The sequence below is a fragment of the Diadema antillarum genome, unplaced genomic scaffold (assembly GCF_040938485.1).
Source record: "Diadema antillarum isolate AM-2024a unplaced genomic scaffold, OU_Dant_1.0 seq00001373_RagTag, whole genome shotgun sequence".
In the NCBI taxonomy this organism is placed as follows: domain Eukaryota; kingdom Metazoa; phylum Echinodermata; class Echinoidea; order Diadematoida; family Diadematidae; genus Diadema; species Diadema antillarum.
Genome location: NW_027272134.1, coordinates 294915 through 355101, shown reverse-complemented (window position 1 = coordinate 355101; position 60187 = coordinate 294915). Strand labels below are relative to the sequence as shown.

The window sequence follows — 60187 nt, the reverse complement described above, 5'->3', positions numbered from 1 at the left end:
GTGTGTCCCATTCCTATATGCACTTCAGTTTAATACAGTGTACAGGTATATATCCATATATCTCTTTTGTTTGTTTAATGGAGTGCAAAGTCTGGACTGATTGGGATCCACTTGTGGGCAAAGAATGCGGTGTAACTGGTTTGCTGAATTTCAGTCTGACAGTGATCTAATATGTCCTGCTCAATCCCATTCAAACAAGTTCAATGCCAATTTGTGCTGATACAGTACTATACTTATTTTTTTGCTCTCTGATTTTAGTTTCCTCTCTGATTTTAGGTTCAGACATTCGGGCCTTTTCGATATGATTTTAGGAGTAACCAAGTTAGAAATCCCACAAAGCATGCACTATCATATTTCATACCTAATATTGATCTTTAGTTTGTGCCATGTTTCTGTAATCAAATGCAAATTCTATTATCAAGAGAATCAAGTGAAACTTAGTGAATCAGAAACATGACTGTATCCTTGCTTGGTGTGATAATATATTCTGTTTTATTTCTTGTCAGAAATCAAAATAGGAAAACAAACCCACCTAAAATCATTTCAGTGACAGCAGAAGATGACACGAATATGTGATCAGGGAGCTGAAATGCCCAGATAATGTAAGATGGCATCTTCAAAAACACAAAATGAAACAGGAAGTGTTGTGGTTTGGAGATTTTCATGACAGTGGAAACAAAGCCATGCATTGCATTGCTCAGCAAATGTTCACTTCATGACAAAAGAAACCAAATTAGAAGTGTTGTGGTTATGGAGATTGTTGTGGCAATGGAAAATAAAACAATGCAATACTATACACACAAGAGAAAACAAACATTCACATTCATCCAAAAATACAAAAAAAAAAAATGCCAAAGATAACCTAGGGAATTCCATACTTAATTTTAACTGGAAGTGTTGTGGTTATGGAGATTGTTGTGGCAATGGAAAATAAAACAATGCATTACTGTACCCACAAGAGAAAACAAACATTCACATTCATCCAAAAATTAAAAAATGCCAAAGATAACCTAGGGGAATTCCATACTTAACTTTAAAGGACAAGTTCACCTTCATAAACATAAGGATTGAGAAAATGTAGCAATGTTAGTAGAACACATCATTGAAAGTTTGAGGAAAATCGGACAATCTGTTCAAAAGTTATGAATTTTTGAAGTTTTTGTGCAGTAACCACTGGATGAGAAGACTACTGCAGTGTACGATGTCACATGCGTACAACAATATAAAGAAAATATAAAGAGAATTTCACAAAATTTCGTCTTTTGAAAACAGTACACATTCCCTTGACACGTTACCGACATATGTCATGGGTAATATATTATTCCCCCTACCTTTCCAAAGAGGCAAGTCAAATGCTCTTTTATTATGCGAAAAAAATGAAAATATGTTGAATTTTCTTTACATTTTCTTTATACTGTTGTACTCATATGACATCACAAGCTGTAGTAGTCTCCGCGTCCAGCAGTTCCAACACAAAAATTTTGAAAATTCATAACTTTTGCATCGATTGTCCAATTTTCCTCAAACTTTCACTGATGTGTTCTACTAATATTGCTGCATTTTCTCAATCCTTATGTTTATGAAGGTGAACTTGTCCTTTAACTGGAGGTGTGGTCATGGAGATTGTCGTGGCAATACGAAACAAAACAATGCATAAATTCCTCAGTGACTTTTCAGTTCATGAAATCCTAACGGGCACAGCAAAAGAAAGGAAGTTCACACTTCCCACAATTTCTAAAGATAAACCAAAAAGTGCAAAGAAAAAAAAAATCACTGCTATGTACAAGTGCAAACAAACATTTACATTCATCAAAAAAAAAATGACAAAAATGACCTAGGGGAATTCAGTACTGACCTTTATTTAACTGGAGGTGTTGTGGTTATGGAGATTGTCATGGCAATGGGAAACAAAACAATGCATAAATTCCTCAGTGACTTTTCAGTTCATGAAATCTCATTGGGCACAGCAAAAGAAAGGAAGTTCGTACTTCCCAAAATTTCTAAAGATAAACCAAAAAGTGCAAAGAAAAAAAAATCACTGCTATGTACAAGTGCAAACAAACATTTACATTCATCAAAAAAAAAATGACAAAAATGACCTAGGGGAATTCAGTACTGACCTTTATTTAACTGGAGGTGTTGTGGTTATGGAGATTGTCATGGCAATGGGAAACAAAACAATGCATAAATTCCTCAGTGACTTTTCAGTTCATGAAATCTCATTGGGCACAGCAAAAGAAAGGAAGTTCATGTACTTCCCACAATTTCTAATAATGAACCAAAAAGTGCAAAGAAAAAAAAAACAAACAACCCTACTGCTGTATACAAAAGCAAACAAAATTCACACTCATACAAAAACAACAACAACAGAAATGACAAAAATAACCTTGGGAAATGTCATACTGAACTTGAATATATATTTGATATCGTCATAATGTGACATCTCATACCAGTGTATAAAAACTAAAGAGAAATACTAACCAAGTGAAGTAAAAATCAGCTCCTTGAGACAGCTTTGATCTGAAGGTAGTTATGAGTAGACCCACCTGTGATAACCATACTTACTGGCATTTTTGATGATATCTGTTTCAATCGAACTGCCTCTTTGACATTTACTTAAATGTTTCACAGTAAAACCCAAAAACATTCGCCATGTGAAACTCACGCAAATTGGAGCCAACTGTCCTTTTCGCAGCTTGAAACTTTCATAAATCGCCACTGGCATTCACATTGTGTAGACAAACTATTTCTGTGTGCACATTGCTATTGTGAGTCTTGGCTCCTCACAAAATTCCCCAAAGTTTAGTGCATGTGAAACTTTCTTGTTTTACAGTAACTGTTAGGCAAAGATTGGCAAATTTTTGACATTTCATATTTACCTTACTGTAAAACTGATTCTAATTAAATTTCCACTGTAACAAATAGCTCCTTTTAATCAGACTTACTGTAAAACACGATATATTCACTGCTCAAAATTTTCTGGAATTGGAGCTGACAACCTTTTTCGTGGCATGAAATTTTCACGAATTGCCACTGGTGTTCAATGCATGTAGTGTAGACAAGAAATTTTGCGTGCATTTCTATTTCGCGAATCTTGGCACTCGCGAAAATTTACGAAATTCGTGAAATTAAAATGCACGGGAACATTCCTCGTTTTACAGTACTTAAAAACTGTCATGGAACTACCCTTTAAGTGATTTCTATATGGAAGAAAAAGAAAGCATTACTGGATCTATCATCAAACACCTTTTTATCATTCGGATATTAAACAGTTAGTACCTCTCTTAGAATATCACATCTCCCATTAAGCCGAGTGGCTCTTGTTAATGCAGTGAAATTATAGAAAATGAATTCCCAGACAACCACCTTGCAGAAATATATCATGCATTAGCTTAACTGCGATCCCAAAAAGAGTAGAAAAAGTCTCATGGAATCACTATACTTCACACAGTACATGACTGTGTCAATGACTGTAAGTGACTGCAATTCTGTCAGTTTAGAGGCAGAAAGACACTAATGCAGCTGCTGAACAGCTGTGTGGAGTTCAGTTTTTCTGTCTATCACTGAGCACCCTTGTGAGAAAAAAACAACAACAACCAATAATCCAAAACAAGAAGAATTTGGTTGATACAATGTGGAAACTTGCAGTGGAAAAGTCCCAAGCTTTTCATACTGCCTATGAGTTGTTTGGAAGTGTTTGCCCGTACCACCTCAGGAAGAATTATCATTTTTTTATGACAAAGCAATTAAACACAAAAATGATAACAACGTCATGATTCCTTCAGACTTTGGACCATGTTGATGTCCCTACATATGGGCCGTAACGCGAGAAAAGGGCCCTTAGCTCCGCTGCGCACAAACGCCCGAAAACGGCGCGGAAGTCTAACAAAGCAATACGCGCAAAAAAGATCAACTAGCTAACTATGCGCACATATACATTGACGCATCAAAAAGTGATAGGATTTGGAAAAACATGCTGTTTTGAATGTCGTTCGTAATTGGGGCAATTAGGAGTGGAATTTCAGACAAAGGTTTGCATATCCAAATACGTCAGAATATCTTCTTCACTATGGAGGTGAAAACTCATTTTCGGTATATAATGCCCTAAGGGCCCTTTTCTCGCGTCACGGCCCATATGTATGTCTCCCACAATTCATATCATTGTATGGATGATATTGAACCTGTACAACTGGAATTGGAGCCAGTATTCCTTGCCTCATTATGAAGATAGCGTTGGTGGAAAGCACAATATCAAGTTTCCTCAATATTACTGTATGTCAATGTTAGGTCATAAATTTGGCAATATTTTATTTACTCTTGGGTCACAGTGTCAGCATCAAGCCAAGACATGAGCATTCTCTTATTACATACACACACATAGTATGTATGCTTGCTCAGTAGGAATGTTTCGTCTTTTACTGATAGTGAAAGCTACATTGTACATGTAGTGTAGAATGTCACAGCATACATATTGGAAAAAAAAAAGAGAGAAAAAAAAAAGATGAACTGCTTGACTCCTTTCAACACCTCACACTGAAATTTGATACAGATTCTTTTTAAAATTGCTTAACCAAATCAATGTTAAATATTACAGTAGATAGATTACCATCGGTTTGGATGTCATCTTCCTTCTTATAGCTTTACATACAAAGAGTTGCCATGGTGGTACATGATGCTGTAAAGGCATCCATTATATGCTGTAGCATAGAGAATATCAGGCCTAAGTATGTCTTAATAGAGCAGACGTTTCATAGGTTCTCATCATCATATTGGTACAGTTCTGCTCTCATTGTCAGACCTCTAATAATACAATGTTACTAAGATTTGCTGCAGTCAAGAATAAAGTAGGATTTGATATCATCTTGCATTGTATCTCTGGTTCAAGTCTAGCTTTTCTGCGTTACATAGCTTTTCTTTATGAAAACCAGCCCCATCTACATGCTATATACAACCATCTATTTTTCATGCTTTCCATATCAATGCAGAGTCTGACCCTCATTATGTTGTCAGATGATGAACCCTTTGTAGCTGAGAGTTTAGTACAATGTATGCATTATCAGATTTCTTCCTATTCATTTGCTGGTCACGAAGCCCAAATATTGCTCAAATGTGTACAGATGTAGTCTATCAAATCAATGTGATACACACATACATTAATGTGCAGTTTGGAATGGGTTACAGAAAAATGAGAGAAGAAGATTGAATCCTTTCCCAGTGGAACAACAACAACAACCCAAAAAAAGAACCATGAAACAAATACATTTTGTATCTATATCGGACGGAGAAGTATTTTCACATTCCTATTGAGTTAAGTTAGGGAATGGGACCACTGTGGAATGACATGATATTGCATGAATAGATCTCAGGTACCCCTTTAATATTGGGCGTTAGCTCGCTTCAGGTGCGGACCTGAAGTGAGCTAACTCTCAGTATAGAAGGTCGAAAAATAGTTAGTCCGAGCTAAAGTAGTTAGTCTGCTCTAGGGGGGTGGATCAGGTCAGCTTCAGGTCCGAGCTAACTTCAGTATAAAAGGTTCGCGAGTTTAGCCACAGCTAAATTTACTGACCCGTGACCGGAAAGTGTGTACGATGCTTCCAGGTTGCCAATATGTACATTTACTGCTGTTTACTGTTGCCACCGGCGCGCTGTGTATTACACAGTGCATTGGTGTGTTCCCTGTTCGGTATAACTCGCAATGCAATTCTATGAACTAGCAAACGACATGATTAAATCATGAGAAAAAAAAATAGACCAGCTCAGTACGTATACACTATACATATATATATGCCGATGACTGGTTGAATTTCGCGAGTAACGTACCGTATAACGACGGAACTGAATTCATACTCATAAGTAAGCTTGAAAACTGTCACTGAATTTTTGCGCTCGTTGAAAGGACAGCAGGCTGGGGGGGGGGGGGGTGGGCGATAGGTGTGGTCCCGCACGTAACCTTGGGTGGTCGAGAATGGACATATAAAACGACTTCGCCTGAGCTAAAGTTAGCTTGCTTCAGAAGCGAGCTAAAAGTCATGCCCAGCATAAAAGGGGTAAAGAGAGAGGAAAGGTGACTCTATATCACTGTTAGAATTGTTGGCCTTGTTTTGCTGGAAGTCATTGCAGCCCTGGCATCCTTCCTTCCCTCCTGCAATCGGTGGCCGCAAGATACACAAACTGTTCCCATCGACTGTGAATACAATTAAACCCTGTTGTCAAAACAAAAATAGCAGCAACAACAGCAACAAGAAGAGATAGTCAAAAGCATTTTGGCGCTACCATGCAATACTTTATGGTGGCCTGTGTGTACATGTATGCATTGTTAATGATATTTTGAGATCATTTATTGTCAGAGATTGCAAGTTTCCCAACTGGCTGGGAGTGAGAAACTGAAATTTTGGGAAGAAAACGAAAGGGGGGTGGGGGTGGATGGGATAGATAGCCCCCCCCCCCCCCCCATTTTTGAGCTTTTTCATTTTGGAATTCGAAATTGTGAAATTCGGCAAACACTTTATGTATACTTTTTACTTGCATGATTCTCATCTATTTGTTGTGGAGGATGGTACTCCAAGCACCCTTTTGAGCATCTTTTTAAACCCAAATTTGGGTAAAGGGTGAATGAGTCTAAGATGTGTGACTGACATTATTTTTAATAGTAGTTAGGTAGAATTTTTAGAGACCTCTTTGGGTACAGCCATGTACATTACATGTATCCTGTATAAGCCACAGATCTACATCGTGAGGCTTGGAGGGGTAACTATTTGTCCCCCCCCCATCCCCATGTGCTAAATCCCCATATATTCAATACATATGGGACACTGGGTACAGTAAGCATGGGGTTAAATCAGCAATATAGAAAACTTTTAGGTGAATGGTTACATGGCTCTTTCTAATCAGGCTTGTGTTAAAATTCTACAAAGTGCAGAGCAAGATTGGTCCACATATGGATTGTCTAGAGTGCCAACAATACACAAATGGGATAGCCAAGATATTGGATTGACATATGAGTAGTATCAGCTTCCACTCCCTTTTCTAAGAAGAGAAGAGCAGTGTCGTGTTGCAGCTTTCTATGTCGCCATGGTTACGGTGATGTTGTTGCCATCTGGGCATGTCACATTTCCTTGTCGTGGACCGTTGCTCGCATGGATGTTTGTTTTCTTACCTTTGACTTTGTCTCCCTAGCACTGCCCTCTAAATCCGCGGGGAGACAAAAACTTGAAATTCTGAGAAACAGTTCCCAAATTCAAATATCTTACACATGTAGGATGATCCACAGATTTGGTTCTGCAAGGCATGAACTTGTAGCAGCAGAGCTACCAAGTCTCACGCATTTTGAGTGAGACTCAAGCATTTAGGGGTCGTCTCACGATCTCACGCATGACACCCATTTTTCTCAAGCATTGGGCAAAGTCTGCAATTTGGGCCCATAATAAGTAGCATAGCTCAAAGGATTAAAGTGATAGTTACAATTTGAAGGTTATTTTCCTTTTGTCTTTCAAAATAGTAAAAAATAGTCACTTAAGTATGCACCTGATTGCACCATTAAGAGCTAAAAATTGAAAAAGCTCCCTACCGTGGGAGGCCACGGGGGGGGGGGGGGGGGGGGGGGGGGACCGCTCCCACACCCTCGCTTGCGCGCACATTCGCTCGCTGAGATAACGAGTCATGAAAATCTCACTCATAAATTTTTTTTTGAACTTGGCATCCCTGTAGCAGCCATATACCTATGGAAGTTTTGACTTACCAATCTGTGTCTGACAAGTGTCATTTTTTTAACACGGAGAGAAAGTCTTTCCGTAGATTTGGTGAAAGGCAGAAGAAGTTCATTTTACAACGAGTCAATTCATACTTTATTTGTCAAATAAACAAATACCCGACCCCAAGGAAAGATATCTCGAATAATTTTTCCCTTTCACAGCAGTGATGGGTGCAAACCACTTCCATGCTTAGAATGCATACATACCCAATTGTCTGATATGTGCTGAATTTTTTGAAGAACAAGTCAATTTTTCTTGGGTTATCCACAACTTCTTGTTATTATTTGCACTCTACTTAACACTTTACTTCTTAGTCCATCAATGCCACCATAAATCACAGGTACATATCCTTTAAACACACATTCTTGTGACTATAAGAACTCAGCAGGGGCTTTATAAAATGATGGAATGCATTGAGCAACAACTGTCAGTTGTTGGCTTATCCTTCAATGAATGAGGGCATTTATCTATATCTGGAGCATTTGTGGTAATTACTAGGCAGTTTTAATCTCAATGTCCTCGGAGAGAAATAATCAAATCATTACAACATCATCAGTATCAATGTCAATTAAGTACAGCTATCATGCTCAGACATTGTATTCGTGACCTCAGCTTGTGACCTGGCATGAAAAAAAAAAGAGTAGCTAGGAAAATATGAAAGAATGAGTAAAGTAATATGTGGTTGTTGTTTTTTGTCCCCGCCGAACGAGTTCGAGCAGGGGACTATGAAACGGGCTCCGTACGTGTGTGTGTCCGTGTGTCCGTCCGTCTGTCTGTCCGTCCGTCCATCTGTCTGTGCGTCCGTGTGTGATCAAAATGTTCAATTTGCTACTTCTCTGTCATTTATGAGCCAATTTTGATTCTGTTTGCTTTATATGATAGCACTACATGGGAGCTTTGAAACTTCTACACAGAATTTCAGTTGTGACCTTTGACCTTGACCTTTGACCTATATTGTACATTTTGCTTCAAAATGCTACTCCGCCATTTCTAACCCGAGTTCGATTCCGTTTGCTTTATGTGATGGCACTAGGTGAGGGCTTCAAAACTTCTACACAGAATTTTGACCTTTGACTTCTTTGACCTTTGACCTTGATTTTTGACCTATATTGTACATTGGCTACAAAATGCTACTCCTTCGCCATTTCTAACCCGATTTTGATTCCGTTTGCTTTATGTGATGGCACTAGGTGAGGGCTTCAAAACTTCTACACAGAATTTTGACCTTTGACTTCTTTGACCTTTGACCTTGATTTTTGACCTATGTTGTACATTGGCTACAAAATGCTACTCCTTCGCCATTTCTAACCCGATTTTGATTCCGTTTGCTTTTTGTGATGGCACTAGGTGAGGGCTTCAAAACTTCTACACAGAATTTTGACCTTTGACTTCTTTGACCTTTGACCTTGATTTTTGACCTATATTGTACATTGGCTACAAAATGCTACTCCTTTGCCATTTCTAACCCGATTTCGATTCCGTTTGCTTTTTGTGATGGCACTAGGTGAGGGCTTCAAAACTCCTACACAGAATTTTGACCTTTGACCTTTGACCTTGATTTTTTTACCGATATTGTACATTTTGCTACTAAATGCTACTTCCGGCGGGGACATATTTTACGCACCGCGTAATTTCTACTTTTCCTTGTTCTTCTTTTGAACTGTTGAAATATGGAAGTCCGCCAAGGCTGTGGCATGATCAATAGATTTGATGGCAGGTGACCGTAATGGAGGTCACCACTTCCTGAAAACAGGACAATTTAAAAATCTACTATTTATGGAGTATTTTTTAGTCCAATTTTATTGATTCATCAAAATCTACTAACTCATTCTGTCCTTAGAGTGTCGATTGGTAGAGAAAGCCCCATAGCAATGTACACATGCACAGTCCAAAGTCCCTTGCACAGAAAGCTTTAAACATGGAGGGGATTGCCAATGTCATTACTTTTTATAGTTTGAAAACTGAGTTGAAGGAATCCAAGTCATTTGCAAACAAGATAAGTACACTATAATTGTACCTTTAATATCCTTGAAATCCTATAGAATCTATACCGTAGTCCCACTTCTATCTTGATTTCATGATTTTATAAGGTTCCTTTCAACGCCACTTTTTTTTTTTTCCAAGTGTGCAGCTCGCAAATGCTGGCACTGAAAAGTGCTGGTTTGACAAATGGGGTTCAAGTGTGCCCACAGTCACTGGAGCCTTAAAGGACAAGTTCACCTTCATAGACATGTGGGTTGAGTGAATACAGCAATATTAGTAGAACACATCAATGAGAGTTTGAGAAAAATCGGACAATCCGTACAAAAGTTATGAATTTTTGAAGTTTCTGCTCAGTCATGGCTGGATGAGAAGACTACTATAGCTTGTGATGTCATATGAGTACAACTATATGAAGAAAGTATAAAGAAAATTCAAGATATTCTCACTTTTCTCATATAATAAAAGAACACTCGACTTCTCTCTTTCAAAAGTCAGGGGAAATGATATTACCCCTAACATAAGTCAGTAACATGATGAAGAAATGTGCACTTTATTCAAAAAGTCAAGTCTTGTGAAATTCCCTTTTTATTTTCCTTATATTGTTGTACGCATGTGACATCATACACTGTAGTAGTCTTCTCCTCCAGCAGTGATTGCACAGATACTTTAAAAATTCATAAATTTTGAACGTATTGTCGGATTTTCCCCAAACTTTCACTGATGTGTTCTACTAATATTGTTGCCTTCACTCAATCCACATGTATATGAAGGTGAAGTTGTCCTTTAAAGTGCCGAAGTTGGTCAATTGATCTCATTCACTATACCTCTCTTGCTCATGCCTGTAGTACAGTTGGGCAGTTACACTGCCACTGGGTTCAAGTGTTATATTACTTGTGATGTAGACTGTTTTGTTGTAGTGTGCAGTAGTGCTGAAGCAGTAATCATAGAGGCATTGACTCTCAAAAGTCCACATTGAGCTACATTTTTGTTTGAGAAAGAACTTTTTCTTGGCTTTGTTGTTTTTTAACACTCTTTAAACTCAGATTTAATTTTCTTTAAATTAGATTCAGTGTGTTTTAAATGTAAGCATCTATATTAATCTCTATTTATAAATATGACCAAACTACAAACATTTTCTGCAAGTGATGTCAAGGCAAAACATGGACATATCTTTTAATTGATATTTTTTTGAGGATATCCTTTTAGTTTGGTGTTTTCATCATTATGATATATTTATGATCTTACTCTCACAAGTTTGCTTAACCTGTTCTCTCTGAAATATTGAATTGCCATAGACTGCATGGCAGTACACATCAGGGACCTAGAGGTGATATATATGTTACTCTTTTCTTCTTCCTTTTTTTTTTTTTGCTTGGTAGTTGAAGAACAACAAAGTTTTCTAAAATCCTTTCTGACTTGTGATACTTGCTTCAGAGTTCTTGAGGCTACAAATTTCAGTGCCTAGAGTTTAAATCCCAATCCAGCCACTTGAGAATTTGTCTGGAAATAGATCCTATTTGCTCATTTCTCCTGTCCACATACACTGTAGCAGCACTTGGGACAATTCCAGGATGGGTTAACCCTATTCTAACTGGGGGGGGGGGGGGGGGGGGGGGGGTCAAATTGACCCCCCCTCAACGTTTCGCGCCACGATTTCGCAACGCGCAAAGATTTTGCCGCGTCGTTTCACGACTTTTTTCATTGAAGTCTCCCGCATATTTTGAGACCAAATTTGTGACGTCCGGGTACACCGTTTTGAAGTTACATAATGTTTTGCATATGCATGTCAACCAAAAAACAGCTCAAATTCATGATATCGTGTGCAAATCCAATGCAAATTGTGTTTTTTGGTTAAATTGATAGAAATTAGATTATTTCAACTTTTAACCATTGAAATTAATCAATTCTAGTGTAGATAAGCCTGAAAAAGTGCCTGCAACAAATTTTGGCAAAAAACAGTAGAAAACAAAAGGTCGAAAAAACAATGAAATACATAAGAAATTAACAAAACAATAAAAAACAAAAGAAATTGGTTTCGATTGTGCTATTTTTTTACACGAAAATTGTTTGATGTGTCTTGAGGAATTCTGACACAAAAATTTAGCAATCCTCCAGTCTTTTTAATGGAGTTATAGGTGAAAATATGATTTCATGCACAAATTTGCATAATTAATTTATTAAAAATAGAAAGGTAATATTTTTCTATTGTATGACCATGTAATCTTGTAGTTGACATCCAGCTCTATCTTCAGGCAAAATTTCGCGGCGATCGCGCGATCGGCGGCCGAGATCTGAAGGGGGGGTCAAATTGACCCCCCCTCAGTAAAAACTTGGTCTGAAATAGCCCAGTTAGAATAGGGTTAATGGGCTATCCTGATGGGTCAGCTGCCTCACCAAGATGGTGTCATGGTCTTGTGGTCAGCGATGGACACGTAGAGATAATGTTCTGACCACTGTGGTCTAGTTCCTTCCTATGACATTAAAAGGCTTCCAAAATGACTCTCTATTACTTTTGTTACCATGCCAACAGATTCTGCCGAAGAGCCCTCTACACAAGACAATCGCTTGCCGGAGTCCACCGCAGACTGCATACAGAACTACCACAACCCGCGGGGTGGGGGCGGAGGGAGTGACATCCGGGATGGACCTCAACGGGACAATAGCGTGGAGGCTTTGGCACTGATTCCTCCAGAGGGGGAGGCCGGGGTCGGCGGGGATGTAACAGATGGGGCCATCTGCCTTGAGGTACGAGATCAGAAATCTGAGGACAATGAATCGAGGGGAGGAGGAGGAGGAAGAAGAGGGGCAGAGGGGAAGGAAGTTGTTGGAGAAGAGACAGGTGCCACGCCCAACATCCAGCACTGCATGCTGGGAGTGGTCGGGATGACCTGTGCTTCCTGTGTCAACACCATTGAGAAGACTCTCATCAAACAGAGAGGTAAAAGCAACACACTGAAGACATACATATTTTTAGGGGCAGCCATGGTCGGCTGGTCTAGAAAACACAGAAATCTTCCTTTGACGATATCGGATAGCATGGTATGGTGTCTGGTGCCTACATTGTTCTTTTCTGAATCTATCATTTGGGGACTTGATGTTGTAGGTTTAAAGTTTCAGGAAGATTGTTAATTTCTTACCTGTTTACAAGTACATTGTAGTATGGCATAACCTTTTCTAGCAGCTTTTTTTTCCCTTCTGTAGGTTGTTTTATAAAGCTGTAAGCATGGCTACTATCAATGATTTATAATGACATTACACAAAACTACATGTAAGCAGTCATAGTTGTCCACTCAGGATCAATCATTGTTTTGATTGACCAATCTGAATGGCATATTTTCAGCCAGCAAGTGATAGAAAGATGCTGTGATTAAAGATTGACTTGCAAAGTTTTGTGTAATACAGCCCAGTTGTGAGTGTATGCTGGCTCTTCACATGCAAACCATGGTCATAGGACATCCAGATTGCTATTGGTCCCCCGAGAGCCCAATCTGTGTCCCCTATATGGGTAGAAACCCTACTTCACAACTTGCTCTTAACTCAAAATGCTGTGTCTTCTTTTATCCTAAGAAAAGTGTACCAAATGAAGGACATCCATGCAAATTTCTTGAGTAAAAACTATCATTGTGAATAAATTATCCTGTTGCATGATAAGATCAAAAAGTCAGTTAGAGTTCTGTCTAAAACGTCATACATCAGTCAATTGTATGCTTTTGCCATTAAACAGGTTGTTCTGTTCTGTGTTCCTGGGTTGTCCCCGATCCCTCAAGTGACACCTAATAGTTAACATGGTCTGCAATTAGCTGGTCAACCTCCCAATATTTCAGTCATCTATTCTTAAAATGATTTTAGTTGTATCACTGCACTTCTCATACTTGTATGTTTAAAATGGATGGTCTGTTAACATTTCATGCACAATTCAAAGCCAGTTATGAAATGCAATATACCCTCCCAAGTGTTGTGACTGACAGAATGTTGTTGCAGTTTAAAATTTGGCTCTCTTCCAGTAACTTGATTTCTTTAATGCAATTTGATACCGGATGGAGGACATTGAGAAGGTGTTGACACTGTAAGAACAAAAGACTGATGGCTAATGGGTCCTCATTTAATGGTGTCTCAAGTGGCAAAACGACACTTATGGTAGTTGGCCCAGGACATTCTGATTTCCTGTGCCTTTTTCTTTTAAAGCCCTTTTCATGTCTGTGTATACAGTTGTCTTCTTTATGTTACGGTATCACCTCTTTGTGAGAATTTGCTGAATAGCATTGCAAAATGCAGATAATATGAGATGCATTTCAATGGTGTGTTGGTTCACCCAGTCAACTCAAAAGTCATCTGAAGCATTTAGCAGATCTTGTAGTATTTAATTCCATTTTCATTTCAATTCAATTCAATTCAATTCAGTTCAATTCAATTCAATTCAGTTCAGTTCAGTTCAGTTCATTTCAATTCAATTCAATTCAATTCAATTCAGTTCAATTCAATTCAATTCAATTCAATACAATTCAGTTCAGTTCATTTCAGTTCAATTCAATTCAATTCATTTCAATTCATTTCAATTCAATTCAATTCAATTCACTTCAATTCACTTCAATTCAATTCAATTGAATTCAGTCAAGCCCTACATCTCAAGTCACTCTTGACCCAAGATGATGTGAAGAAGATAAGTGCAAAATTTGGAACTGGATGGAGTATCTAAATGACCTTGAAGAAAGACAGCTGGAGGAAATATCCCACTTTTCTTTCCTACAGGCATTCTGGCTGCCACTGTCTCCCTGATTGCTCAGAAGGCTGATGTGAAGTATGACGTTTCCATGGTAACCCCTCTGGAGATCAAGGTGATGATCGAGGACATGGGCTTTGATGCTGAGGTGCAGGAGGAGAAGGGGACTGAGTCGGAGAAGACACTTCAAGTCATTGTAAGGACCCCAAAGCATGCAACAATCTTCAAATTGACGAATTCAGCAACTCAGGAATTCATTAATTTGAATAAATATGCAATACCCGCTGCTACAGAGGATTAGAACCAGCACTCGCTGACGGGCGAAAGCTCGGTAGTCTAGCAGATATCAGGCCTTTCGACTTATCAAGAGATCGTTGGTTCGAGTCCAACCCGAGTATGTATGGCCATGATGTTTTTATCATGGCTACTACCAAAACACTTAATAATTGGTGCTCATTTATGTCTGTGAAGTGCAGAAATCTTGTTCCACAACAAATAGTATTTACACCATGAGAAGCTGTAGCTTGGCACAGTGAACAAATAATACATGTAACTTCTGATTAACAGTTCTGTAACATTTATTAAAAATCTAGTGCAGGTATATTTAATTGTCAAATATCCTATCTGATTAAAAATTGTCCCTGGCAAGCCAAAGTCATACCAAACTTTTGTCATGCTTGACGATTGCTGAAATGTGCCATGTTCCTCATAAGTTGATTTAAACAATAATTCTGATAGCTTTCATTACATACACATTATTTTTCTCAAGAGTTATCTTGATTGACAACACTGAGGCTTGAATAGGTAATGACAGTCATGCGTAACAGGCACATAATTTTTGCTCTGAATTAAAGAGTATATCTGATTTTCATCGGTGTCATCCTTATCAATATATATCTGTCTGTTGAGAATTAACACCACCATCATTACTATCAGAGGCATTATTTTCTTTGCTTTCTCTCCTTTGAATAAACTTCCATCCAAGTTTAATTTGTCATTTTTGTCCCATTCCGCTTCAGAATTATACTTAGAAACAAATAATTGACCATCATTTCAATATGATTTGTTTTCCACAGATCACAGGAATGGTATGTGCATCCTGTGTAAACACCATTGAAAGTCTGACCAAAGCTCTGCCGGGAGTCAGAGATGCCTCCATTGCCTTGACGACCAACAAAGGTGTCTTCCGGTACAGTCCAGATGAAATCGGACCGAGGGCCATCATAGAGACAATAGAGGTACTTTACTCTCAATTTCTCAGTTTAAGATGGATACACTAGGTTAAGATGGGAGAATGAAAATAGCAATTATTTCTAAGTTCTTTTTAAATTGTACTTCCTCTTTAGTGGCATTGTGATTTCTGAGTCAACAAGAAATAGCAGGAGGATGAGATATCAGATTTAGTACAATCTCAATCCAAGTGTATTGGGTACATTTCAATAACTAGAGAAGCACTCCGAGAGCTCAGACCTCTGCCAAGTAGCTCATTTCCACCACTGATCTTGTTCTTCTGTAGAGATCAGTGATTTCTACCCAACGTATGCATGGTGAAAATTGCATGATTTCCCAGTATAGAAACTTTTTGTTACATCATCAAAGCCAGCTGTGCGGCACGCCTCCTCGTCCTGGACCAGAAACTGGAGCACGCACTTTAGTGCACGTATGAAAACCTAAAAAGTACACAACTTGAAATCTGTTACTTGTATCATTCTCAATCTTCCCTGTAAGTTTCACCCAAATCCGTCAACTTTTTGAGTTATTTTGCACACAGACAAACAAACAAACAAACCAACAGTAATGAAAACATAACCTCCTCCCTTGGCAGAGGAAAAAATGGTTTGTCCAATTGTGCCCCTCCACCCCTTCCACCACCTTTCCCTTGACTTGTAGATTCTATTTGATAAGGACAAGTTGTGGCACAAAGTTCAGTAAGTTGCTGACCTATACAAGAAACGACGCATTTACAGGTGTCTGCATTATCTTCTGATTGGAATCCGATGATTATTTCTGATGTGGGACTTAGACATGAATGCAAATGGACAAACCTTACAGAAATTGTAACTTTCCTTCCTTTGATGCAGGATGCCGGATTTGATGCTGAAGTCAGCACCGACTCGAACCGAACAGACCTGGCCAAACAACATGCAAAGGCCATTAAAAAGTAAAGTATCATCGCATTCGATTGTGGATTAAGGATGTGTCTAAGATTCATTTTTTATTTCAGATGCAATTATATACAAAGTAGATGCCAGTTGTCAAATCCAATTTGTAGTTGATTTGCAATTTAATGTGTATTCCTCTCAAAGTAAACAGTTTTCCTTCTTACTTCGAGTGACTTGAACTTCAACACAAATGCTTTATCATTATCTAAACTAAACTATCCTTTTTTGTACAGCAGCTTTCACTCACGTGTAATTTGACATTAGAGAATAAGATATATTCATTAAAAAAAACTTTTTCCAAAAGTATTTGGAGTAATGATAATGATAATGAATAACATTTGTATAGTGCTTAATACTGATGTTTCTAAGCGCATCGATCCAGAAAAAAGAAGTATAACATTGAAATAAAATACAGCATTATGTACATGTACAACTTATAACACAACAACAGCAACAACAACAACAGAATTAAAGTTGAGTAAACAGATAAGTTTTCAACAATGACTTGAACTTATCAACATTTTCAGCACTACGAATATAGAGAGGGAGTTTATTCCAAAGAGACGGAGAAATAACAGAAAAAGCCCTACCACCATAGCGGGTACAGGTGCGGGGACCATGTGATAGTTGGAGAGTGGAGGAAGAACGAAGGAAATGGGTTGAAGTGGAGGAGCGGAAAAAAATTAAGTCTTTTAAGATAAGATGGAGCAAAATTATTACATATCTTGTATACAATGAGGAGGATTTTGAAGGTGATACGTTGAGGTATGGGAAGCCAGTGGAGGGATTGGAGAACAGGAGTAATGTGGTCAGATCTTTTTGTAAGGGTCACAAGCCTAGCAGCTGTGTTTTGAATTCTTTGAAGTGTACCCTGTATTTGGTTCACCGTGTGGTGATTAGTCAGACCACTTGCTACCAATTTCTCTTGTTTACATCTAGACTTGGAAGTTTTTCCTCTTTTCAAACAGCATAGCTAATTCACAATCTTTCAAAACCATTTTTTTTTCATGTCTGTGACTTTTGGTATTTTGGTTTTAGATTGAATATATCTTTTTCTACCCTCTTATCTATGTCATGTCTTTATTTTTAGATGGAGAACATCTTTCCTCATCTCCCTGATCTTCGGTGTGCCTGCCATGGCAACGATGCTGTACTTCATGATCTCCAAGAACCACATCATCGTCATCCCCGGCCTCTCCCTGGAGAACCTGATCCTCTTTGTGTGTGCCACCATGGTTCAGGTAGGCTCCTCCAGCTGCTCTTCCCTCCCAACACTCTTTGGCTGCACCTCTTTCTCAACTGATTTTAGTGTAAAACTGAATATTTTCGTGTGAGTAATTTTTCGCGCTTGGCCAGGTAAGATGAGTTTCGCGTGTTTTTATTTCCGCAGAATCGAGGCATCAACTGCTGGGACATATGGCAAACGTAAACTTCAACACTGAAAATTTCCTTTTTTACAGTATATTCAGCCCGAACCTCTCTAACACTAGGTCCTGTGTTACAGGGCTGTCCCCTCCAAACCATTGTAGGTTCATTCACACATTGATAGACCAAACTGTGCATGTGTGAGTCTCCGAGTTTGACTTGACTTTGGCCAGGCTGTCCTGTACACCTTGCACTATGGGATATAAAAAAATGGTATTATTTTGTGTAGCATTCATACACAATTTGTACCGCAACTAATCATGACTGTTGAGGAAAAAGCATGACTATTTCGGAAACATCACATGTTTAGTAGTGCGTGGATCGCTATGCCAATCTCACTGATAGTTGTTATTATAATGTTCACACATATAAACAACTTTTTTTTTGTGTGTGTGTCATGATTCAAATTGTGACCCAAATAATCACGACTTGTGGTGGCTTTGTGAGTGGCCCTATTGTGGACATTCATTGGGACTTCTCTTGGCGTCCCTGCAAGGGTTGTCGGGTCTTGGGACAAAATTTGGATGGGAGAGTGACCTTGGGTCATAATTGAAAGTGTCAGGCTACATTGGGCATGTGCAAACTCTGATGTCAAATGGCAGGGCTAGCCCCAAAACCTGATTGCTCCCGTAGCACGGGGGCAGTCCAGATAGTAGTGTGGATGGTCAGTCGTAAAAAAGATAAGATCTCTCCTGACTGTCTGTGTGATGTGGGACCTAGTGTGAATGCGGGATAAAATACACCTTGGCATATACACCATGGAAGTGTCAAAGGTCATTCTTCATCCACTACCTATGCTACTATATGCCATCTGCATAGCAACTGTTTCAGACCTCAGATTGTTATGATAGCTGTTGCAGTCACTCTAAACTTCTTGACAATATATTCACACTTCTCACCAATGCAGTGTCTCGGAAACCTCAAATATAGCATGCAGCGGGTACTGCGTAATTATTCAAATTCATGAAATTCTTCCATCATGAATTTGAATATTCACACTTCTCACCAATACAGTTTCTCGGAGGCCGATACTTCTACGTGCAGGCATACAAAGCCCTCAAGCATCGTACAGCAAACATGGACGTCCTGATCATGATGGCCACCTCCACTGCTTACGTCTACTCGGTCATCATCGTGATTGTCGCCCTCGCGAGGAAAGAGGAGGAGAGCCCTATGACATTCTTTGACACGCCTCCCATGCTCCTGGTATTTGTCTCCCTCGGGAGGTGGTTGGAGCACATTGCAAAGGTGACTTTTAATATCCTGTGTGTTGTGAGGAGGATATTTTGCAATTTTAGCAGTAGAGGGCAGCAGACCAATTGAATTTGCTTTGCTAGACTTCTCTACTATATATAAATATGGTCATTGCTCATCTTGTAATTGTACACTTTTACCTGTGGTTAATTCTTGAACTGAGAAATCCTTTGATTGAATTAGAAAGAGATTTTATCTCGAGGGTGTACATATCATCAGTGTAATGTATTTGCAACAATATCATGTGTTGCAAATTTACCAAATATTGATTAACTTGGTATTAAGTGGGGAACCTTAAACCACTGAAAAAATATTTGGTGTATTCAGTGTATTCGTAATGCATTGCATAAGCAGACCGAACTAATTAATGACAGAACTTCTAATGGTATTTATTTTTTTTGGTGTTATGCAATACACTGCAAGGCAATGCAGGCTGACCAATAAAAAGACCGAATAGAAGAAGCATACTGCATTCTGGAACGCTGTTAAACATATTCAACTCATATTTGTTTGTTGGATTTTTTTTTTTCATGGTAAATGAGCTCCTTCTGTAATCTGGTAGGTTTATTCTGCCATCACCCATGACATGACTTGTAGTTATGGCGGGCAATTTAAACTCATGGAGACCGATTCACATGACCAGTTCTGTTTGTTTGTCACAATACAGGCCAAGACGTCCGATGCCCTGTCCAAGCTGATGTCCCTGCAGCCGGCCGAAGCCCTGCTGGTCACTCTGGGGCCAGAGAATGAGGTGACCAGCGAGCGACAGATCAACGTGGAGCTGGTGGAGAGAGGAGACAAGCTGAAGGTAGTGCCGGGGTCAAAGATTCCTGTGGACGGGGATGTCATCGACGGGATGTCGTCTGCCGATGAAGCCCTTATCACGGGAGAGTCCATGCCAGTCACTAAGAAACCTGGTAGGTGTGAACAAACTCTCCTGTCTGCTCCACGTGGACACGGCTTAACCTTTTCTGTGTCAGGGACTTTGGACAGTGTGTACAATGCTATGGGATTTTCTGTGCCAGTCAGTGCTCAAAGCATGCAAAGGATTAACTTTGTAGCTCTTGAAACTTCTGTGGCTGCCTTTGCACATTTTTGCATATGTTTTTGGTGTGTGTGTGTGTGGGCATGTGTGTTTCTTTTTTTTTTTTCCCTATGGTTCATATCATCCCTGTCTCACCTTACTCTGCTATTTTATCTTTGATTATTATTATTTTTGTTATTTTTTTTGATACACCATCAGATTGATTTTAGCCTGTGCTCAATTATGGTGAAATTATTCTCCCTCCTCCAGTGATTAGATGTTGGATGTTGCAAAAATCCTCTATGTGCGAAACAGGTTAATTTTCATTGGGAAATTTTTGAGAAGTTAGGAACAATGGTGATGATGATGATAATGATGAAAATTATGAGTAAAACAAATGCTTGAACATTGAGTACCACAGTGCCCTTTTCAGGGGCGGATCCAGGAATTCCGTAAAGGGGAGGCGCCTTTACAAAATTAAAGGCGGGCACATGCACCCCCCATTTTTTTCCTTTTATTTCTTTTATTTTAACCAAAAATGAAGAGGGGGCGCGCATCCCGGTGTGCCCTTCTCTGGATCTGCTACTGCTTTTTATTGTAGGTACAGCATACATTCAAATACTAGATTTTAATATCTTATAGTTGTTGATATACTCCACCTCATCCTTATTATTGTCAATATATCTGCAGTTAAAGGAGAGATGCCATGTATGGTAGAGCTGTGCAATGAATGTATCATTTCTGTGAGGAAAATAAAATGGATTTGTTTTATTCATACAACCTAGGGTCAAAGGTCATTGGTGGTTCCATCAACCAGACTGGTGTGTTGATCATGGAGGCGACTCACGTCGGTAAGGATACCACGCTGGCACAGATTGTCAAGCTAGTGGAAGATGCTCAAACATCAAAGGTAAAGAAACGTGTTCCCATTAGTGATGCCTTCATGGTCATATCGTTAACTCCAACACAGAGCTTGGCATTGACTAAGTTGTGATATTCATCAATTTAGAATAAATATGTTCATTGCTTGTGAAGATGACTCGGTATGTATTTGTGTTTGGTGAGTATGTGTACAGTATGTCCCCCCCAAAAAATTACAATCAGATTTTTGCATTGATAACACCCAATATAGTTAAACCGTTTAAATGCTACTTCAGGGTCTTAAAATATAACATCTTAGCTATATTTTGCAGAAAACCCCATTCAATTTGGTTAAGCGGTCACAGAGAAATGTGGATTGTTGTAAAGCATGTCATGAGTCTGATTCTTTCAAGTTTAGCACTTGGATGCACTTGGAACTGCATATTAATGTGCAAACACAATAGACAGAACTTTGAGGGAAGGGATTCCTGACATGCTCTACAAAAATCCTCTTTTCTCTTTGACCACTGAAGCAAATCGAATGGGGTTTCTGTAAGATGTGGGCAATGAGTTATAGTTTCCTACCCTGAAATTGTGGTTGGATCGATTAATTGTTTTTAAAGTTATCGTTGCAGAGGGTACTGTTGTTATTTTTGGGGGGTCATACGGTATGTCAGCATTATATTGATATACATGTATGTCGTGGCACTGTGCTTTAAGGGAGCCAATCAGCAGACATTATGGTTCTTTCATTGAATTGATCTTCGTGCGCTGCCCACTGTGGTACATTTGAAAACCCAAACTAGTTCAGGCCTGCTGGAAAAATATTGCTTGTCAGTGAACATGTCCATCAAAGTGAACTGTGGCCTGAATCCTATGCAAAGACTAGGAGGTTAGTCAAATGATATCTTCTCATGATGGGGCCACTTGCACTGTTTTGTGAATTTTCGAAGCTTTATAGGGATTCCCCAAAATATTTAGAGTCACAATACGTAGTCTTCCCCTGATACCGTCCCTTTAACTCTTTATGCGCCATGGTGTAAACCCCCTGTGTGCCGCTTTATTCTGAGACGTCAACGTCGTCATGCATGCTTTGGGGTAACCTTTTGTTTTTCATATCTATGTAACTTTTGTAGATTTCTGTTAAGCTGGACATGTAGTGAGCAAAGTTGTGGAGAAAATCACTAAGCTTTGTTTTGATGTATTAATTACATGACCAATCTGTGACTGTTTTTCGTTCAAATGGCCAGTGGCTACATCATTGTAGAGGCATGACTTTTGGGCACAAAACAGTTACTGAAACTTAGAATTTCCTGCAAAATCCAGTAGGAAACACCACTTGATGGTCAATCCTCACATAAAATGCAAGCTATATGTGAGGGGACCAAAATCGTGAGAAACTCTTTCATTGTACTGTGACTTTCGGTGATTTATCGATCGGTTTGGGAGGAATTGTGCATTTGAGCAAAATATGCGAAGTTGGCATGTCGTCGACTGAGGCGAGTGTGCAAGCATGGCACATAAAGAGTTAAAGATGTAGGAAATTAAACTGAGGGAGGACAAAATGTTTGTGTTTTCGTGCAGAATGCTTTCAAAAGTGAGTTTAAATTTGTTACTTTGTGTAATGCATGCTTGTGTGTTTGTGTACTTACCAAAAGTGTTACTGCAACATTTTCAATCGTAACTCTCTACTGACTCTGATATATCACTCCCAGGCACCCATTCAGCAGATAGCGGACAAGATCTCTGGCAAGTTTGTCCCGGGCATTCTATTCCTCTCCCTGCTGACACTGGGCATTTGGCTGACCATTGGCTTCGTGAACGTCCAGCTCATCCCGATCTACAGCGTGCCATCGAATGAAACGGTGAGTAGGGGAATGATGAATCTTATGCTGTATGTTGGTTGATTGTGTTCACATAACTGTAGGATCCATTTCATTAGGATGTCTACAAAGGTATTGTAAGTTGCAATAAGAGCGTTTCTGTTATGACAACTTGAATACCATGCGGACGATTGGTTGTTTTTAGCTTCTGCCATAGTAACTGCAGTAATGTTCTACCTTCCCACAATGCCGAAGTGGGTTTAATGGGTAGGGCTCTTCTGGAATAAAAGTTGTGTACTATGATTGAAAATTTTCTACACTTTTGATCTCAAAACACTCTAATGAAAAACAACTCACCATCCTGGCAAATCGCATCATCCACATAAGTTTCTTGATAGACCCTTTTGAGATACTGGAAGCAAGTTCCAAATGATGGAATAATTTTGAGCCCTTTCAAGAACTATGTTTGGCTTTAAATGAAATCAATCAAATGATGACATTATGTTCATTCACCTGATGTGATAATGATTACCACAAAGAGGATGGTAGTAATGATAATGGTAATGATGATGATGATGGTGATGATAATGACACTTTCTGCTATCATTAATTTCTTTGTCATTTAGAGCCCAGATGAGGCTGAAGCAATGCGGCTGGAGGCCATCTTCTCCTTCTCCTTTGAGCTAGCCATCGCCGTCATGGCGATCGCCTGCCCCTGCGCCCTAGGTCTGGCAACCCCAACAGCTGTCATGGTGGGCACGGGGATGGGAGCCAAGAATGGGATTCTGATCAAGGGGGGCGAGCCCCTTGAGATGGCCCACAAGGTGAGTACAGGAATGAGGGTCAGTCACCAGTATGATCTGTCGCCATGTAAACATGACATATTTGCAGATAATATAGTAAAGAAAACTTTACACTAATGTGATTTTGCCAAAAAAATATGAAGTAAAATATTCAAAGCTCAAGTTTTTATTTTTGTTTTTTAAGGTAAAACATACAATGTAGTTCTCATACGCCTGCTGAAATTGTTGAATTTCACTCTATAAAGTGGACGCATGTGTCTAAAGTGTGACACATGTTCACAATGTGTGAAATATTACTGTGATATTAAAACACAATTTCAGTTGGGTGACGACAAAAACGCGAACCGGGCACCCCAAAACGTATGCGAAAGTATTGCAATCACAGAGCATACCAGATTTTGGTTGTTACGTGATGTTTTATATTCACTTGTAATACATTAATCACAATACATCCAGCCATAGCAGTAGCCATCACACGTGAGTGAATGTATTCAGCACTGCTTATGATGTGAATCAATACTACTGCTAGGGCACAGTTCGATCACCACATACGTGTTGCGTTCTACCAATGAACCCACTGCTGAACTGGGAGGGCGCTTCGGGAATAAAAGCTGTGTACTAGGATTTAAGTTATCTTACATTTTTGATCTCAAAATACTCCAAAGCAGCTCATCATCTTGGCAAATTGCATTTGCCAGACAAGTTTCTTGGTAGACCCTTTCAATACGTGGCAAGTAAAGTCCAAATGGTGGAAGATGAAATTTGAGCCCTTGTGAGATCTGTGTTTTAGCTTTAACTTTATTAAAACCTTTTCTATTTTCATGAAGCCTGTTGCTGTGGTGTTTGATTGCATGTTAGCTTCAGAGGAAAAAAATGTCAAAACTCTCATACAAATGTTTAGTTTTCTTACTATGTCTCCGGTCATTGTTCTCTTTTTGTGTTTAGTGAAATGGAAATTACCACACTTTGGTGAATTTATCAGGCTTGTTTTATTTAAAACATACAAACAAGCAAAAACAAAACAAACAAAAACAAAACAAAACAAAACCCAGGCACAAAGCCCAACTCACTGTATTCCTAGCTCAGTTCCAAATATCCTGATGGAAATGCAAAGCTTGTTAAAGTGAATCAAGTCATGCTGGCTTATGTTTTATTCTAATGAACTTTCAAAATTCTTATGTACTTGAAAAATGTTCAATAGAAGTTCAGGAATTATCAGGTATCAGCCGCCTAAAAAAGCAACACACAATGTATCTCGACACTCAGTATTTGGGGATTACCCGTACATAATATACTCGATAAATGACACAAAACAAAAGGAATAAGATAAATATGAGCAGGTTTCATTGTGAGCTTCCACAACTGTTTGGTTTCCATGGCAATTACAGGTGAACACCGTAGTGTTTGACAAGACGGGCACCATCACCCACGGCAAGCCCCGGGTCATGAGGACCAAGGTCTTCTCCACCGCGTCTGACATGATGACGGAAGAGGAGTTCCTCGCCATCTGTGGCACTGCAGAGTCTGGCAGCGAGCATCCGCTTGGAACCGCGGTCCTGAAGCACTCACTTGAAGTAAGACGCTACCTTGCATAACTCCTAAAGCAAAAAGTTTTCCTGAAGCACATCACAAATAACAGTGTTGATCGCACCTGATTGAATTCACTAATTTGAAGAATGATGACCATCATTGCGTCGTCATCATGCAACAGTTATAATGATGATGATGAATACAGTGATACTCATCTTAATATCTTCCTCATCTTCTTCCTAAATGTTATGCACCTGTTATGATGACGTTTTATTGTCATTGTCATTGTCATCATCATCATCATCATTATCATCACCATCATCATTTCATCATTTTCATCATCAGTCATTATCATCATCATCATCATCATCATCATCATCATCATCATCATCATCATCATCATCATCATCATTATCATCATCATCATCATCATCATCATCATTTTCAGGGTCATCATCATCATCAGCATCATCATTATCATGTCATCATTATCATCATCGTCGTAATCATCATTGTTACAGCCATCATTGTCATCCTCACCGGCAGCACCAGCAGCCAGTATCAGCCTCGTCTTGCTCATCATTGTAATTGTGTTTATTTTTATCAGCAACCTCCTTCATTTAGTGGGGCAGATATGTGAAAAAGATGCTCACATCCGGCGGAAAGTATGAAATTTTGCATATATAGGGGTATTTTGAGGCGCTGATTTCGAAAACTGCCGGACCCAAGAGATATGGCCATGGGGTAGGCCGCCATTTTGAATTCCGATATGGCCGCTGTAAAACATTCCTATTTTCAGTTCAGAATGACATAAGCCATTGAAATTTGATACATAAAAGCATGGTGATACGATGACTTCAATAACAGACTTATTTGATATGTCTGACAGGCTGCACAGCAGCCAATTTGAATTTTCCTACATAGTTGTAATGCTGGAGTGTTGAAAATCTCTATCTTGGGTTTGTGAATTAGGCTACCTGATTGAGCGCATGTTTGTAACTGATTGAGCGCGCGCTGGTGTTTTTACATTGTGATATCAGTGAAAGGTGCATTATGCTTCATTTTTGCTGCACTTTTTAGCATGCCCGTGAATGTTAGTCGTGATGTTTGTATTCGCAGCACTATTGGAATTCAAAATAGCGGGCATTGCGTCTGTCAGACACATCACATTAGTCCATTTTTAACTCAGTATGTTAAAGTACTTGTTTGCACCTAATTTCAGCATCACTCACCACTTAGAAGTCGAGATAGGGATTTTGAACATTTCGTCGAGGCGGCCATTCGATGTTTGTCAGACACTTCAAGTTAATCTGTCATCAAATTCAATATGTCAAAACGCTCTCGTGTACCAAATTTTGGTGCCACAGTTCATTCAGACTGAAGATAAGGATCTTTAAATTTGTTTTGTGATGGCGGCCATATTGGAATTCAATATGGCAGCCGACCCCGTGGCCAGATCTCTTGGATCTGGCAATTTTTGAAATCAGCGCCCCAAAATACCCCTATATGTAAAATTTCATACTTTCCGCCGGATGTGAGCATCTCGACCAATTTTTGCTACATATCTGCCCCACTAATTCTTAACTGTTTGTGGAGATGCAACCTTGTGCAAAAATTCAACTTCTTTTACATTTTGGTGAGATTTCATCTGCAGGTGACATATTACGAAAGAAAAGAGTATCTTACATGTGATCAAAATGCCTCTGGGTGGTTAGAAATGAAAAAAAGAAAAATCTTTGAAAAGCAGTCATCTACATCTACATTTTATTCATGATTTGACTGGTGGAGATAAAGATGGTAGTGTGTATATGTGCGGGTCCAAAACTTGTATGCAAATTAGCACTTTTACCATTAGTTGATACCACACTACTTCCGTCCACTCCCCCTTCCTATTTCAGCCTTTCTCAGGACATATTTCATACCAGCTCATGTCATACATCAGTACAGAGTAAAGTGTGAATGGAGACACCTGTCAATCAATGATTGTTTTAGATGCACAATGCAGTCGCCATGTCAATCAATACTCGTTCTCTCTTCCCCTCTCTGTCCAGATGTTGGGCGCCGACCGCGTCGGACGCTGCGCAGACTTCAAGGCGGAGCCCGGCTACGGACTCCGTTGCACCGTCAGTCAGGTGTCGGCGATGTTGCAGAATTATCCCACGGTGCCGACAAACCTTGCCAATGGTACAGCAGACCACAAGAGGAATGAAGGTACAGAGAATCTTTCACATCTCAGTGTGGGAAACGTTGCTCTTCTTGCATGGAAACACATGCCTTATGATTGGAGATGTCGGCCGTAATGAATATAATACCAATGACGATGATTGTGAAGCTCTTGTAATCAAAGTGATGATTATGATATGACAGCTGTTGTAGTTAAGCCAAAATGTAGGGTTTGTTAGGAGTAGGGTGGGTAAAAATTCCCTGGATCCTACTCCCTCATAACCTCACCTTTAAATCCTCTTAGGAATTGGCTAAATATACATGGTAGATTAGAAAACATGATACATCAAGGTCCTTTTGTTTGTTATCTTTTGGATGTAGTGTTCTGATAACAATTTGCATTTGATATTTGTCAAATATGTGGAAAGTTTGTTTTAATGTTTTAATGTATTTATGATATTTTGATAATATTTTCTGTATTCTAACAAGGCAGAATGATCTCATGTACCACACTCATGAAGGATATCATGGTTTAGGAATATGTGTTCAGTCATCATCCTGTAACACTGATTCCATCCTGATGCCTAGTATAACTGTGAATTCAAAATATATCAGAAATATGCCTCCCTCAGAAAAAGTAATGAAGTACACACACACTCATATCAGCTTGCACATGCACAAGAAATCTTAACATTTCAGTGTTACTGACTCCCAGTGTCACTCAGGTCAAGGTCACTGGGGTCAAACCTCATCAAAAATAGATTGACAGTTGTAAAACTAATAGTTTTGTCCTAGAGATGTTGTTTTTTTTCTTTGAACTTGCATGAGATAACGAAGGGAATTGTGCAGAGAGATTGTTCCAGAACCAAATACATGTAGGAAATACTGCCTACTTTTTGTCTTACCAGCTGCAGGGATCGAAACGGTTACCAAGGCTACCAAAGAGTTTACAGTACTGATCGGAAACAGGGAATGGATGAAGGAAAACGAGCTGGAAGTGACCGATGAGATGAACGAGGCTCTGATGACCCATGAGTCTAGGGGCCAGACAGCCGTTCTTGTTGCAATCAATGGTGTGTTTCCATAACCCTTGTATCTCCAAAGACAAGACTGTAATATGTTTGGTAGCAGAAGAATATAGAGACTGTGATACTTAGAGGGTTAATGGTAATACCTATCCTTAAAATGAAACCTTTTGTTGAATTCTTGTCAAGATCTTGAATAGAGATGCTTTAAAAATAGAATGAAAAGTTGACAATGTCTTGCTGAATGATGCTATGAAGTATTTCTCTGATGCAGCAACTAAAATCATGTTTAAAGTATTTCTTGTTCTATCCAAGCCACGCTTAGGAGGTCAAGAAAAGTTCTACCAATAAAATACCAAGATGTGAATTCCTCTAAATAATGGAAGTGATGACCAGTCCTCAAAACTGCACACCAAGTATAACAACATTATTTCATATCTGGGGTCACTATGGCAAAGTGGACGTAGATCTGGACTTTCAAACAGGAGAATCTCGAAATTCAAATCCAGTCCTATGCTTGTATCCTTCTTTTACCCATAATAACCCCCATGACCCAGATGGAACACAGGTGTGGCAGAATTGGGGTAATGATAGAAAATTAACTTAAGACTTTCGAGCAGCACTTACATGAAAGTTACAACTTTCTGTTTGGCTGTTTTAAACTGCTCTTCTAAAAGATTATTTCGGTGATTTCGTAAAGTCTGTGTTTTGAGAAGTCATTGGAGACTAGTGCTAACTGTGCATTGGCCTATTGGAAGGGGTGAGGGAGGAAGAAAGTTGAAGATGGGACCAACTGAAAAAGCACTGCTAAAACTGAAGGAGTCATGCTTAGGAAATTGAAATAAGAGATAGGATTGCATAACACCTGTTGCATTATCGCATGAAAATGCTGAATATGAGAGGACCGCAGGAAGACATGCATGATTAAATGTGCTTCGTATTTCTCACAGGTGACATCGCTGGTATGATTGCCATCGCGGACACGGTCAAACCGGAGGCCAAGCAGGCCATTCAGACACTGAAGATGCTCGGACTGGACGTGATCTTGCTGACCGGAGACAACAAGGTCACTGCTCACGCCATTGCCAAACAGGTGGGTAGTTTTTGGTAGGCCAGAGCAGCTGTTGCCAGTGTTCAATAGATGTATTGACTTTTTTTTTTGTCATTGGTCACTATTGATGTTGGTGCATATTCATTCATTCATTCATTCATTCATTCATTCATTCATTTATTCAATTCTTTCCATTCATTTCATTTTCAACTAAGAGTGTAATGTACAAGACATTGATTTATACCATGAGAAAAAAATGATATAAAGATACATATTCTCACTACATCGAAATATGATATAAACACAGTGAATTGAGGAAGAAATATTGAAAAAAATGTGTTGGTACTGTTAAGTGCATAATGTTGAAAATGGAGGGGAAGCTAACAAGCAGAGCTTGTTATAGGTTTTCCCTCAGAACTTATCATTGGTTGTGGTTTGTGGTAATACCTTAGTAGTATTGTTTTTGTTTTTTTTAAAGCAATCAATGTGCCTGACCTTGGAAGGAAATAGAATAGTGCTAAGTTAATCAAATCCAAATTAACGAATGAGCATATTCAAATTACAATATTCTTCCTTCGAGTTTTATTGCAGCTGATTAGCAAATTGCCCCTCATCGACGTGAATAAGCAGTGAATTGATCAGTGTTTTAGTAGCAGCCATGACAAGAGAAATCATGGACATACGTGTACATACTTGGACAGGATTTGAACCTATGACCTGATCTGCGGACAGGTGTCTTATCCACTAGACCACAGAGCTTCTGCGTGATAGCTAGCTAGTGCTGGTTCACATCCTTGTAGTTTGCAGTAGGTACTGCGTAATTACCTGTATTCAAATTGTTTATGTCGATGTGGGGCAATTTGCTAATCAGTGGCAATAGAAACAACTCAATTAAAGAATTTCATAATTTGAATATGCGCATTCGTTAATTAGGATATGAAAGTGTTGGAAAATTAACCAACTGCATTTGTTGTTATATCTCACATTTCCAAATGCATGTAAATGCTTTTTAAAAAAAATATATACTTAGAAAGCCCCTATAGAAAATGACTTATATTCTGATGGATAAATCTAAATATATATAGACACATGACAGACATATGAAAGAATTAATTCATTTGTAAGTAGATAAATGAATATATAGTGGGTCATTTACTTATTTAGCAAAACTTTAAAATGTATTTTGTTCCAAGCTCACTTCCTGTTAGTTTTTGTGTCATGTCTCATATAGATCAGTGTATCTATGAATAGAGCCGTGAAACCTTCACACAGTTCAAGGACTTGTGTGTGTGTGTGTGTGTCTGGATGTGAAAGTTGTGATGAATGCTGGACAGAGTGTAACTAGAGAAGCGGGAAGAGACAAAGAGATTCCACACCTCCCATCCAAGTTTGAATGACTGCCAAGTTTTCCGGCTCCAAACTTTAGCGCCCTGTGGCTTATTGCACCAGCTGTTGAAGCTACGCACGTCACAGAACAAAAAGAAGAGAAATAGAGTAGGTTATTCAGCTGAAGGAAGCAATGATGACTAATGATGGAGAAATTTATGCTTGTATAACCCATCAATCCTGGCATAATTCCGGAAATTTTCCTCTTTTCTTTCATTTGGCACCTTTGAAAATTTCTGCATACCCTAAGTTGGAGCCAGATTGAAAAGATTCGAATAGGTTGATATATTCATTAAATCTGCACAAAATTAGAAAAGACCCTACGAAATTGCCATTTTGATACAGAAACATTAAAGGACAAGTTCACCTTCATAAACATAAGGATTGAGAGAATGTAGCAATATTAGTAGAACAAATCATTGAAAGTTTGAGGAAAATCAGACAATCCGTTCAAAAGTTATGAATTTTTGAAGTTTTTGTGCAGTAACCGCTGGATGAGAAGACTACTCCAGTGTATGAATAACTTAGATGTCACATGCGTACAACAATATAAGGAAAATATAAGGAGAATTTCACAAAATGCCATCTTTTGAAAAAAGTACACATTCCCCTGACTCGTTACCGACAAATGTTATGGGTAATATTATTCCCCCTGCCTTTAAAAAGAGGCAAGTCAAGAGCTCTTTTATTATGCGAAAAAAGTGAAAATATGTTGAATTTTCTTTTACATTTTCTTTATACTGTTGTACGCATATGACTCACAAGCTGTAGTAGTCTCCTCATCCAGCGGTTCCAACACAAAAATTTTAAAAATTCATAACTTTTGCATCGATTGTCCAATTTTCCTCAAACTTTAACTGATGTGTTCTACTAATATTGTTGCATTTTCTCAATCCTTATGTTTATGAAGGTGAACTTGTCCTTTAACTGTGATGTTTTTCAACATGTTGCCAATTTAGGTATCCATTATAGATTTAGGAATTTAAAGGCTTTTGATAACTCTGCAACTGAAATATTAACAACAGTACATGAAACAAGAAAGAAGACTCAAAGGAAGAGAAGTGTTTATTTTACCTCATTTAGTACTACACCAATGAGCAGTAAAAATTGTTATAAAACAGATATGGCACCAAACCACAGAAATTTTGTTTCTAAGACATGATTGGTTAAATCCAGTATATTAAAGACATGTTATATGCCCTGTCTCATCATTGCTGCCCACCCTCATGTGTAATTAGAATACACAATTTTCCGGACTTTTTATTACCCATTGGCCATCAATTCATTAAACCCTTACTGCACTTTGCTTGCAGATGGAGTGCTTTCTTTGTGGAATGGCACAGACATTTCTAAACTAATTGTCAAGGAATGGAGATAATGTAAACCCCCTACTAAGTCCCTATTGTGTCCTTATCTCCATCCTGTTGGACTGAGACTCATTGCTACACCTGAGTGTGCTTGCTAACATTACAACAAGGTTAAGTTTGGATGGATTACTTAATTCTGAAGAAAAAAACTTGGCAAGTTGTGCTAAATGCTCGGGCACATAAGGGGTTAAGAGGCCAAGGGACTTTGTTTTCTTGATTGCTAACATGTGGTTGGTTGATATTTGTTGAAAATTGTGCACAAATGCTAACTGAAATTCTTTGAGTGATGCTTTGACATGTTATGGGAGAAAACCTGCAGAGTTCACGATGAAGCCATTTGAAATACCTTTTCAAGCATAAATTGATTTTGACGTCCCCTTTTAATTGTCAGCATATGTCCAAAGAAACATCCAATTTCCGGAGAGACAATGAATTGATTGCGTTTATTCAGACACAGAAATGCCACAGCTTGTGGGAAGGGATATAAAATCTTATTGCTATTGAAGTGAAGATAGAATATATGGTAGATTCAGTGGTGACTGTAGTTGGAATGTTTAAGGGAAAATTTTAGTGAAGCTTTTCAAACATGGTGACAGAAAACGGCCATTGCCTTTTTGCTCGAGGGAATCTTCTGTTAATGTTATGATTTTTTAGTTTTTGTGTTTAGGTGAACAGAAGTGATAAAGTATACTGGTTGATGAAAATTAAGTTGCTTTTTGTTCTGTGAATATGAAATTCATTTACTACCTCCACCAAGGAGGCAATGTTTTTGTCAGTGTTGGTTTGTTAGTCTATTTGCAAAATGAATCAAAAAGTCGTGAATGGATTTAGAGGAAAATTACAGGAAAAGTCAGTAATGACACAAGGAATAGCTCATTATACCCCCGCCAAACGAAGTTTGAAGGGGGTATATAGGAATCAGCGGACGGTCGGGCGGTCGGGCGGTCGGTCGGGCGGTCGGTCCGTTGCAAATCTTGCGTCGCGAACTACTTCCTCAGTTTTCAACCGATTCCCATAAAACTTGGCACAGATGTGTGCCTTGGGTTGTAGATGTGCAAGACGTATTTTTTGACAGTACCCAAAAGTACGTTGCCATGGTAACGGCATATTATGGGCAAAAATGGGTACAAATCTTGTGTCGCGAACTCCTCCCACAGTTTTTGATCAATTTTTATGAAATTAGGTACAGATGTTCATCTGAATATGTTAATGTGCAAGACACATATTTCCGCAGTGGCAAAAAGTGCGTTGCCATGGTAACGGCATGTTATTGGTAAAATATAGGGCAAAATGCTTCATGGCAAAACTGCTTCATCAGTGTTCTTCCAATTCCCATGGAATTCATATTGAATGTTTGTCTTAGGATATAGGTCAGCATGACACATTTCTTGACAGTGACAAAAAGTATGTTGCCATGGTAACAGCTCACATATTATGAGCCAAAATGATGGAAAATTTTGTGTTGCAAACTACTTCCTCAGTTTTTGCCCAATTTCCATGAAACTTGGTACAGATGTGTGCCTTTGGTTGTAGATGTGCAAGACGCATTTTTCGACAGTACCCGAAAGTACGTTGCCATGGTAACGGCATATTAATGGCAGAAGATCAAGGAAAGATCTTGCAGATTTAACTACTTCCTCAGTTTTTTGACCAAAGCTTATGAAATGTTGTTTTGACCAAAGCTTATGAAATGTTGTTTGGCGGGGGTATAACCAGCTGCTGTAGCGACATTTCTAGTTAAATTTTGGTAGTGATCCAGGAATTTTTGGGATTTTTGCTTTATAATATGGGAAATTGGGCAATTGTCGGCATACATGTATGGATGGAAATTAGCTGTCTGAAGGAGGTCTGTGCTCTCAGAGTGCTTTTATAGTTGACTTTGGTCAACAATAGGGCTATGGAGGGTATCAGACAGGAACTATATTCCTTGAGCTTTGAGGGCTCCCAAATAGGCCATGGACTTTGGAGACACTACACACTCTTGGTGTTTGCTTTGAAGCAATACATTCTCACACAATATCAAGAGTTTGTGTGCTTGTTTTTTTTTTTCTTTCCCATGGAACATGCTTAAATTTCTAGTTCTTGACCACCATGCATGTGTTGTGAGATATTTCCTGTAAATCTATTGATTGTGCTGGAATGTTTGTTGGCAATCATGGTGTGATGTTAGTATTTTATGTGAGCACAGAAGCAAAATTTCACTTTGACTCTTTTAAAGAACCCATCAGAGCATAAAATACATGCATTAAAACTTTAGTCTGCAGACTGCAACACATGTTCATAACAACAATGGATTACATTGGCAACAATTAATTGATCTGCATTAAATGAGAAGAAAAAAAAAACTGTGGGAAGTGATACAAGTGATAACTGAATGATATTTGCCCCGGTGAATGTCTAATTCTTTGAGAAAAGAAAAACAGTCGAGTAGATCTTATCGGTTATATGGAGTTATATCTGTTCATCGGCGTGAATCTGCTGTTTGGTTTCCTAGTTTTTAAGTATTTGATGTGTTAAAATGACCATACTGGTTTCAGGAACTTGTACATGATGTGATGCATTAGATACTTTGTCACGACTCATAGCATAATATATATGTATATATATATATATATATTTTTTTTTTTTGGGGGGGGGGTGCATAAGAATTGTCTTTAGAAAAATAAACAAATAGTATCATGATTATTGGTACACAAACAATCAGTGATCTGATGGTGGCTATTTCCAGATGATCAGTCCATGGTATGATTGCATCATGTGGTTTTAAATTAATTCCAAAATGAGTTGCATGGTATGGCCTCCAGAGAGAGAGAAAAAAAGAATAATTACAACAAAAAAAGTATCTTCAAAAGTTCTTGTCAGCACATTTTACAAAAATCTTTACAAATTCTTTCAAAATATAATTTATGAATCTTGGTCTTACACCAGGTCGGCATCTCTAAAGTGTTTGCCGAAGTGCTCCCTCACAACAAAGTGGAGAAGATCTGTGAGCTCCAGTCCAGGGGGCAGCGGGTCGCCATGGTGGGGGATGGGGTGAACGACAGCCCCGCCCTCGTGAAGGCCGATGTTGGCATCGCCATAGGAACGGGGACAGATGTGGCAGTGGAGGCAGGGGATATCGTCCTCATCAAGGTGGGTGGGGTCTGAACCAATTGGATGCTTCATGTTGGGGAAAGGATGACATCATTGAAGCAAGTGTGCGTGGAAGTGCTGTCAGTGATGATGACAAAGATGATGGTGATACTGATGATGATGACAATGATGACAGTGGTCATTATGAAGATAAAAGTGATGAAGTAAAGATGATAATGATGATGAATGCTTTGATGGTGAGGATTAGTAATGTCAGTTACCGTAATCATGATAATAGAAATGATTATGATGATGATGTTATGATGATAACCATGATTATGTTAGAATTTAGCAATGATGACACGTTTCTGTCTTATTCTTTTCCTCGCTTTCCATGTTGTTATATCTTATCTCCTGCGTTTATTTTTATTTTCAAAGTACCTCATTACTTCCTTCCTTGAATAATTTGATTTATATCTTCGGGGGGGGGGGGCATTTCATGAAGCATGTCTGATCAGATGTTTTTCTGAAAAACTGTTACAAGCTACTGAAATCCTTGCATCTGATTGGCTGAGAGCAAATTTGTCCAACAACTTTGTCCAACAACTATGTCCGACAAATAATGCTTCATGAAATACCCCCCTGATGTATGTAGAACTGTTACCTTGTCTGTTGATTGCTTACTCAAAGTGCCTCAATAATTAACTATCATTCGCTCTTCATTCTGTTGGGTAGAGTACATAAGTACTGTTAGCCATTTTGGTGCGCTGCTAATTCCCCGGCACCTGCTGTGATATTTGAAAGACGTACGTATGTACCATTGACTCCAGTACTACCTAGTTTCTAAAGGAGTTGGGTAGTGACTTATGGCATGATATTCATGATGCTGATTTCACAATTATAACCACAAAAAAGTGATCTCACAACAAGTCGGTGCACTAAACTAGCAGACAAAAAAATTGCCTTTTTTTTATGGCTTGAGGTGGACTGTTTCTCAATCAAATAAGTTAAAGGTGAAGCATGTCAACAGGTGTTTATATGATTCCTAAAATCACTATTGATTCCCTTCCATTCATTCTCCCACATTTCATGGCAGAGTGATTTGATGGATGTTGCAGCGGCCATTGACCTCTCCAAGCACACCGTCCGGCGGATCCACATCAACTTCTTCTTCGCCTGCATCTACAACTCGATTGGAGTTCCCATCGCAGCTGGTGAGTTGATTTTCCATGTGTGGTTTGCACTGAGAAAGCTGTTCATACTCTGATATCAACAGGCCACCACAGGACCGATAGCTCTAAGGTCTCCTTCAAGATATGAATCAGCGAGAATGAAGCACTGTGCCTCTCAAGGCTTCACAGCTGGCAAGTGTCAATGATTCTCCTGGAGGCTCCCCAGAAGGTTAAACATATACTCAAATCCGTGCTAGAGAATTTGAAGCCCTCCCTGATCTGAGAAATGTCTTCGCTGGTTGGGATACAATGAGCACATAATATCATCCTGATTGCTCTCTAGAGTCTCTCTGAATTAGTTGTGTGAATGCTGGAGCCCTTTGCACTCGGCATTAGCCCCTGCTACCTGAGGACTTGAACCAATGACCTAGCGACTAAGAGCCCTTGGCAACATCCCCTGAGCCACAGCAGCCCCTTTGCGTGAGACTCCCACTCTCTGCTCTGTGGATCATGTGTAGGGTGGACGTGGTTTTGGATTACCCCTGCATGTCAGCCAACATACTTTTGTAAAACACCACATTTTATGTGTTCCTTTTGGGTGTACCTGTTTTGTTTGCACAAAGCATGACAAATCATGTGCCCAACTCCATGTTGAATTATTTTCATGTGCACTTCAACAATGGTTCATTTATTGGAATAGAAAGTGAGATTAAGCCCCCCCCCCCAAAAAAAAAACAAAAAAAAAACAAAAAAAACAGAAAAACAGAAACGAAACAAAACAGACCAACAGATTTCTAGCAATTCTTCTATGATATATTTTTCTGTCATGAGATGTTGCATTTATGCAATATTGCAATTGCTTGATGTGAATTGCATCTTGATGTGGTCAATAATCTCTTAACTGAATCTTAAGTGGGCTATCCAAGAGTTCCAGTAATGCAAACAGAAGTAGCTACTTACTGTTAGTACAACTTGTATCCAGAAAATTGACTGAAAGTCACCTTTGATTCTAAACATCCAGGAATGTTAAGGAATGTATTCAATAGAGATTTGTTCTTTTTTAATGTTGCATTAGGAGAATGCTGAAGTCATTGTATATTCCTTTATTTTTTTTTTAACCTTCAGGTATCCTAGCTCCACTTGGTGTCTTTCTCCGGCCTTGGATGGCATCTGCAGCCATGGCGCTATCATCCGTTTCCGTGGTTACCTCCTCCCTCTGGCTGAAAAGGTGAGTTTGTGACTTGTGTGTCGTGAATATCTCCCTCCTCTGTAGGGAATGCACCATAATGGCACTGTTGTACTCGTCTTTGTTCTTAAAGACTTTAACTACCGCCATAGTTACAGTTACCTAGCTGTGATGCAGTCTTGTGAGCATCCAAAAAGTAAGCTTTGATTGACAATGAGTCTACCTGTTAACATGGTCAACCTGTTTTGTCTTCTAGCTTCTTCTTCTTTTTTTTTCTGGGATGGATGGCTGGATTGTTTGCAAGGTTATGAGTGGGGAGATTTTAGTAGAAAATGTGTTATTTGCTTTCATGCAGGACACAACACTTATTGAAAGTCTGTGTGAGCTTACTTAGAAGTGAAAATGAATAAATACTCTTCCGGAAGATGATATGACCGATGTTGTTGTGGGAAGTGGAAGAATTATCATTATCCTTTGGAGTGGCTCTGAAGATAGCAAAACTTTACCACACCATGGTAACATTAAGTAGAGGGTCGAAGCAAAAACATTCTCTCTGAAATTAAAGACACTTTATTGTAAATTCAGGTCATCATTCATGCAAAATGCAATTTTGGTTGAAATCTAAATGGAGATCCAATTTTCCCTAGTAGAGGCCGTGTTGAGTTTTGTTAATTTCATTCATTATTATATTTTGCCTTGGCAGGTACCGCAAACCAACGTATAGGAAGGAGGAGAGGGCTGAAGCCAGGGTGGCTCACATTGTTTAAAAAGCTGGAAGGAAGAGGGTGTGGTGGCTGGTAGCATGGGACCAAAGGTCATCAGTGTTACCATAGTGATAAAGAGAGAGGGAGAGACAGAGAAGGAGGAGGAGAGAGGGAGAGAGAGATATAAAGGAACCGGATTTGCTTGAGGATTGCAAATGCATCCTGCTCTTGTGGTAGATGGAGTCATTCTGAAATATCTTCAAAGATGAAGATGGAGAAAGAAGGAAAAACGAGATGATGAATAGTAATCATTAAGTACTATCAGTCTCACATATTTTTTTTTAAAGCAAATGTTGATTCATGCTTGTTTAGCACAAACCCAACTCTTTGGTTAATTTTATGTTTAGTACTCTGTGCTATGGAACATCATGATAGTTCCATCTAGAGCCTATTTGCGCAGTAGGAGGGAAGGTTGAGAGAGAGAGAGAGAGAGAGAGAGAGAGAGGGAGAGAGATGGGGGAGCGGAGAGAGAGAAAGCAAATACAATATCTGAAATATGATTAAATACCATGCATTTATTTAGAATAAGACGTACTGACTTTAATCTTCACCTCATTGAGAAATGGAGAAGAGGGTAATAACATGAAGTGCATACTAAACTCTGGTATCAAGTACTGCATAATGCATACATGTCGATCTCTTTGAATTTTGATACTGATTGTTAATCACTTTCTTTCTCTCTCTCTCACCCACCCCATTTTAATGAAATTAGTGAAATTGTCTATCATTCAGCTTTCTTTAATGTATTCATGGCAAATACCAGCCATTCATGTATGCAAGTATGTTATAAAGACTTACGTGTAGTCCCACCTGTACATATTTTTACCTCCTGATCACTGTCAAACGGAACTTACCATCTTCTCCTGGCACAAAGTCGTACCATTGTACTTTTCCCACCTTTTTCCTCGCTGTCTGTATAAGTGGAGAATTAGAAATGACTGGAAAATATCAGTACACTACCCTCCTACTGTCTGGATGGATGAGCCCAAACCAGTGTGCAGAAATGAGGGAATGAAAGTCATGCCATTACCGTGGCCCTGAAAATCATGCCATTACTGTGACACAAAACATTTTTGCAAAGTGGTTGCAATAATTGCGAGGTACTATCAAAGTTCAGCCTTTTATGCTTAAGGCAAAGAAATATTGGTACATTTGACTGATTGTTCTTGATATTTTGCTTTCAAGATTTTGTTGTTGATACCCAATGAAAATGTCCACAGTACAAGCCATGGTCATTTCTATGTATACTGAGCTGTTGACATGATAAGAATGTTGTACAGTTCGACCTCGATTATCCGGCCATGTCGGGACCGGCGCTCATCCGGATAAGCGAATTGGCCGGATATGGGAGACACAATGTTAATGTATATAGCTGCCGTCCAAGCTGCCGTCCCAGTGCACTGGCAGCTAGGCAGGTAGCGTACCCCGCAACGGTGGTGTAATCTATGCTAGCCTGCGGAAAATTGTAGTCCTGATAGATCATGACTGCTTACTTTTTCGATGATAATGTGGTGTGAATTTATGTTAGTTCTGTCGGGAATATTGTAGGTAAATCATGTGAGTTTTGTAGAAATTTTAATTGAGTTTAAAGTCACTGTTTTTTCTCAATTTTTTGATGAAAAAAAAAACAGTCCTTCACTGCGTGAACGCGTCCGGATAATAGAGATTTCCGGATAAAAGGAGGCCGGATAATGGAGGTCAAACTGTAATTGGAATGTATTGCTATTGAGATCAGGAAGACCCATATTTTCTTTTTTATTTTGCCAAGAATTGATCTTTGGTGATGCTGTGGTGTGGGCTGAAGATGTATAGAAAGCTTCAGCTCTTGCTCTTGCCATTTGCTCAAACAGGTTTAAACCTGGACAAACCTACACGTGTTAGATGTTCTCCTCATGATTCTTTGTAGTTTTTGTTATTAAGTTGAAATTCAGGTTATTCCTTGTGTATGTTTCGTCATGCTGTGTGTATACTATATGCTGTTGTATTTATTCTTTGCTGTTCATTCTATGCACCCCAGTGTGATGTATATCCTTAACAAACAATTTTACTCGTCGTACTGCACTTGCGAAATCTCCATGGTAATGCTGCTAGCCCTCTATTTGATAGTGGTCTTTTGAGCAGAAGCAATGTTGGGTTCTAATTTCATTATTAACTCAATTCCATGTTCCAGATGGCCATTCTTTTGAAGCTAGAACAAGTTATTTGTTTGTTTGTTTGTTTTTATATTGTTGGAGTCAAAAGGGGCCTGAGCTTTCGATCCTAGCAGAATCTTCATCAGAGGCAAAATGACAAAAGGCAGGGAAATTTATATTGTTTTTATTGTTGTTGAAATGCAACTGATACTGCAGCTTAATGCATGCACAGTAAACACTGGGCTCCATGTATGGCTTTAGCTTCAGCTGTAGCTAATGAGAAATGTTTGAAAGAAAAGCCTTTCATCCATCAAGACTTTCAATCGATGGCTTCACTTTTCATTTAAACCAAAGAGTACTAATAATAAACCAACTTGGTGGAGGTATTTGAGGCAGAAGACCGCCTCCCAAGCAGAGTGCAGAATTTCAAGAAACAATGTCTAGAGAGATATCGCAATTGAGAATGTATTCAACAACCGGCAGAATGCTTGCGCGGTTACTCCTTAAATACGAATATTTAGTGTGATACATTGTTTGGTGTAAACATGCAAGACATACACACAAAGTCCAGAAGATTATGTACATGCACACATACATGTACATACATGCATGAATGCATACAAAGTCTGGTATAAAGAGGTAACAAAGTCTGGTTAAACAGGTATTATGACTATTACGCTTTATCTTCATTGCTGTTTTTATTTAAAATGGATGTACCTAGTTAAGAGTACTGGATCCAATATTCTGTTTCCAAGCTTCATTCATTTTGGCGCTGTCTGAAAATAATTGTGTAGGCCTATATTATTTTACCCTGATAGCCAACCATGATATAATGCTATAATGCTCTATGAGGCTTGAAGGAATCATGAATGCATCACTGTTTGTCTTTAAGTATTGTCATCTTATTTTATAGTACTCATAATTTTTTTTTGAATGTCGTGTTTTGGCGTTAGTCTCTGAGAGACCTCACAATGCGATTCATATTAGACGGTGATTGTGTACCAACAGCACCTGTGGTGTGTTACTGTTTGTTTTAGTTTGTCTCCTCACGTGTAAGTTAATTCAGGTCGTTATTAGCTACATACTGTACAACCCTTAATAGTCTGTTCTGTATATTGAAAATAATTCACATGTACGTGGAACACACTGCTTCCGGCAAGAGCTATTCTGAGATGTCCATGCATTCTTTTATTATTATTATTATTATCGTTATTAAATCAGGTCTGCAGAATGCAGCACAAACAATTGATTCAGCTGAGGTTTATGTGACAGTCAATATCTTTGTCCATGTTGTCAGTGTTTGTGGTAAAGTTTATTGACATGAGTAATGCCAATTATGGTGTGCTGATAATGCATGTGTGTGTGTGTGTTTTGTGTGTTGATGTTTGTTATATAGATCTCTCTCTCTCTCAGTGACTTTGTATGTATCATCTCTGTCTCTATTTATCTATCAATCTGTATACATATATATGTGTGTGTGTGTGTGTGTGTGTGTGTGTGTGTGTGTATATATATATATATATATATATATATATATATATAGAGAGAGAGAGAGAGAGAGAGAGAGAGAGAGGGGGGGGAGTAATGTCACTGTAGAGGAATGCATTAAATGCCAATCGCCTTGGATTTTGAATAAAAAACATAATTATATATATATATATATGTATGTATATATAGACAGCAATGGATTAAACCAGAACATGGCTTGGCGGTGTAAGGACAGTTGAATATATTGCCAGCAAATTATGTATAATTATTACAGTTATGTGGATAAAGATATGTGATACATATAGATAGAGGATGAAAGGAAAATATATTGTAATGCGTTAATACGCATTGAAAATGTGGCGCAACCAGTATAATTTGTTGGATGTTGATATTGCATTATGATAACTACAATATCTTCCTTTCATCTTTTGTGTTCTGGAACCAACACTTTACTAATACAAATTATATATTATTATCAGGGCTCAACACTAAAATTTTCTCTTATAGCCCATTTGGGCCACTAGACGCTGAAACTCCAAAGTATTGGTGGCCCGAAATAAACAGAAACATGTTAAAAAATACTGAATTTTAAGAGCCCGATCACACCACCAAAAGATCAGGCCATCGGGCCATCGCTAATTTCGAGCCTTACCAGCAGGTATACCACAAACAATTGTTTTGCATTCCAAATTTGTGGATGTCAACATTAAACGGTCAGAAAAGCGATTGAAATAGCGTATCGAATAGAATGTGAGGCAGAGTTTTGGAAGAACTGTGTGTATACATCTTATTTCCGAGAGGGAGAGAGAGATAGAGAAAAAGAGAGAGAGAAAAGAGAGAGTTCAATGATAACAAAATAAGGAGTAAAGGACTTAGATCATCTCTGTTTCATTTAAGAGTCGTCACCGTGACATTTTTATTAAAAGTTTTATGAATATTGAAAGCACGGTTTTACACTGCACTGCACTAGTTACGAATCTTTTCGGTGCACAGATGACTGATGAAACAATTGATGTATCCAGATGGTACGGCGACCTATTGTTTCGTCTTTTGGCTCCGTTCTGACGTTCGCAAACAGGTGTCAAAAATCGAATTTTTCCTCAATGGGCAACTGTCCACAACACAAACGGAAGAACACAAAGCGCGCACACAAACACACATATTATACTTATAAAGCAGATATAAAATAATGTACGCTCAAATCATATGAATCTGAACCCATATTGCATGCTAGACGGAAACACCGACTCCACTTTGAGAGCAGTTGTTCACAGAGAGAACTTTGTAACAGCTGGAGTTTGTAGTCTGTTGATTCCTCGTGGGAAATACTTCAGTTTATAGCTTGAAGCAGCTTTACATTATAACGGGCAAGAAGCACATTTTCCATCCTCGAGAATCGCCAAGCGTCGCCGCCCGGCTACTGGTAGGGAGCACGTGGCTAGTATATCATTTAACATCATGAAGCAGTCAATTCAATGGCTGACGGTGGGGACAAGGTATGTAAATAATAAACAAATATCTTATTGTTTTTCTTAGTGTTAGGGCTATACTCCTGCATCCGACCTTGCAATTTGATTAGTCAGTGGTGCGAAAGATATTGTTAACCGATTACGAATCCTGATGTTGACTACAAGATCAATGTCCTAAGACGTATCTTAAAAGAGACTGAACTCCCGTTTTTAGACCGATACATGTTACATTAAAAATATATACCTTGACTGTTTGGTTTTAATTTTATGTTTTCAAGGCGGGAAGGGGGGACCTTGAAATGATGACTGTTTCACATATTTCTGTCTAGCTTTCATGCATCATTATCATTATCTACTGTATTATCCTTTGCTTTATACGTAAAAAAACCCAACCACACATACATTACAGGAATTAGCAACATGAAAAAACAACAACGTAAGAATAAGACTCACTGAAACTTGTCATCTTAGAAGAACAAAGATTTGAACTCTTACTTCGTTTAAAAAAAAAAGATCTTGCTATCTTCGTTTGTGTTCCCTTGGTGTACTCTCTAAAAAAAATCGAGTGAAAATATTCACTCTTGAAGGAGTGAATACAAAAAAGAGTGAATTTAGAGTGAAATTGGAGTGAATTTTGAGTGAAAATGTTCATTTTCACTCGTTATAGAATGACCTCAGGGATCACTCCAAAATCTTCGATTGATCCTTGAGGTCACTCCAAAATCTTCGAGTGATCCTTGAGGTCACTCCAAAATGAGTGAAAATGAACATTTTCACTCTAAATTCACTGTTTTTGAATTCACTACTTAAAGATTGAATATTTTCACTCGATTCTTTTAGAGAGTACGGGGCACATTGAGCTTTCACATTATGACATGTCTTTGTCGTCACCAAGAATTTTGTGTTTGCGATATGATGCTGTTTAAACTTTTTCTTTTATCATGTTTATTGACAAAACTAAAATCAGGGGGAAGAAAGAGAGTAAAGAAAATTATTACGCGTTCAAGTTGACTTTGATGAATATAAGTAACGAAAATATTATATTCCTGTACACTATTTTCACACACACACACACACACACACACACACACATCATCATCATCATCATCAAATATATTTATAATGACTGGCGTTGAGGGAAATATACAGTATGATCCAGGCAAAGATTTTAAACTGCTTTGTAGAGACTTATCACATCTCCGAAAGTGAAGTTGAAACCCTGATGGCATGGCATTACCAAGTTATTGCTGCTTTTATTCTTCTTCTTTTTATTAATATTATTAGTATTATTATTATTTATCATCATTATTATTATTATCATTATTATTATTATTTATCATTATTATTATCATTATCATTATTATTTTTATTATTTAACACAATAATTATATCGTTTAATCGATTGCACTTATATTACCATTGTTCTATCGTATGATATCGTTTGTCTATTTTGTTTACCCAACAACAATCTTTTTCTCATGGCAAACAATCCAAAAAAAAAATGGAAGAATATTGTATGGTTCGCTATAACATGATCATGTGTATCCAGTACTTAAAGGTATAGTAGTATAGTACTACTACTACTACTACTACTACTACTACTGAAAGATATTGTTTACCATTGGTCGAAGTGATTTTAAAAATTGTTCGAGTTATTACATTTAATGCGTAGGTCTGTTGTATCAGAAAACACCATACCATACAAAATATTGCAATTAAGCCTGAAGTATAAGGAGATATCACTATTTTTCTTGACGAATTATAACTGTAGATGGTTTATTCTAGAAACAATTTCATTATAATCATTTTTCACATTTTGTATATATATCTAACAATACTTAGCATTGATTACACTGATTTACCTTTTTACATTGGTTGCTTCTATCCCTAACACACATTTAAAAACTATTTTGAAGCACTAAACCTGTGTTTTTGTATCATCTGCAAATGGTAAAAAATGCCTTTAAACCATATCATCATCACACAATATCACAAACATATCTGTATAATACAAACATAATATAATATTCAAACTTCAGAAATATCTACAATAGTAAACACAGGAAATTCCTTTTCTTATTAGCAAAGATACCTAATTTACTTTGATCGTCTCACCTTATAGGTTTTCAAGATACAGATATTGTACATAGTACGAACCCTTTCCCATCGCTTTTCTCTTTCTTGTATATAGTCTCGCCATTTTGCTGGCATTCGTGCTGCCGTGTATCACAGCGCAGCCCAACATTGAGAAGCGAAGTCTGGCGAGGGACAAGAACTACTACCCAGAAGACGGTATGTAATGGCATAGATAATTGGAGGCAGAAAGACTTAAAGGGAGCCGTACAGTTTTGGTCAAGATCTAACTTCACTTCTCTAATATATTTTTGGTGAGATAACAAGAAACCTCTGAACAAATATGAAAAAACATGTAATATCAAGAGGGATTCACATTTTATTTGATGAAAATAGATTTTTGAAATTGCTGAGATATCCAAAACAGATCGATCCTAATAAAAGGTGGGACCCACCTTTTAGTACAATCGCTTTGTTTTCTTTGTTTTTAGATGTCTCAACCATTCCAAAACCGATTATCATCAAATAAACTTTTAATTCTTCTAAGAATGGTATGCTCTGTACTATTTCATAAGTGATTTCTTGGTATCTCGCAAAAAAGTGAAAGCCCAATCCTCATCTCCACCAATACTATATAATCCCTTTAAAGGGGAAGTATACAGGGTACACAAAATACAAACGTTACTTCAGTATATGCACAAACATGAGCAGAACACATGAGTAAAGTGTGAGACGATTCCTTTCAATGCTACCGGTATATGTGTGGAAAGTTTGGGTTCAATCTATTGTGATATCATTCCTACTGTGGTGGAACAATGATTATACAATAGAATGTGTAGAGAGAATTTTACACGTAATATATTTAACCCATTGCATACAGAAACCTGGTGGCCTGTGTATTAAGTCTATGGGAATTTCAGAACTCAGCATGGAACGGGTTAATTTTCTGACATAGTGAAAGAGCACTTGATTAAACTCCTTCATGAGACAAGGGCAATGGTATTAACCAGAACGTAATGTTTATAATAAGTCGAGTGAAAGTGCACTTTTTTAATTAAAAAAAGGTCATATCTGAGGATCCTATTTTCCTTTATAAACAGTATTTAAACACAACTGTGGCATCATGGTTCTGACATTCACATGCGCATGCATCTTTTTTTCTTTTTTTAATACTAAAATTGTAAATATTCATATTATTTGATTGTTCAATTTCCTTAAAGTTCAAAGTCCTAATGTTCTGTATTACGTGTTTCCGACATTGCCTTACGATGTAGAGATTTTCAATTGCTCTGATCCTCTCAAAATTATGATAGAGTTTGACTGCCTTTCTGTTTGTGTTTTTGTTGCAAATTGAAATTAAGTGTCTGAATGAATTCAGAGCTGTGAAGTGTTAGTTTAGTTAAATTGAGGGCTTTATTCAGCTATTGTATGTCATGTAATGCCATGAAGTGAAAGGTTACGTCAAAGTGAGGTCAACAAGAAAGTGGCTGGTAAATTGACAATACTGTCGATGTTTGATTTATTGTAGTTAGATGATATTTGTCAGTCTCGTCTCTGCTGGGCTTACATACTTTATTTTGCTTCATCGCTCCAAAAGAGTTTAAATTTATGAATATACTTAATATGTTTAATGTGGCTGATTAAGCAATATAAACTGGATTCGATGACGACGAGTATTTCTTTCTTTCCTTCTTTGTATGTACATAGTATATTATAACTGGTAGGAACCACAACCTACAAGCTTCGCTTTTTAGTGGGTCCGCAGTCTCCGTCCTCCAATTCATTCATCATCAATATGCCTATTTCTGCAATCTCCACTTAAAGTGCACATTGTGCGCATGTGTTACTGATTATGTTGAGATGGAGAAAAATGAAATAAACTAGAATTTGAACTTGAAAAATAGCGCCTGAATTGCACCGATAGAAAAGTGAAGTTTCACTAAAATCGCACGGAAGTGTTCAGGGGGGCATTTCATGAAGGAACTTGTCGGATAAAATATCAGACAAGTCAATTATATCCGACAGGTTTTGAAAAATTCTTTAGTCTGATTGGCTGATTTCTCTGAACTTGTCGGATGTAATTGACTTGTCGGACATTTTATCTGACAAGTGCCTTCATGAAATGTCCCCAGGAATATACGAAAAAAAAAATAAACGTATAAACTATAATGTAATCAACCTCGCCTTAGTAGAATCCAGTGGAACCGGTGAAAGTTCTTAGAAGAATTCAACACAGATGACAGAATTAGCATGTGTTTGTTGCCATTCGGAGTAGTATTTTTCTTCGACGCATTGATACCAAATTTTTTTCGAGGTTGTTGCGAGGTCGACTTAGGAGATTACATAAACATAAATGAATCAAATATTCATTAGTATTCTGATTGCGATCTACTTGATCTACAGAACTCTTGGCGGACGGTGCGGAGAAATGGCGACCACAGCCGCTGGACCTTCTGATGCAGTTCAAGGCACGCAAGAAACGCGAGGCAGCCATTCTTCAAAGTAGCGTGCAGCTGCAGCAAGCCAACGAGGACTCGGACGTGATCGAGGAGGAGGGCGGGAGAGTGCGCAGACAAGCGAGCAGCAGCAGCAGCAGCAGCAGTAGCAGCAGTAGCGAGGAAGGGAACAGTAACAACATCCTGATCAGCTTGCAGAACGGAGAGGTGCCCGACTCGCTGAGCGACATCGACTTCGAAGGGATGTCGAAGCGGGAGATCCGTCGAGTGAAGAAGGAGTTCAGGAGGCAGAAGAGGCTCCAGCGACAACGGCTAAGACAGCTGAGGAGGCAGGCCAGACAGCGCCGAAAAGAGCAACGAGGGGAGGAGCAGAGGACACGGCAGGAGTTCAAGGAAGGCATTGACAAGAGCGAAGTGGCCAGACTGGCACGAATTATCAAGTGAGTCCTTCTACATTACGACATAGGTATTGTGACCATTGTTGTTTAAAGCAACCCTGTGGAGATTTGATTTGATTCATTCGTGTCAAGTGTAAGCAAACCTTTGACCTTCGATAGTTCACCAATAGTGACCGTCACCCGGGGATTAGCGAGAGGAACAGAGCTGATTTGATGATAACCCCATTGTTGGAAGGATTTTACCCACAGACTAGATCTGATTATCGTCATGTAATAATTATGTTAATGATAACTGTTAATAATGATTACAATGCTTACTGGCACTAATCGTTATTCTCATAATAACTAATTGATCGTCATCGTTGTTGTCAGTCCTATTATCACTTTTACGATTGTTATCATAACATATTGTTATTGTTATCATAATTCATTTCTATTTCTGCTATAACCGTTGTCACTATACTTGTTATTATCATGCCTTTTGAATTATCATTCAGGAGTTATGGTTTCATATATATTCTATATCCTTTCTCCCAGCATGGAGGTCGACACCAAGGCTAGTATGACCAAAATGTGTGAGGAAAGCCATCATCATCATCATCACCATGACAACGAGCCGGAGAAATGCGGTGATGATGAAAAACGCAGGAAGTATCGGCACGTAAACGGGTCGTGCAACAACTTGAATCATCGGACCTGGGGCAGTGGGCTGGAGCCGCTGAAACGCCTTTTGCCGGCGGAGTTCCACGCTGAAGGTGGGTGCCATATAATAGGCCTTGATCGGTCATTCCATTGGCAAACTGTGAGTAAATTAATGCTTATATCTCTGTGTTGCTGATGATATTTACATTTCATGATGCTATCGATGATGATGATAATGATAATAATTATCATAACACTACTTCTAAGTGATGACGATAATAATGCTGGTTTCTCCATATTACCTATCTACTACATGGCAAGAGCTCAAAACACCTTTTAACACAAAACATCATCGCTACTGTCACTGGAATCGATCCCGCATGTATTTATAATGTGAAAATATGTGTGTTTGACGTGTGTATTACCCACGTATGTTGTTTGGAAATGAAGATAAAACATGAATGAATGAATGAATGAATGAATGAATGAATGAATGAATGAATGAATGAATGAACGAATGAATGAATGAATGAATGAATGAATGAACGAATAAATGAATGAATGTGAAATAAATTATCTAGTGACACGATGGGTCACTGGAGTCTCATGTGTGTAAATGATCTGAAACCACATATTCTTTTTCTCCTCCCCCTCCCCCCCCCCCCCCCCATGGTTTGTGGTGCAAACAGGGTCCTGGATTCCTCGTGATTTCCAGCTGTCTACTCGAAAGGTGTCCGACATCGTCTTCCAGGAAGACGTCGACGATGACGGTGCCCATGACGAGCTCTCCATCCTCATCATGCACTGGGGACAGTTTACGGACCACGATATCGCCCACACTCCCGCCGTGACTAGTAAGAACTATAGTAGAGTATAGTTAAGGGGAACATGTAATGTTTTCTGAACCACTCCTATTGTTTATTCCTAGTAGGCCCTACTTACAGGAAAAATTGTCTATGTTGATTTATTTTTTAAATCAGTGATATATAAATGTGACTGTGCGAGACATAACGTATACACCTATTAAAGGTCGTTTCAACAAAGAGGGTCTATCGCAGACCTGTGGGCGACCTATAGAGGAAGTTCAATATCAGGCAGTGACAACACTATCATACATTGTGTTTGTTTCCTGCTATCTTTTTTTAATTTCTCATTATTATTTCATTAATGTCCGTCAATTCTTTCTTAGTTTGTCAAGCGTTCTTGTGAGTTTCAATTTGAGTTCGATTGTGTGTGTGTGTGTGTGTGTGTGCGTGTGTGTGTGTGTGTGTGTAGTGTTTATGTAACTCCATGGATCTCTCATTCTCTTTTTTCCCTGTCTTTTTGCGTTCCGTTTTGTTGTAGTTCGTCTTTCCTCCTCTTCGTTCTTGTATTTTCATCTATTGTTCCAATCCTTTCTCACAGTTTGTCTGCGTACCCTGCCTCTGTCTGTCTTTGTATATGTTTCTCACTCCGTCTTTTCTGCTCGTCGTCGACAATCAACTATTAGGGCTCAGTAGATTAAGATCCCGGACTCTCACTCGCGAGTTCTCTGGTTCGATTCTCCACGCAGATGATATGCCCTTAATACAAGGTGCTTAATCCTCATAGACATGTCTTTACGTGGACTTAGAGGGACTTACTGCCATCGACCCCATAATTAGCCGCTTAACAATAACAATTCATATCATATTCGGTTCATTTGATATACAGACGAATGCGACTGTCACAACCTGAACGCGTCCTGCTACCCGCTGCAGATCCCTAAGGGCGACAAGGTGTTTACGAGCACGGAGTGCTTTAAGATCCCGCGCTCCATGCCCGACTGCCGCACCCCTTCGAAGCGAGAACAGTTTAACGAGATCACAGCCTTCATCGACGCCTCCAACATCTACGGCTCGACGGACGCGGAAATGAACCACCTTCGCTTCCACTCCACAACCGGTATGGGTCCCTCCCTTTTTTGTGTGTGGAGTTTTCTGTATTCTACTTCTGTATAGACTTTACTTTAATGAAACCTATACAAACGATACAGTTCAATGTACAACGACTAAACTCGCGCAAACGATATACGTGTATGATGACCCCCTGAAAACACATACAGCCAAAACTAAACAAAGCTAAAGAAACCAACAACTTTATACCTAAAGGACAAGTTCACCTTCATAAACATAAGGATTGAGAAAATGCAACAATATTAGTAGAACACATCAGTGAAAGTTTGAGGAAAATTGCACAATCGATGCAAAAGTTATGAATTTTTTAAATTTTTGTGTTGGAACCGCTGGATGAGAAGACTACTACAGCTTGTGAGTCATATGCGTACAACAGTATAAAGAAAATGTAAAAGAAAATTCAACATATTTTCACTTTTTTGGCATAATAAAAGTGCACTTGACTTGCCTCTTTCTAAAGGCAGGGGGAATAATATTACCAATAACATTTGTCGGTAACGAGTCAGGGAGATGTGTACTTTTTTCAAAAGATGGAATTTTGTGAAATTCTCTTTATATTTTCCTTATATTGTTGTACGCATGTGACATCTAAGTTATTCATACACTGCAGCAGTCTTCTCATCCAGCGGGTACTGCACAAAAACTTCAAAAATTCATAACTTTTGAACGGATTGTCTGATTTTCCTCAAACTTTCAATGATGTGTTCTACTAATATTGCTACATTCTCTCAATCCTTATGTTTATGAAGGTGAACTTGTCCTTTAATTTCATCGGAGTGATGATATCAGCAAGCCACGGAAGAGACAATTAGAGATTAGAATATAAAATGTTTGTCAGTACATCCCCTTACAGAAATGACAGGTTTAATCTTCTCCTTTTTCGTGCTCATCGCTGTGGAAAATATACTGAGTATAGTATATATTCTTGAGGTGTGGGATTATGCTGTGTCATGATAAATACCAGTATTTTGCAATTTGGGGTTTCGGTGAAATACAAATTGCAGGCTTTGATACTGCAATTGACAGAAAAGGACAACAAATATGGAGAAAAGTTGAACTCATCTTCAGTTTGTCCTTCACGTATGGACATATTGCATTTAAAGACAATTCTTTTTTATTTCAAATACCATTCTCCTTCTTGTTGTTAGGTTTCAAATTCCCAGCATAATGAGTTTGCAAAAAATGTAGTCTCAGCAAAATGGGTTTTCGTTTTGAAACAAGAGCAATTAAAACTTGCAAAGGTGTTGTATGTTGTATTGCTGAACAAGGTTTCGTTTGCCAAACAAAAACAAACAAACAAACAAACTTTCCAGGCTACAACAATCTCACCGTCGGACGACTCCGATGCCTCGAGCTTCCCAGGGGCCAGGACAAGAAGCCCCTCCTGCCCCACCAGGAGCTCGGCGAATGCTTCAACGAGAATGACAAAACGGGTGTCGTCTGCGGCGAGGCGGGAGATTTTCGCGCCAATGAACAGCCGGGTCTGACGTCGCTACACACCATCTTCGTGCGCGAGCACAATTTCATCGCGGGCAAGTTGGTGGAGTTGAACCCACACTGGGCAACGGACAACGAGCGTGTGTTCCAGGAGGCGCGAAAGATTGTCGGTGCCATCATGCAACGAATTGACTACGAAGAGTACCTACCAACCATCTATGGTAGAAAGGGATTTCAGAGTGAGCTCGTGGATCTTTCTACCAGATTTCCTCTTTCAATTGAATGACTTTATAAATGTCTTCATCAGCCAATAATTAAAAAACAGGAGAAATATTAGAGAAGACCGCTTTAGCTTTGCTTATATAACTATTATGTTATTATATAAAGCCACTACTGACAACCGTTACAATCAACCGACATTCGCATACATTGTTGGACAGCCCTGGTGTGTCAATGCGAGTGCTTTATCGTTTTGCTTTTTATTTGTGTGTAGGCCGATTTGATACTTACAACAAGTTTATCGTCAATTTTTTTATGCTTTGTTTTTCCCTGGAGAGAGGATAGTAGGTTTGCTATATTTGTTACAGTGGACCTGTGACTTGTATGTGTGCACATAAAAGAAAAAATGAATGCTCTCCCATATGAACACATGCTCTAAAAATGATATACTTTGTTGTTGATTCTGGGTTTTTTTTTGTCATTAAAGAGCACATTGGCGAATACAAGGGTTACCGGAAGAATGTTGATCCGAGTATTACCAACGTCTTTGCCACCGCGGGTTACCGACAGGGCCACAGCGCCGTGGACCAGGTACTCGAACGCTACAACAGGACAGATGACGGTAGTTTGCAGGAGTTGGAACCGCTAAATCTCGACGCAGCCTTCTTCAACGCCAAGTTTATGTACGACTTTGAAAAAGTGAGTTCGTGAAATAAAAAATAGAGAAACTGATTTTAATCCAGATGCCAGTTTCGTTTAGGGCCATCGACCCACTTTAAGCCAATAGTCGTACGTTTCACATGCTGCTCACACCTGGGAGGCCACGTACATAATTAATCTTACGCACAACATTTCACATCAGAAATAAATGACTAATACAGTCTCATGTAAGTATAGGCAAAAAAGTGTTATTGGTACTGTTGATATCATTATCATTATCATTATCATTATTGATATTATTATCATTATCATTTCTTACCCTAATTGCTTGGGTCGAACTCCAGCTCAAACTCTGCTTATGATATTGGCGCTCTCCTGTACGCTTCCCCGGTGCCATAAGAATTCAGCCAACTCTGCTGTGTAGTGTTTTTTAGTACGACAGCATGACACTTTTATGGCATGTAGCAAAGTTGTAGATTTTGAAGATTGGAACTTGTCCTTTTTTAAACATAGAGATATCAGGTTCAATATTTCATTCAAAGTCAAGTAGGTCTATGATAGCATTCCATTACCTGAAAAAATCACACTCATTTAAGTAGTACATGACAGTATCTTGGGTTTTTTTAATAGTATTTAATCAACATATCCCATACAACTTCATTCATTTTCTTCTTGATTTTATGTCTTCCACAGGAAAAAAAAAGTCGTGAAGATATATTTAAAAGATGAGAGTCTTCAATATAAGGCAATAGCAACATCTTCTAATCTATAGTTTAATATTGTGACATTGTATTTGACATAAAGTTTCGGTTTGAAACGCAGGTCATGAAAGTTTAAAAGTTCTGTGATATTGTTATCACACAGTGAGACTTTCTTTCAATGAATTTCACTTTTCTGTTTGTTTTAGTCTACTTCATGCATCAAAATTGAGTTAAGCGTGGAGTGTATTTTAGTGCTAGCTCAATGGTCGTAAAGAAACACGATTTTGAGGGTGCGCGTCACGAGTTCAACACCCACGAGTCATACAGCCCACGAGTATTACAGTCCACGAGTTCGACGCTAAGCAAACAAGACCTTCCACGAGACCGACACACATGCCCGTGTTGTTATGTCGAACTCTTGGGCTGTTTATACCTAGTGTCGAACCCATGGGCCTTATTTGCCTATTGTGTTGAGCTCACGGGCGTATGACTCGTGGCCTTAATGACTCATAGACCTATTTTTTCCCAATGTTGAACTCGTGGGTTGTATGACTCGAGGATGTCGATCTCGTGGGATGACCTGACCGTGAGGGGGGGGGGGGGGTAAACACGCCTGCCTGCTCCTAATTGATGTCGTGTCAAATTTACTCTATTTCCTCCTCCTCAGGGAGGCATTGACGGGTTCATTGAGGGCATGGTGAGGCAGAAAGCCCGCAAGATCGACCTTCGGGTGGTCAAGGCCCTCCAAAAGCGACTATTTGTGGGACCAGACGACGCGTGAGTATTTATATGCATCGACTCGTGCATGGCGTACTTCCACACGACGCATAGGTCCTATGATATACATATATATTTTTTTCATTTCGTTTTCATTATTTTCACTTATTTGTGATTTTCCTCAAAGAACATAAATGGACATAACATATCATGCCAAATAAGCAATGTACGTATAAAGTATTCTACGCACAAAAAAGTATTATAACAGAATGTATTATGAACACACAAGAAATTGTGAGGCCTAGATACACGATATGAACTAAATAATGTAAAACATTTTGGAAACGGCTTTTCGACTCGATCTTGCACGGCTACACAGCGCAACAATACATAAAATGTTAACTATCAAATGTGAATAAATACAGTCATTACGTTTATTTCTTATCATATTGATACTATTTACATTATTATGATAATAACTGCGGGATTTTGCCAATCAAGTCTATTCCTTAAAATAAACACAAAAGTATGTCACATTGGCATTTACAATATCTATTAAATTATCTGTTGTTATTTTCATTATCATTATCATTATTACTTTATATCATTATTATCATTATCATTATTCAATTTCATAATTACTCTATCATCACTGTTACCATTGTCATCATTACACATTATATTATCTTCATCATTATTGTCATCTCTGTCTTTTCTTTTTGTCTACATGTTTCGAATGCAATATTTGTTGCACACAATCTAATATGTCGATATAACCATTTGCCATGACGCCATCTTTATGTGTAGCGGCTCTTCGTCCATGCTCACTCTCTGTGGACATTTGCAGATAAATTATCATGTGACTAATTGAAAAGAGTTGAAAATGCAATGAAACTAGGTTCTACACAGTGGCTTTTATTATTGTCTTGATCATCATAACTATATGAATGCAAAAACACTCACACACACACACACACACATAGACACACACACACACACACACACACACACACACACACACACACACAACCCATCCACAATGCCCCGTACGTGCTGCTCACGCGTACTTATAAGCTCTTTCAACGTAATTTCTCTCCCATGCTGACAAACATTCGTTATTGTTCCCATAAACCAAATTTCAATTAATGATGAACAAAAAATCTAAATGCATTTTCATCAGGTCATTATCGGTGCACTGAAATGATATTCACATTTTCCAAGCACAACACAGGACAATTTGAATTTGAAATAACATGCAAAAGTTTTAATGGAATAGTTATTTTTCTGGTTCGAAGTTTTCATCCACTTGACTAAAATGATGTCATGATCATAAAATTGGCAAATGGAAATAGCTTTGTCGTGATATACGACTGCACATTTATGACATTAAAGATATGATTTAATATGATGAATGTACAGCATTCTTTACTAATCTTTAGTAAAGTGTTACATTCCTTAGATTACAGCCTGCAATTTAGGTTTTTTCTTTTCTTCTAACTCTGCATGTAGTGAGGACGCGGGCCTTGATGTCATGGCCATCAATCTTTTGCGTGGCCGAGACCATGGCATTGCACCATACTTCAAGTGGCGGGAACATTGCACATCGGACAAATTCGAGACATGGAAAGACCTCAAGGGCGTGATGTCGTCTGAAACCATTGCCAATTTGAAGAAGGCATACGGAAACACGTGAGACGATTATCGTTATTATTTTGTGTGTGCTGGTGAGTGATTACAAACTTGATTCGTCGAACATTCCATTTGCAGATTCTTGACTCAAGCCCGTATCTAGGATATGGGAGGGTTCTGAATGAGAAAAAGTGAACCTTCTTAGTCCAAGCTTAAAATGTTCAGTTCCGTTATCTTGCACATTGGGGGCGCAAAAAAAAAATGTTTGTGGTGCTACTTCCGGGTTTCATCGGCTGACAAGCAAAAAAAGAAACAAAAAGAAAAAAGAGGTAATGTTGTGCCAATTTCTGGTTTCCTTTCTTCGACTACAAGCAGTGACAAGCATTTTTTTTCCTGCTGGCAAAAGGGTGGGGCCTCCGCAAACTCCCCAGAACACCCCCCCCCCCCCCCAGTTACGAGCTTGCGACTCCTTAATGTTAATGAGAGCAGTGATATTGTTTATGGTTATGATATTCATTGAAGGTTTCAATCATCTATTGCACTGCAATGTGACAGGAACAAATAGAATACAAAGCCTACGCCACATGTATATGTGTGCGTTTGTGTGTGTGTGTGTGTGTGTGTGTGTCTGTCTGTCTGTGTGTCTGTCTGTCTATCTGTCTGAGGTGTATCCATGAGTTATCTTCCTGGAACACAAACGCAGGTAAAGGAATGTCAACGACAATCATTTTGATGTGGCCCTTTGCGAATTGGACTTGTCATTTTCTCCATTGGACTCAAAGTCGTAATTAAACGGGATTAAACGCTTATGGTGCGGCAACACGTCAGTCATTGTCGGCATGGGAGTGGAAAAGAATTTTCTTATTTTACAATCATGATAGAGAAGCTATGGACCAAATGTAGAAACGTATGGAATGTCAATCACGAGAGTAATCTTATCTCATTTCTTTTTGACTTTCAATGTATATTAACACAAGGCTCCCTTGTAAAGCAGACCTTTGTCATGTTTGCGGCTTTGAATGGAAGTATACCCTGCTTTAAAAAAAAAGAAGGAATATAAGAATGATTAAATAATCTCTATGATAGAAGGAAACTGCGAATAAACAAACATGTAAACAAAAAGACAGATAGTTTCCTCCTATTTGGCACCAGTGTAAAGACTAGCCTTCTGTTTTTAGATTCTTATTTTATGTATTTTGTATTTTAACGACTCATTCATTCATTCATTCATTCATTCACTCATTCATTCATTGAGTGGTTTATTCGCTTCTAATAATACAAACGATGTTATTGCTTTAATAATAACAATAATAATACTTCTGCTACTTCTGATGATGATGATGAAAGTAGTAATGATGATGATAATAATAATAATAATAATAATGATAATAATAATAACAATACTAGTAATGATAATAATAATAATAATAATAATAATAATGATAATAATAATAATAGTAATCATCATCATCATCATTATTGATTATCATTATAGCTATCATTTATTGCCACTGTTGTTATCAAAACTATTACTCTTGTTGCAGCGATCAAGACATGAAGAGAATAGACCCTTTTGTTGGATTTCTGGGCGAGTTACCTGAGGAGGGTTCTCTGTTCGGGCCCACCCTGGGCTGTATCCTCGGCAGGCAGTTTAAGGCCCTTCGCGACGGCGATAGATTCTTTTACCTGAACGACAAAGGGGCTCAAGCCTTTACTGCTGGTAAACTTAAAGGAGACCTCCGAGTGATTTTCAGACTTTTACATTCGAACAACTATAAATTAGTTATACCGAGTACAGAGTTTCAGAGTTTATAGTGATCGGATTGAGGAATAAGAATGTTTTTAAAGTTTACAAGAAGTTGCAATGAACAATTGAAGATGATGACATGGCAGCCTCCCCATAAGTCGGGGATCAAGGAAGCAGAACAAAAGAAGATGGCGGGCATACATTCTACACAGGTGAACTTGTTAAGCAAGTGGTATTGTAATGAAATTACACTGCTACATTTCTGAAATATGCGAGGCTGCTATGTCATCGACACTTTTCAGGGTAATTTGTGAAAGATTTTTCAGAGTATTGTTCCTCTGCTCAAGGACCACGCTAATTCCACAACTCTGTACAAGGAGCCGTCGATTTATGTACTACATGATGTGATTTCATGAAAATCGTCTGGAATGCCCCTTTGATATCCGAAAAAGGACGAACACATTAGCAGAAATTAAGTGAGAGAAACACAGTTATGTGCGAGCTTCCTAGTAACTGGTAGTTACTACCATTGGTAGCAACTGTGAGAAATAGAGCTGAAGTTCAATGCCACACCACATAGTCATGTAGGTTTACTGTAAGATAGAGGGGAAGATTGAGCGAGCACAACGGCATAAAATCAAAATCATACCAAAACTTTCAGGGTGGAGATTTAGATAACAAAAAACCAAGCGTTACTTGTTGCAAACACGTTACACAAGTTAGATGAGGTGACTATGTAATGGTCTCCCAAGCCTACCATTAAATCTGAACATAAACCTTTGCTAAGTTGTATTGAATGAAATTAAAGGACAAGTTCACCTTCATATACATAAGGATTGAGAGAATGCAGCAATATTAGTAGAACACATCAGTGAAAGTTTGATGAAAATTGGACAATCCGTTCAAAAGTTATGAATATTTTAAGTATCTGCGCAGTCACTGCTGGAAGAGGAGACTACTACAGTGTATGATGTCACATGCGTACAACTATATAAGGAAAATAAAAAGAGAATTTCACAAAACTTTACTTTTTGAATAAAGTGCACATTTCTTCGACTTGCTACTGACGTATGTTAAGGGTAATATTATTCCCCCTGCCTTCTGAAAGAGAGAAGTCGAGTGTTCTTTTGTTATGCGAGAAAAATGGAAATATGTTGAATTTTCTTTATTCTTTCTTTATATCGTTGTACTCATGTGACATCACAAGCTATAGTAGTCTTTTCATCCAGCCGTGACTGAGCAGAAACTTCAAAAATTCATAACTTTTTAACAGATTGTCCAATCTTGCTCAAACTCTCACTGATGTGTTCTACTAATATTGCTGCATTCACTCAACCCACATATCTATGAAGGTGAACTTGTCCTTTAATGACAATATCTAGTATAATTTATACACTTCGCATAATTTGTAGGGTAGTAATTTCCTGGAAATGACAGCTTGTAAGGTTGTAAGGGATGTGATGTCCGAATGATATCAAGTACATGATAAGTTTTATGTTTAAAGATAGGAGATATTCAAAGATTTAAGGACATGATAAAACAAAAAATAAGCCAGCGTAGAAAACTCAAACACAAACCTTTGTATTCGCAAACGCTGGTTTCGGATTTACGAACTGCTGACTGTTCATTCAAATACTGGTATTTGACTATTTGACTTGTGTTTGTCACTGTCTTTGCCGCGCAGATCAACGCAAGGCCATTGACCAAATCACCATGGCCCGTGTGTTTTGCGACACAATGGACAATCCGCTCGTATTCCAGGAGAACGTCTTCAAAATGTAAGTACATGAAAAAGCTTTTTCACGCTTTACCTACTCACAAGTCATAAACACAAGCTCTGTCTTCAGAATCCTCTGATGCACTATACCGTGAACATTTTTAATCTTTTAAAATAAGACTGTGTATACTTAGTATAGTTCCAATTCCATATTGTCCCCTTATTCAAAGCCGTCATTGTAAACAT

General features: G+C 38.5%; 2 protein-coding genes across 2 annotated transcripts in view; both read left to right on the top strand.

Moving 5' to 3' along the window:
- Positions 1 to 12106: 12106 nt before the first annotated feature.
- On the top strand, positions 12107 to 38737 carry LOC139708803 (copper-transporting ATPase 2-like). The gene is made up of 18 exons (XM_071620754.1): positions 12107 to 12672; positions 14484 to 14650; positions 15531 to 15692; positions 16536 to 16615; positions 17707 to 17857; positions 19056 to 19289; positions 19963 to 20212; positions 21105 to 21229; positions 22896 to 23025; positions 23637 to 23827; positions 25195 to 25380; positions 27388 to 27547; positions 28408 to 28572; positions 29475 to 29617; positions 35257 to 35460; positions 36497 to 36614; positions 37698 to 37800; positions 38462 to 38737. Exons 1-18 carry the CDS (start codon positions 12255 to 12257, stop codon positions 38523 to 38525), a joined length of 3051 nt encoding a protein of 1016 aa, XP_071476855.1. The 5' UTR covers positions 12107 to 12254; the 3' UTR covers positions 38526 to 38737.
- Positions 38738 to 43600: 4863 nt separating this feature from the next.
- LOC139708789 (peroxidase mlt-7-like) overlaps positions 43601 to 60187 on the top strand; it is a 17830-nt gene continuing 1243 nt past the window's right edge. Inside the window, exons 1-12 of the mRNA XM_071620738.1 lie at positions 43601 to 43638; positions 45803 to 45903; positions 48088 to 48580; positions 49076 to 49293; positions 49870 to 50034; positions 50873 to 51124; positions 52428 to 52790; positions 53258 to 53469; positions 54799 to 54908; positions 56358 to 56537; positions 58022 to 58197; positions 59909 to 60002. Coding sequence (XP_071476839.1) covers positions 43601 to 43638; positions 45803 to 45903; positions 48088 to 48580; positions 49076 to 49293; positions 49870 to 50034; positions 50873 to 51124; positions 52428 to 52790; positions 53258 to 53469; positions 54799 to 54908; positions 56358 to 56537; positions 58022 to 58197; positions 59909 to 60002 — 2402 coding nt within the window. The remainder of the gene's footprint in view (positions 43639 to 45802; positions 45904 to 48087; positions 48581 to 49075; positions 49294 to 49869; positions 50035 to 50872; positions 51125 to 52427; positions 52791 to 53257; positions 53470 to 54798; positions 54909 to 56357; positions 56538 to 58021; positions 58198 to 59908; positions 60003 to 60187) is intronic.

Coding starts and splice junctions, on each gene's coding strand:
- LOC139708803 (XM_071620754.1), top strand. CDS start 12,255: ATGCCAACAGATTCTGCCGAAGAGCCCTCTACACAAGACAATCGCTTG. Junction 21,230..22,895: donor AAGATGCTCAAACATCAAAG/GTAAAGAAACGT, acceptor TATCACTCCCAG/GCACCCATTCAGCAGATAGC. Junction 25,381..27,387: donor TCCTGAAGCACTCACTTGAA/GTAAGACGCTAC, acceptor CTCTCTGTCCAG/ATGTTGGGCGCCGACCGCGT.